Source organism: Cupressus sempervirens, chromosome 6 (genome assembly GCF_028749045.1).
Source record: "Cupressus sempervirens isolate cs-2001-9-10 chromosome 6, ASM2874904v1, whole genome shotgun sequence".
NCBI lineage: Eukaryota > Viridiplantae > Streptophyta > Pinopsida > Cupressales > Cupressaceae > Cupressus > Cupressus sempervirens.
In genome coordinates this window covers 378,266,165-378,338,253 of record NC_143123.1, presented here as the reverse complement: position 1 = coordinate 378,338,253, position 72,089 = coordinate 378,266,165, and the positions used below count along the sequence as shown (strand labels likewise).

The window sequence follows — 72,089 nt, the reverse complement described above, 5'->3', positions numbered from 1 at the left end:
GAATTAGAACTTGTGCTTCAAACTAAATGTATTAGTTTAGGTCCTCTTCAATATTTGAACTTTGTATCCTCTAACTCATTGCACAAAATTAGTTACATGGCCTGCAACAGGCACCCAAAAATCATAAAACACATCTCCAGCAACAAGGTAAAACAACTCAAACTTTAACTTAATCCATCCAATCTTTATGAAATCACAAGGAAAGGTTTTCTAATGTGTTTCCAATACATCCCTAATCATGAAAAGAATAACTCCACCAAAATCCAAGTTTGATGCTCCTGCATCAGACTCCCAAGGTAAATAGAAAAGTATGTCCTATACTTTGATGCCCAAAGAAAGATTTGCAACCAACTTCATCTTTACCAAAGGCTTCCACTTCATCAAAGTCAATAGAACAAATCTAAAAATCAACCATCTATTCTTCATCCACTAAAACATCAAAATCAAATACATATTAGCAACCCAATTGACATGCTCACACCCAAGAACAAACTGAACATAATGCTTCAACAACAAGCCCTCATCTACATCAGCAACTAGTGAATCCACACTAGCAACAAAAAACTTCACATCAATAGCAATATGTAGATCTCTATCAACAAATTCCAAACTCACAACACCAATAATCTCATTGCTCAGAACAAGGTGCTCTACAACATACAACTCATCACCAACAACAACTAGATCATCCATGACCAAGTGCTCTGCAATTTTCATATCAGACTCAGCCAAATGATCATGAAAATCAACCTTTGTCCCAACATCAATAAGGTTAGGAATATTTTTAGCAACAACCTCTAGTTGCTCTACAAGTTTTGTAATAGACTCCACAAGATGATCAACAAAACCAAAATCTTCCACCTTGACCTTGCCATGCCATATTCTCTATCAAACAAGTCTCTAACTGGCTAGACAACTCTCTTTCTGATTGGTAAACTCCAACTCCAGTAGCATACAACTTCCTTCTTCTATTTCTCAACTCTTTTAGAAAAAGCAACATCCAAAATAGCATCCACCCAAGCTATTGTCTCATTAATCCTTGTCTCCACTATATCACAAAGATTCACAATCATCCTAGGGTCCAATCCTATCAGAGCCATCTTCCAAGATCTTCCCAAACCCTCTGCAAAAATCACTAATAGATCAATCTTCCCGAACAAGATCAATCTTCCATATTTGCAACCATAGATCCATTTGCATGTCCTCCCAAGGCCCTAGTGCAAACTGCCTCAATTTCAGTGATCTATCTACACACTCAGGAACAACCTTCACTATGATAACCTTCACCCAACCAAGGTCTAGGTACAAATTGCCTCACACTTTGGTGATCTACTTGTACACTCAAGAACAACTGAGCTCTGATACCATCTGACGCATGCAAGGCAAGAGAGAGTCCCCAGAGGAGATGTCCTAGCCCCCAATAGATAACTGTACAATAGAAATAGAATAACAATGCAAGATCTGATACCAAATTACAATAATTTATTCATAAAATAACTATTACATGCAATGTGTCGGGCTGTAAGGCCTTCCCAGTTACGACCAAATACAAAGCAAGTAACAGTTCTGAAAGATCCCTCAAGATCCAATCCAAACCCTAGCTAGTCTAGATCCACACTTTGGTAGAAACCTCCAAGGAAGATCTCAACTTGTGCTCACAAGCCCACCAAGCAATCTCCTTGTTTCCCAAGTCGCAACTACTAGCTCTTCTCAAACTTTATCCAAGATCCAAGTTTAAACTGCCTCACATTTGGTGCTTTGTCCACACACTCTAGAAATCTTCTCACTTTGCTACTCCATCTTCCATTATCTTCTCCAATTTGGATGATTAATCACAATCCTACTGTAAACTACCTCACATTCGATGCTCTATCCATAGACTCAGGAAAAACTTGCTCTTCAACTACTCTCCACACTCACTCCTCCTCTAAATGAATGAATCATGACTAAAGACTTCACCACAACCCTAACTTATACCAATCTAAGACACAAGTTGGCCCAGAATACTAAAAACTAAATAAACCTAATATTAAATACTCGAAGAGCCACAAGTCAGCCTCCAACAAAAATTAAATGTCCAAAAATTGATACTTGAGAAAAATCACGATATCTCCTAGCCCTGACTAAATTAGAACTTGTGCTTCAAAGTGAAGGTAGTATTTTAGGTGCTCTTCAATCCCTAAACTTCACATCCTCTAACTCATTGCACAAAATTAGTTACATGACCTGCAACAAGCACCCAAAAACTAGAAAACATCTCTAGCAACAAGGTAAAACAACTCAAACTTCAACTCAATCCATCCAGTCTTTATGAAATCATGAGGAAAGGTTCTCCAATGTGTCTCCAACACATCCCTAACCATGAAAAGCATAACTCCACCAAAATCCAAGCTTGATGCTCCTGCATCAAAACTGTTAACAAGAACAAAGTATGGGTCCCTTCAAAATCACCTCTAGGAGCAAGGAGGGAGTAAGGTTGTTAATTTTATTGGCCTAGGGAGGAAGTGGAAAAGGTGGAGTCACAAAAGAATGCACCAGATGGAGGGGATTTGATAGAAGAACTAAATGTTCTGCTAGAAGGGTATAGAATCTTGAGAATGGATCAGAATGATGAGTTCATCTAGAAGGCCACTTTGACGGGGGAGTTCTCTATTAAATCTGCATAGAAATTAGTGTTTGATAAAACCTTGTAACCTACTTACTGGGGGAATATATGGTTCAATCATTTAATCCTAAAGATTAATATATTATGCTGGACCACCATTCATGGGAAAATACTCACTGTTGATAACCTTATGAAAAGGGGTTTTCAATTATCCAATAGATGTTATTTGTGTAAGAAAGTGGAGGAGAGTATTACCCATTTGTTCCTTCATTGTAGTTATGCTTCTAATGTTTGGGGGAGGCTATTACAAAAGTTGGAGGTGAACTGGGTGTTTAACATGGATTTGGAGCAATTTGTGGTGAGTTGGCAAGGCCTTTTTTCCCACCCCCTCCTTGTCAGCATGTGGAAGGTTATCCCCCCCATGTCTATTGGGGTATTTGGAAGGAGAGAAATAATAGGTTGTTTAGGAATAAAGAAAGAAGTGAGGAGGTTGTTGTGGACAAGACCTACAAACTTATGGTTGAGAATATGAGTTGTAGCAAGTGGAGAAAACCGATGTTCCCCCCTAGCCAGCTAGATGTTAGAGTGGCCAAGGGCTAGAATTTGGAGGGGATAATGGAGACTGATAATTCCAATCTATTGGCAAGAAAAAAGATGCGATGGATATCCTACCTATGAATTAGGTTAAGCTTAATTTTGAAGGTGCTATCAGAAAGGAGGGTTCGATGGGAGGAGCTATAGTTAGGGATAGCAAGGGTAGGATGCTATTGGCCTATTCTAGATAGTTAGGGAAGTGGAAGTGATGGCTCTTTATTGGGGTTTAAAGTTAGTGACAAGTGTGGGATGGATAAATGTGGAGATTGAAGGTGATTCAAAAACCATTATAGAAATTGTTAAAGGTAACATGAAGGATTGGCTATTAAACGTGTGATAAAAGACATCAGACACTTATTAGTTATTTTTAAAAGGTTTGATTTGAATCATATTTTTTGGGAGGGAACTAGGGTGGTAGATGGAATGGTAGTGTCAAGCCTAAATGTGAAGGGACTAAGATGTTGGAGGGAATTTAATGCCTTGCCAAATTCGGTAAGAGATTTAGTGAACCAAGAAATCAAGCATGATCAATCCTAGCTGGAGAATTATTTTAAATTTTTGTGGCACAATGCCGAGTTGGCAGATAAGATAGAGTTATGAAGGATAGATGGCAAGGAGGGATGGAAAAGGTACTTGTGATAATAAATTTGCATAGCTCAAAAAAAGAAAAAATTTTGAAGTTTGAGATGAAAGGTTTTTTAATGATATTCCTATGTGTGTTCTCGTATGCTAGGATGAGTAAAAGTTCAAATTTTAAATGTGTTAAGAGTATTTGGAATGATGGCAAAGATTGGGAGAGAAATAGAGGCGGTCGACACGTGACATTAATTTCTATAAGGGACGCTACTATTATTATTAACAATAATGGCCTTTATGTTCGCTTAAGGGCTATTATTTTTCAACCTAAGTGTGAAGTCATTCTTAGCAAGTGCTTCTGGGTTTGGAAGGAGAAAAGAGTTTTAGGGAAAATTGCAAAGATGGATGGCGACCTTATGCGAATTGAGCCTTCCATGATAGAGGAGAATGCTAGGAAGCCACTGGTGTGGTACATGTTGAAGCAAGGTGGTTTCATTCTGTTTATGGAGGCGCTAAATGGGTATGATAAAAATTGTTCCTTGCAGTTTATCAATTCCTGGGAGGATCAAAAAGTCACAATTAATGGCATATCGTTTCATATCTCTGAGAAAGTCATCTCTCTGGCGATGGGATTGGCTATGAGGGGAAGGAAATGACAAAAGGTGACAAGGGTGGTTGACAAAGCGAGTTTGTAGCACTTCTTCTTGGAGGGGGAGGAACTTATTCGACACAGAGGTGGATTTATGTGGGAGAAACTCCTTGAACCATGGAATGAGATCTGTTTGATATTGATGAAGTACCTAACTCTAGAAGGGAGGTATGGTGTCTGTTATTGCTACCACTTTCCTCTCCTAAACCATTTTCACCATTGTGACATTATTTCCATTATGTTCTTTTTGTTGCATGATTTAGCGGATATAGTTACTGATGTAAAAGGAAAAAATGATGAAGGGTGTTAACTTTACCATTTTGCATCAAGGGTTGATGTTTCGACTATATCAATTTCACCTTGCTTTGGTCCCCCCCTAGGATCATTGAGATTGATATTCCTGCCCATCCTTGTCATGCCCTTGACAGTTCTACATCTGTTACCTCGGACTCTGAGATTAGTTTAATTTACTGGATGGCTTGGTACTTGTTTTGAAACATTGAATTTGTAGAAAACTGTTTAGTTTTCGACATCATTATAATTGTTTTTAAAAAAACAAACACTATGAGAATTCAGATGTTTCTAAGATTTGATTTTCACATTAAATGTTTTAATACTTTTAGTATTGTGTTATTATCAGGATCTCATTATCTGAATCAATTCAGATTCAGGAATCCTACAGTAAGGAAATGGTTTTCAGATAAGACAATCTAGTTTTAAAAATTCAATTTGGAAAGATTTCGGTTTCATAACATTTGTCTTTTTTGTATTTTCAGATTTATGAATAAGGTGGCTTTAAAATATTAATAGTACCTAAAATCTTTTATTTGCTAGTTTTTAAGTATGTATACATATATAAATATAAGTGCATTAGTATTAAATAATTTTGTGTGTGTGTGTGTGTGTGTAATTGTTTGTATATTTGTGTGCTTGTATTTATATTAATACTAGTTATTATTATATGTATATATATTGATAAGCAGCAATCTTAATAATAATTAGGATTAATATTAATATTAACATTAATATTAATATTAACATTAATATTAATATTAATATTAACATTAATATTAATATTAATATTAACATTAATACCTAATACTAAGTTAGTACCTAACCTAACCTAATGCATGCGACTAAGACTAAACTTAAATTTAGACCTAACCTAAGCTTTACCATGCGTGACCGCTAGCCTAACTAAAACTTAGCATTGTTTTGGACTTGGCAAATGGCGGCAAGTTTATGGGAATTTAAGGCTAGCAGGTTCTTCAAATGTCGAGCTGGTACTACTGTTGCCAAGTGTCGAAGAAGGCTAAGAAAGTGGGGTTTAAGGGATAAGCTCACAGTTTGAGCATTACTTCGCATGTCTAGTCTGTCATTTTGCTAGGTGTTAGTGGTAACTTGATATCAGTCTGCCATTGATGAACTCCAGTTGGAGAAATATGAAACCTCTGTTGAACGGGTTTCTCGATGCTAATTTTAGGAAACTGTTAGCCATGAAGGAGATTTTTGACTCACTCCAGCTCTATAAATCCTCACGATTTCGTATTTCTCATTCTTCTGTCGTTCCATGGGTGTATTTCTCAGTTTTTACTATTGAGAAAGTTTCGTGGTATCTCTATAGAACGGCATAGAAAACTTGGAAGCTTGGGCTACGAGTTTGAGGTATAGGGCTCTCCGGGCAACTTTTCCTTGAGTGTCATCCCACACTTACAAAGGCAGGGGCCTTTTCTTTAACTCTATCCTATTTCTATTGTTATGTTTTATTTAGATATGGTGAATATTGAATACCAAAAGTTGCTATGTGGAATATTTGGCACCCAACTTTGTGTGTATGCAAAATTTGGCGTGTTCATCTCTAAACTCTGTATAAACCTAGAATCGGGTGTGAGAATGTGAATACTCTGTACTTTGTGTTTGTAACTGGGTTTATAATGAATATGTAGGTGATGTTAGTGAAACTAAAATGCTAAGCATGACAAATTAAGAAAGGGGTTTTTGTTTCACACAAAACGAATATGTGGGTTTCGGTCTTTCAAGATAGTTGCATCCTATGCGGTTTCGATTGCTTTATGATTGTTATTAAATAGAGCCATTAAGAATAGAAGATGGTCATTTAGTCAAATAGTTTTCGTTAAACGTGTTACATTGTTATAAACTTTGTTTTGGTATTGGAATTAGATAGCTTTTAGTAAACAAAACTGTTATTCATGATGGTTACGGCTATTTAAACCATAGCTTAGTAAGATTCATTGTGGTTGTTAACTTACATTTAGTCTTAGACATCGAATGCAAACATGAATATTTTGTAGGCTGTATCAATTTTAGGAAATCTGGGAAATTTTAGGCCTAGCTATTATATTGGTTGCAGTTATTATTTTGGATGGAAAATCTGTATTACATCGATTTTGGTACAAGAACATTTGAGTATGATAACAGTCATCATTAAATTTCTTTGACATCGACATTTTGACAAACAGTTACTATATTAAGTAGTGAAAATTTTAGTTATCCTGTAACAACAAGTTATTAGATTTATACAGTGGAAAAGATTATATATCTATTTTAATTCTCACTTTAAATTAATAAGGCTTCATATATATATATTGGTATATGTAAGAATGAGTACGTGTGTGTGTGTATATATATATATGTATCAACATATATGTATTTCCTTATGAATAGATTGTTAGAATTGATATATATATATATATATAATCATGAGGTTACTGTGGTTACTTGTTTTCTGAAATGGAAAAATCCTTTCTTTGTTAACAGTTTAAATGTTAAGATATAGTTAATGTGTTATTGAAAAGTTTGGTTACTTATGGAAAATAAAAGGGGCAAGGTTGCATTTGATATTTTGAAATATGGATTTCTTTTGGAAAATTGCAATTATGGTTTTGCTTGCTAATCTAATAAGAGATTACATTGGAAAGATTGGAAGTTTGGTTTTACATGATAATTTTCTGGTTGCTAATTCAATTGTTATATTGAAGCAAAAGAAATGGTTTATTAATTGAAATTGAATAATTAAACTTTAATTTTCTTCCAATTAGTAAAACTAGAATTATGTGTGTATTAGATTATGCAAGTGTGATCCTTTAGATTGGGTGGTTGTCATAAAGCGAGTAACTTGTGGTGATAGAATTATTTTGCTGGGTGCCCTCCGACACTAGTCTAGATCCTTATGAGAAAGTTTATGACAGTTATTTAATCAAGTGGTAATACCTAAAATTCATGGGTTGGGTTTCATATAACAAGATAAGAACATTATGGTTTCACCTGACATATAGAATCCTACGAAAGGATGAACGTAGATTCTTATGTTGACACCCATGAACTACTGGATCATTACCTTGGCATATTCTATGCGAGTTTATTTCAGCATATATGTTGTAAGAAATTATGTACTTGCTTAAATCTGAATGTGAAAAGAAAAAAAAATTGTACTTTTAGCAATCGATTATTTGGAAACATGTATGGTGTGTTGTTATTGATTTTAACATGTAGGTTTACTAGAGAACTCGTTAGTTTTTTTTAGTATGACTAAGCCCTGTTTGTTTGTTCTTCAGATGTGTTGGTTTGATTTTAGGTTGATATGAGTTTGGTTATGGACTTGGAAGAATACATTGTTGTGTATGCATTAAGGATTGATTTTAGTTCGATTCTTGGATACTGAGTAATTTTGGATCTATTTAGGATTAGTTGTCAATTTGCATGTACTTGCATATTATATTATTTTGAAATTAGAATATTTTTATATACTCAGATGTATTGATCAGAAATGTTTAATGCGATTTAGAGTACATTACAATACCTGTTTGTAAAAGTTATTATGTAATGGAAATATGTTATAAAAAAAATGGTTTGGTTTTTATACTTGTATCTATGTATGGATTTATTGTTTATTGTTTATTGTTTATTTTTTATTTTTTTGGTTTTAGTTGGGGTGTTACAATCCCAATCCCCGACCCTAACTGGTCCCCTTTAGGATCACGAGTCCTAGAACCCCTACCCTATAGTCATTGCCTAGCGGGTCCCACGTGGAGTTGAAGTCCACCTCCTTAGGGAAAAAAAAGAGACTGGATAAAGGGAAAGAGAAGGAACTAGAGGAGTTAGAGGATGAGGGGAGAGGGGGTAGGAGGAGGTTGGGGAGGATTGCAAAATCTAATGCTAAAAGGAAATTGAAAGCTGGGGCCTCACGAGAGGAGGAGTCGAATTCAAAGGACATGGGTCATCCTAAACGAAGGATGAAAGAGAAGGTGGCAAATTTTGGTGAGGGGAGACTGGAAGAGGAGGGTTCAGACTCCTCACGGTCTGGCTTAGGTGAAGGGATTAAGGAGAAGAAGGAGATGACACACGTTTCAGCCACCATAGGGTTGGGGTGTGTGGACTTAACTTAGGACTAGTTTCCTATATAATGATTTCCTCCCCTATTAGGGCTTCTTCCAAGGATAATGCTAACCCCCTAATTGTGCAGGATGTTACTATGGTGCAAGCAGATGGCTATCCTTGCGACAAGCAGGAGATCAATGTAGTGATCAAGAAGATGATTGATAATGATGTGTGGGAAAGAATTTATGCGCTGGAAGAAAGAATGCAACTTTTGACAAAGTTTACTATCAAAGTAACACATGCGACTGCTACCACGCTTCACCTGCTTAAAGATCTGGAGGGAGACCTACCAAAGGAGGACTCCAAAATGCTATTTGACTTCCTTGTAGAAGATTGGGCTAATATCCTCCTAGGGAAGAAGGAGCCTAAGAAGCCTTAAGGGCTCTCTCCTCCTAGTTTTTCATGTTGTTTTTCTGTTGGTTGTTGAACTTGGCTGGGTTTAAGGCTTTTATGCCTTTATTTTTATATTTCTATAGGTTTTTTAGTTCTAATACAGGCAATATGTATGTCATGCCTATTGATACTCTTTTAGTTAAGTTTCCAAATTATGTTTTTGTATTTTAAAGTGGTAGGGGGTAGTTTTGGTTGTTCATAATCTGTTGATAGTTCACCAGTTTGATTGTTTAAGGGCCAACCCCCTAGTTTTGACTACTTTTAATTCAAAAACATATTTGACAAATTATACACTAGAATCATATAACTTATCATAATAAATATGTTAAACATATATTAAAATATTCCAAATATACCCTTTGTCTAAATGTCTTACAAAGAATTTAGAATAACATATAAAAATACATATTTTTAAACATGAATATAATTTCAAATTTCACAATCTTTATTAAAAATCCACATCTTCAATCATCAAACCAAACATCCCATCTTTTACATTTGCATCCACATTAAACTATCATCTTTAAATCTAAATTAGAAACTAGCTTATATATATATATATATATATATAAGCTAGTAGCAGTCGCCACGAATATGGAAGATATGATAATAATTTTAATATTATATATATATTCTAATTTTTTATTTTTGATAAAATTAGTATCGATATATATATATATATATATATATATATATATATATATATATATATATATATATATATATATATATATATATATATAGATATAAAAGTATATATATCTAAGTTTAACTCGAACCCTAACTCTAACTCTAACTCTATCTCTAACTTTAATTCTCCCCCTAACCCTAACCTTAACCCTTTATAATCCTAATGCTAATTCTAACCCTAAATCTAACTCTAATTTAAATCAATATTCTAACTCTAACCCTAACTCTAACTCCAACTCTATCTCTAACCCTAACCCTACCCCTACCCCTAATTCTAACCCTAACTCTAACTCTAACTCTAACCCTCACTATAATTATAACTCTAACTCTAACTGTAACCCTAACAATAACCCTAACTCTAACCCTAACTCTAACCCTAATCTTACTCATAATCCTAATCCTAACACTATATGTAACTCTAACTCTAATCCTAACCCTAATTCTAATCTTAAACCCAATCCTAATTATAATTGTAACTCTAACTCTAAACCTAAATCTAACCCTAAAGATAACCCTAACTCTAGCCCTAACCCTAAATCTAACCCTAACCCCAACTCTATCTCCAACTTTAACTCTAGCTTGATCCCTAACTCTAACTCTAATTCTAACCCTAACCCTAACCCTAACCCTAGCCTCAATTCTAGCCCCAATTATAACCCTAACACTAACACTAAAACTAACACTAATGCTAACCCTAACCCTAATGCTAACCCTAACTCTAACCATAACCCTTATGCTAACCATAATCCTAGCCCTAATTCTAACCCTACCTCTAACTCCAACTCTTGTTCTAATTCTAATTCTATCTCTAAATCTAGCTCAAATCCTACCTCTAAATCTAACCCTAACCCTAACCCTAACTTTATTTGTAACCCTAATTCTAGCCCTAACCCTAATTATTACCCTTACCCTAACTCTAGCTCTAACTCAATCTGTAACCCTAATTATATTTGTAATCCTAATTCTAACCCTAACCCTAATTCTAACTCTAACTCTAATTGCAACTCTAATTCTACCCCTAATCTTAACCCGAACCTATATAACCCTAACTCTAACCCTAATTCTAACCCTAACCCCAATTCTAGCTCTAACCCTAACCTAATTGTAACCCTAACTATAACTTTGTTCCTAACTCTAACCCTAACTATAACTCTAACTCTAATTCTTACCCTAACCCTAACCCTAACCCTAACCCTAACCCTAATTCTAACCCTGGCTCTAACTTTAATGCTAATTCTAATCCTAACCCTGATTCTTACCCTAAATCTAACTCTAACTGTAACTCTAACCCTAACTCCAACTCTAACTTTATCCTTGATTCTAACCCTACCCTTAATTCTAACCCTAACTCTAACTTTGACTCTTTTTGTAACCCTAACCCCAATATTAACCCTCACCCTAACTTTGACTATAAACCTACCCCTAATCCTAACCCTAACACTATATATAACTCTAATTCTAACACTAATCCTAATTCTAATCCTAATCCTAGCCCTAAGTCTTACCCTAACCCTAAATCTAATAAGGTAACTTTAACCCTAACCCTAATCCAACCCTGATCACAATTCTATCTCTAACTTTAACTCTAACTCTAACTTGAACCCTAACTCTAACTCTAATTCTAACTCTAACTCTTATACTAACACTAACACTAACACTACCTCTAATTTTAACTCTTACTGTAATTGTAAACCTAATCCTAATGCTAATCCTAACCATAACCCTAACACTAACCCTAACCCTAACCCTAATGCTAACCCTAACCATAACCCTAACACTAATCATAACCCTAACTCTAACACTAATTCTAATCCTAACCTTAATTCTAACCTTAAATATACTCCAACCCTTATTCTAACTCTATCTCTAACCCTAACCCTAACTCTTATTCTAACCCTAACACTAACCCTAACTATATTTATAACTAGCTTATAACTAGCTTATATATATTTATAAATAAGCTTGTATATAACTAGCTTATAACTAGCTTATAACTAGCTTATATTCATAACTAGCTTATTTATAACTATATATACTTATATATAAGTATATATAAGCTAGAAGGATGACTCTCTCTCTCTCTCTCTTTGGGTGTGTGTATATACATATTATCACTTATAAATAAAAAATATTATTTCTAGATACTTGTACATATAGGGTTAGGCTAAGGTATATAATTTACTAAATGATTAGTACAATCATATATAGAGTAAGAGTTATAGTTAGGATCTAAGGTTTACAATTTCATTTATTTGACACTTAGTGTTATGGTTAGGGTTAATAAGTGGTTAAATGTTACACTAAAATAAGGGATAGGGTTAAGGGAAGTATGAGATTTAGGTGTAGTGTTGGAGTATTTGGAGTACAACTATGGTCAAATTTGGGATATATGTTCTACAAATGACTCAAATAGTGGAAAAATTAATTCATGAAAGGGAAGTTATAAGTCCCAACACAAAAATTCAAATGATGTTAAAAGTGTGAAAGAATATATAAAAGTCAAATTTATGAAAATTATTTCTCCATGATGATCCCTAACTCTAACCCTAACCTCAACCCCAATTCTATCTCCAACTTCAACTCTAACTCTAATTCTAACCCTAACCCTAACCCTAACCCTAGCCTCAATTCTAGCCCCAATTATAACCCTAACACTAACACTAACACTAAAACTAACACTAATTATAACCCTAACCCTAATGCTAACCCTAACTCTAACCATAACCTTTATGTTAACCATAATCCTAGCCCTAATTCTAATCCTACCTCTAACTCCAACTCTTGTTCTAATTCTAATTCTATCTCTAAATCTAGCTCAAATCCTACCTCTAAATCTAACCCTAACCCTAACCCTAACTTTATTTGTAACCCTAATTCTAGCCCTAACCCTAATTATTACCCTTACCCTAACTCTAGCTGTAACTCAATCTGTAACCCTAATTCTAACCCTAACCCTAATTCTAACTCTAACTCTAATTGTAACTCTAATTCTACCCCTCATCTTAACTCGAACCTATATAACCCTAACTCTAACCCTAATTCTAACCCTAATCCCAATTCTACCTCTAGCCCTAACCTAATTGTAACCCTAACTATAACTCTGTTCCTAACTCTAACCCTAACTATAACTCTAACTCTAATTCTTACCCTAACCCTAACCCTAACCCTAATTCTAACCCTAGCTCTAACTCTAATGCTAATTCTAATCCTAACCCTGATTCTTACCCTAAATCTAACTCTAACTGTAACTCTAACCCTAACTCCAACTCTAACTTTATCCCTGATTGTAACCCTACCCCTAATTCTAACCCTAACTCTAACTTCGACACTTTTTGTAACCCTAACCCCAATATTAACCCTCACCCTAACTTTGACTATAAACCTACCCCTAATCCTAACCCTAACACTATATATAACTCTAACTCTAACACTAACCCTAATTCTAATCCTAATCCTAGCCCTAACTCTTACCCTAACCCTAAATCTAATAAGGTAACTTTAACCCTAACCCTAATCTAACCCTGATCACAATTCTATCTCTAACTTTAACTCTAACTCTAACTTGAACCCTAACTCTAACTCTAATTCTAACTCTAACTCTTATACTAACACTAACACTAACACTACCTCTAATTTTAACTCTTACTATAATTGTAACCCTAACCTTGATGCTAATCCTAACCATAACTCTAACACTAACCCTAACCCTAACTCTAATGCTAACCCTAACCATAACCCTAACACTAACCATAATCCTAACTCTAACACTAATTCTAATCATAACTTTAATTATAACCCTAAATATAACCCTAACTCTAACTCTAATTCTAACTCCAACCCTTATTCTAACTCTAATTCTAACTCTATGTCTAACCCTAACCCTAACTCTTATTCTAACCCTAACTATATTTGTAACCCTAATTCTAACCCTCACCCTAATTCTTACCCTTACCCTAAACCTAACTCTATCTCTAATCCTAACTATATTTCTAACCCTAATTCTAACCCTAACCCTAATCCCAACTCTAACTCTAATTTTAAACCTAACCTTAACCCTAACTCTCTTTGTGCCTACTCTCTAGATATAACTCATAATCTCTTTTTTTCTCTCTCTACATAAAACATGCCTCTATAAGAAACATAATATGAGCTTCTTCTTGTCTACATATATGCTCTCTCTCTTTCTCTGGGTGTGTGTATATACATATTATCACTTATAAAAAATAAATATTATTTCTAGATACTTGTACATATAGGGTTAGGCTAAGGTATATAATTTACTAAATGATTAGTACAATCATATATAGAGTAAGAGTTATAGTTAGGATCCAAGGTTTACAATTTCATTTATATGACACTCAGTGTTATGGTTAAGGTTAATAAGTGGTTAAATGTTACACTAAAATAAGGGATAGGGTTAAGGGAAGTATGAGATTTAGGTGTAGTGTTGGAGTATTTGGAGTACAACTATGGTCAAATTTGGGATATATGTTATACAAATGACTCAAATAGTGAAAAAATTAATTCATGAAAGGGAAGTTATAAGTCCCAACACAACAATTCAGATGATGTTAAAAGTGTGAAAGAATATATAAGAGTCAATTTTATCAAAATTATTTCTCCATGATGATGTGAGAACATTATATATTGTTGAATTTTTAATAATGCTAATGCAATTTTTATTGCAATGATTAAGAATTGTAATCAATAAATCTTCCTATCATTAAGGAATCTATTTAGACTTATGATTTTCTTTCTTAATTAATATATTTAGTAGCCACATATATAATCTAATTCAATAATGACAATATAAACTTAATATATGATTTGTTTATTTTAAATTAATCATCAACTTTAATAAAATACAAATTTTATTGATAAGGTGACTTTCTTGTCCGCATCAACGATTAAATTTAATTATGAAACATTAAAAATATAAATATTTTGAAACATGCAAATATAAAACTATTATGAAACATACAAATCTAAACATGAAAACCAAAAGTATTTTGAAATATGCAAATCTAAAACTAATGTAAAACATGCAAATGTAAAACTAAATTGAAACATGCACATTAAAAATCTGCAAAAGAAATGTATTATCAAATATCTAAATCAAAATTTTTTTGAATCCTAAATCTAAATCAAACATACAAGGCTAAACTATATGAAACTTTAATTTACTCCTGTTAAAAAACTCTAATTGCTCCAATAATCTCCATCTCTTCCTCCCTGCAAACACACAAAATGAAAATGAAATGAGGAGCATTTGTTTTATAATTTATGAGAGAACCCTCATATCTCCCAATAGATGTGTTTTGACATTCTATGAATTTGTTTCAAATTCCCCCACTCCTCACAAAAAATAAGCATGAATGTGCATGCAAAAATATATTTAACAAAAAGAAAATGTTTTATATTTAAAATTTTAATTAAGTTATTTCAGCCCTATTTTCTTGCGTTCTATTTTTTTGGCCTTATTTTTTCAAGTTCTATTATTTCAGCATCCATTTGGCTTCATATTATTTCGGCTAGCTATTATTTTAAAATTTTTATTAATCTTAAAATATATACTAAATATATGATTTATCTACTATAAATAAATCATTAACTTTAATAAACTATAAATTGTATTGATACGGTGGCATTCTCATCCACATTAATGATAAAATTATGCTTTGAAACATGAAAATATAAATACTTAGAAACATGCAAATGTAAAACTATTGTGAAACATTCAAATCTAAAACATGCATACCAAAACTATTTTGAAATATGAAAATCTAAAACTAATATGAAACATGCAAATATAAAACTAATTTGACACATGCTCTTTTAAAATATGTAAATGAAAAGTATTATAAAATATATAAATCAAATAGATTTTGAATACAAATCTAAATCTAAATCAAATATGCAAGACTAAACTATTAAATGCAAGCCTAAATAGTTATGAGCAGAATTTTAAATCTAAATGAAATTAATTAAAATTGAAATCTAAATCAAAGTAGAATATTATAACTAATTTTGAATTTCAATTTACATCTACATCTAAATGTAAATGAAAATGTAAATAAAAAATAGAAATTTCACCTGCAAAAATGTTACTCCAAAACTTCAATCTACTCCTATTCAAAAACTCCAATCTAATCCTCTAATAACCTCCACCTCTTCCTTCTTGCAAAAACATAAAATGAAAATGAAATGGTGAGCCTTGGTTTTATAACTTCTGAGAGGCTCCTCATATCCCCCAACAGACGTCTCTTCACATTCCACAAATTTGTTTCAAATTCCTCCACTCCCCACAAAAAACAAGTATAAATGTGCATGCAAAATTATATTTAACCAAAAAAAAATCATATTGAAATTATTTCGCCCCTATTTTTTCAAGTCCTACTTTTTCGGGCCCTATTTTTTTGGGTCCTACTTTTTCGGGCCCCATTATTTCGGGCCTATTATTTCGTTTGTAACTCTCACCAAATCTTTTTGATTGCCAAATGACATTCCATATTTTAATTTCGTTTGTAACTCTCACCAAATCTTTTTTCCTTATACGAATTATTCTTTGAAATATTCTTTGTGCTGATAAGTGTTTCTCCCATTGTATATGCCTCTCGGCATAATAACATTAAACTCAAATTTAATGCATCCACATTAAACTATCATCTACAAATTAAAATTAGTTAATTGACATTTGTATTCTTTTGAATTAGTCTAAGGCAAAGCCTATATAGTATTTTCCCAAAATATCCTACTTGAAGTGACCTGCATGAACTGCCTAGGCATTTCCCACGATCTAGCATTCCAAATATGATAACTAACAAATATAATACTGTTTTGGATTTCAATCATTTCCAAGGAATGTTCGGTGATTTGTCCTGAAATTGGCACACGACTTTGAAAAGCTCTCCCAAAGTTATTTACGGGCGCCTCCTTTGACGAAACATATAATTAGATAAAGTAAAACACGTTCCTTTGCAAAAGCTCTTCCACCATCTATTCAAAGAGAAGACAAACAATATATTGTAACGTAAACTGCAGGCCCCGCGCTCAAACCATAGTTAATCTCCCCAATCAATGAATAAACCAACGGACGCATGAAAAAAGAAACCTTTTCAGCTGGAAGCGTTTCCTCTGCGGGGAAGTGTCCGAGAATATGATTTTATACGCCTTTCCAGCCCGTGTTTTATTTATCTTTCTGTCACTGACCTGCAACTTTGAGATCAGATACTCGTCCATTGGCTTTTACGGCGCGCAAATTGACAAACTATTGTGGCAGATACAGACCAGGTGTGTATTTCTCGACTTTTTCAGCTCATGGATGTATTTGATGGTGCTGTAATCTGTATCGGTTCTGTGTCATGAGTCTTAGAATGGAAATATTTCACATAACAAGACAGTGCCTGCTGGCCTCTTATCTTTAGATCTTTGGGGATAACATGGGGCAATCTGATGCTAAATTTGAGAGGTAAGGACAAGTTCTGCAGGGTGGAGATTTACAGGATCGATAGAAATGATCTTGGGGGACGTCATCGGGTTTTGTTTGTCAGAATTGTGAAGCATTTACACAATCTTTTCAATGTTTTGTAGGGTTTATTGTTTGGGGTACTCAAATTCGGTTTTAAATTTGTCAGAATGTGAAGTATACGAAGATTTTCAACGTATTCTAGGGTTTAGCTTCGGTGTACGTAAATGCGGTGCTCAATTTGTCGGAATTGTGAAGTATGCAAACCATTTGGGGAACCTTTTAAACATTTTTTTAGTTGATTGTGAAGTATGCAAAAATTTAAGCAAACCTTTTCAACATTGTCTTTGTTTTACCTAGTCAAACTGAGAGGAACCTAAACTTGTAAAATCAGCATATGTTGCTAAATTTGTGAGATTACAACAATCCAGACAGGTTTGTTAGAATTTGGAACATTGTTCAACATGGCATGTAAATTAATGTTCGCAGATGGAACCAGCTGACGACGAAAACAATGTATAGTGTTTTGATAAAGCTAATCGAATCAAACAGTCTGGAGAATCTTTCGTAGTTTTGGTTTAAACTGGTTAGAGATAACAATGAAATGGATTTCTTTTGGGTGGAAGTAGTTCATATTTGACAAGTTCTGTGGAAATTGATCTATTTTGAACTGCATTTATTGAAAACTGATTCAGAAATTAGGATAGAGATTTTGAAAATGCAAGTGTTTTTTTGTAATTTATTTTGGCTATCGGACTTGTTCTGTGAAGGGAGACGGAAGATCTCTGGGAACGGTTCATCTGAAGTAAATAAAAGAGCAGGACGATTTCCAAGGAAACGTGATTAAAGGATTCCGCTGTGGTGGAATATTGTACTATTATTCCTTTCTCTTATATTAGGGCATGGTAAACTCCATATCAACATTTGTTGATCTCTTTTACAAGGACTATGGCTGCAAACTTTGATGACAGTTCAATGAAGGAGTTCGTCTTGGGTGGAACAAAAAAAAATTGGGATCGTCGTGTGAAGCGGAAGGTTGAACATGCATATTATGAAGGTAAAGGAGCTTCAGATAATTCAGAGGTGGAAGTGGAGCTGTTGAGTGAGTTGAGTTCAATGAAAGAGGCACTTCAAAGGCAGCAAATAACAATTGAAGAACTAAGTAGTGAGCTGGATGAAGAGAGAAATGCTGCGGCATCTGCAACAGAGGAAGCGATGACTTTTATTTCACGTCTTCAGAAGGAAAAAGCTCAGATGCATATGGAAGCTTCACAGTTCAGACGTTATGCTGAAGGAAAATTTGCTCATGATCAACAGGAATTGGTTTCTCTTGAAACTCTGCTGTATAGAAAGGAACAGATGATTAAAGCTCTTGAACTAGAGGTTCAATCTTTCAAGCACAGAATATTGAGCATTGGTGGTTTTGAATACGAGAGTGTGAACAGGTCACCTGAGCGATCCCGCTTGGAGGAGGTAGATGATCGTTGCTATTTGACTGAATCTTCTGGCCGTGTGAATAATTTTTCAGCACAACAAGATAGGTTTGACTTTTATGATACAGAGACAAGAGATTCTACGTACTGGCAAGCTAAGGAAACAGATAGTAGAAGAATACGTCTAGGAAAGTTAAGTGATACTCAGAGTTCTTTGCAGCCACGGTTGGAGTGGGAAGATACATACTCACCAAGAATTTTGCCAGTGCAAGAGATCGGTGCTTGTTCCTCTCATCCATCACAGCGAGATGACTACAATTCTTCAATCCATCATGCTTTGAATGGTAGGCATGGTTTGCAAAAATCTGATGTTCATGATTCTAAAAATGTTGAAATATGGGAATATGTGGAGAGTTTAGAAGAGAGGCTGCAGCAGCTAGAAGGAGAGAGACACATTGAGAACCCAAATGGTGAATGGAGCAAAATAAGGAATTTGCAACCAAAACATTTGTCAGACTGTTCAGATAAACTTATTTGGAGGCCTTCTGCAGACAGTTTGAATTCATCTGATGAACTGGTTGAAGCAACTGAAGACAGTTCAAAAGGGGAAGATGGATTGTTAACTGTCAGAGCCAGTGGTTCATGTTCTGGGAAAAAGAGCATCAAGTCTCAAGTCTTGGAACATGCAGATGGAAAAATTTCTAGTTTGAGTCATATCTCAGGAAATCCTAATGAAAGTTTAAAATGTAGTGGATGCAAGCAAATGAAGGAGAATGTTGGCAACATTGGAAAATGCAATTCTTTACCCCATAAAAATGAAGCATGCACTGCAGCAAAAAAGGGGTCGAAGATTCCACGTGAAACCCGTTTGCCCATTCCTAGGGAAGGATCTAAGTCTCCTCGGGAAGGACCAAAGCCTCCTTGGACATTGTCTGGAGATGCAATCAAAGAGAGGTTTGATGGAAATGATGAATTGACATTTGTCAAGATGATTCCAGAAGGGTCAAAAACTGGAAATCCTTCTCTTTCACAAGCTGTGGATGATGTTCCCGATGTCAAAAATGATGATGGGAGATCTGGAGGATGCGAGCCTCTGAAAGGAAATCAGGATTGTTATGGACATCCAGAACTTGATTTGTTATCTCAGAGACACATTGGACAACCAGAAAGGGCAACTGACCCTGATGAGAGAAGTGAAGGAAGGAGCATGACCACATTCTCTGCGGAATTGAGAACTGAGCTTGGGCAGGGTCTTGTGCAAAGTGAAGTCAAGCAACTTATTTTCAGGATTCGGGCCCTGGAGGATGAGAGGCAGAGCATGAAACAGGCAATAACGTATTTTGAAAAAGAGAATTCATCATGTTTAGCACTGCTGAAGGAAATAGCTCGGCAACATTATGAAGTGCAAATATTAGATGAAAGCAAAAATCATTTGACAAGGCTGTACCCATCTGAGGGCCCGTCAGTCCTTTCTATCATAAAGGTAATAATTATTCTGATAATTGTCATTAGCATCATCATGCATTTCTAACAGGTCGTTTTGTTGCACAAGACAGTTTTCCTTTTACCCCTTGTAATCTCCCTAAAATCTTTATACCTTTGATATCTGAAAGCCTGCATCTAGAAGCTTATATGCATTTTTAGTACATATGACTGTTCCTTGATTGTCTTTAAACCTTTAATTAGTTCATTGTTTCTCTGTTTATCTTTATAATGAATTTATAATTTAACTCAGTGTTTCTATTTGGAAATCATAGAAAAATATTCAAATAAGTGGTATACATGAAATATATGTTTATTTATTAAATACCGTAAGTACCATAATAATTTAAGTTTCTCTTTATAGATATGGTTATGTTCATGTCAGAAAGATATGTGTGCAATAGGAGGATCTTATTTTTCTCAAGATTAAATATTGTCAAGGAATTGTTCAAGTTGCAGTTAATAAGGATTCAAATCCCATTTTATGCTTGCTCTATTGTATATTTTTCTCTTTTTGGAGTAAATGTGGAGATCATAATGTGCAAAAGTTAGACTTTGTGTCTATTAAATTCTTGCTATTTTATTTTCTATAGAGCAATGTTTTTCGAAGTTTAGAAGCATTTAATTATCAAAGGGGGTTTTCTATGACTCACACCGTGAAGCTAAAAATCCAAATTTGTTCTTATTTGACTATAGATAATAAACTTGGACTTGCAACTTGGCAATTTAAAAAATACTTAAATTCCTGAATAAACATAAATTCATGCAAAATACAATCACAGAATTGGGAAAATGTTTTCTATTAGGTTTGAATACAAAGTACAATATCGAATCATCATATGAATACAACAACTATTAGCTGACAAATATGATTTGTATCATGAATTTATGATTTTTCGTAGAAAAATAATTAACATAAACTACATATACATGCAAGTTACAACAATTTACAATTTCCTCTTCCTCATTTGGATGAAAATCTGGGCAAGGGCCTTCTGCGTTTAGATAAGTTGTGGCGCCACCCTCAAATTAATTGGCAATTACTTATCTGCCTTAAGTTTGTCATTTGCAATGATACCTTCAAATCCAATGTCTTGTTCCATATCTTGCGTCTCAAACTCAACAATCTTGTCTTTTGTAAACATGGGATGTGCTCATCTTGTGCACTTTAGTCTTTGTATTGGTCAATCATCCAAGTCTATACATTCCTCACCAATTGTGTTCTCTATATTTTTTGAGGGAGTTGAAGGTCGTATTTCATGAAATCAAAGTCATTGAGACTTTGTAGTGACAACATGTTGTGTTTCTTCATGCATCAAACAAATTTTAATTGCACTCATATCCAAAAGTGCTATAATGTTGAAATGTTACAAAAAAATAGCTTTTGAAGATTTAGGTTACTTTTGACCTCAATTTTCCCAATCATAATAACTTAATCAGACATTCTTAAAAGATTTTAAGCAATAATAGGTTGATATAGTTGATTTTTCCACTTCGAATCAGTGATGTCTCAAATGGAGTCAAAGTTCTATTTTAATCTCCTATATGGTAATTTTAGATGGCCTCACTGGTTGTTTCCCACTGATATTTTCATCCAGTCAATTTTGTTGATATTTTTGAATAGAAATTAAGGCAATGGGCAATGCAAGGGGTTGAAAAAGTGGTGTTTTATTGTCTTGAAGCATTCTCGTTGACACCATGTATGCTCTTGAATTATTAGTTACAATTTGCACAGCATTTTCAATGCCTTGTTCTAATGCAATCTCTTCTAGCTTTAGACTCATTGTTTGCTTTCTTCATCTTGTTAGAAGTGTTTATGGAACTAAAAGAACACCAGTGGAGCTACTAGAAAATTGACGAGGGTGCAGTTGTTTTCATCACACATCTAAAGTATGGTGCATTTATGCTTGTTCTATTGCTTCCTAAAGTTGTGTTTCTTCATGCATCAAACAAATTCTAATTGCACTCACATCCAAAAGTGCTATAATGTTGAAATGTTACAAAAGAATAGCTTTTGAAGATTTAGGTTACTTTTGACCTCAATCTTCCCAATCATAATAACTTAATCAGACATTCTTAAAAGATTTTAAGCAATAATAGGTTGATATAGTTGATTTTTCCACTTCGAATCAATGATCTCTCAAATGGAGTCAAAGTTCTATTTTAATCTCCTATATAGTAATTTAGATGGCCTCACTGGTTGTTTTCTACTGATATTTTTATCCAGTCAATTTTGTTGATATTTTTGAATAGAAATTAAGGCAATGGGCAATGCAAGGGGTTGAAAAAGTGGTGTTTTATTGTCTTGAAGCATTCTCGTTGACACCATGTATGCTCTTGAATTATTAGTTACAGTTTGCACAGCATTTTCAATGCCTTGTTCTAATGCAATCTCTTCTAGCTTTAGACTCATCGTTTGCTTTTTTCATCTTGTTAGAAGTGTTTATGGACCTAAAAGAACACCAGTGGAGCTACTAGAAAATTGATGAGGGTGCAGTTGTTTTCATCACGCATCTAAAGTATGGTGCATATATACTTGTTCTATTGCTTCCTTTGTTCTTCCAAAATTGATTTTTAATCTATAACAACCTTTTGGGGCAATTGCCTAGTTAAGTTATATGGAGAGAGTGCCTTGTACCCTTTCCTGCAATTGTCAATGGTAAATATTTCTCATACGAGCTCTTTAATATTTTGAAAGGAAGGTTATTGCCAAATTAGAAATTGGCACAACCTATATCTACTTTCTCTTGCATCTCCTTGTTGTACATTGTACCTTAAATGGAAGGTTGTGTTTTTGTGTATAAAAAAGCCTCTTGTTTGTGCTTTGCTCAAGTTATATGAGTTGGATTTGTCCCACACGAGTGGGCCCATCTGGAGCCACTAATTTTGTCACATTCACCTTGTTTCTTGGACCAAGTTGGGATTAATGGCCATAGCTATGGCTGCATTTCTCCTCATCCTCTCTAATTTTTATTGTTCTGTCAATACAAGGTCATCTACATCTCTTGTTCTACCTCAATCATGGCACTAGGACAAGCTTTGTGACAAGACATGCGTGCAAGGTGGTACTTACAAGACTGACACCTCCATTCATCTTCTGTCGCTAGTAGTTGCAAACAACAGTCTTGAAGTCCGTCCTTGTGCTGTTCTTCCACTTGACATCACTTCCACAACTGGGTTGGCTCCCACTTCATGATGTTGGTGCCATTGTATACTAACTTGCAAAATGCAAATTTTACATTTATTAAAAAGTTAAATTTATAATGCTGTATTTTACAGCACCAAACATAAAAGGGTTTGAAATTAAAAAGTAGCGTTTTGAACTTGAAACATAAAACCTACAGGTTATGATGGTGAAAAACAACAATTTTGCCCAAAATGTAAAAAAAAATCAACATAAAATGGTTTGCATTTGAACATTAATTAATAACATTTATAATTTAGTAAAATGGCATTTTAAACCATGTTTTGAAAGGCTCTAAACTAGAAAATAACTTAGAATTTTAATTTGTTAAACAATAACTTAAATCAGCATTAAATCTTATGAATATTGAATTTTAGTTTGTAAATAATAACTTAAAATATGTTTAAAAACCAAAATTTCAGATTTAGGAAGTAGATAAGGTTCTTGTAATGCTTGGAAAAAAAGAAGTCTTATCTGGATTCTGAAATTGCAAACGTTTTCTCCAATTGACATAGCATGGTCAAATTTGCTTTAAAAGATTAACAAAGTACATTTGAAGTTCTAATTTCCCCTCACCTTCCAATAGTCTATCTACTGTGCATGGTGAGTCCTCACAGTGGAGTTGCCAAAAGTCTACCTTACAAATCAGCAAGCTCAAGGTTCAAAAACTTGGTGCTGAAAATTAATTGTGATTTTTATTTTTCAGAACACTTTTAAATCTGACAACTCTAGATAATGAGTTTGTGCACATTTTTTGGGAGTTTTGAAATAATCTTTTTTCCAAAATGGGCATTGAATGCAAGCACCATTTAAGTTCTGTGAAACATAGTTATTCTTGTTTCTATTTTTAATAAATGTTTTTTCATGAATTTTATTTGTTATATATTCTTTTTCTGTGGTATTCGTTATTTGTTATAATTTTCTTTTCTCATTCTCGATTTGAGTCGGTATGAATTTTGAGGATTTTTTGTCATTTTTGGTATGCTTCTCTATCATGTTAGCACCTTCCCACCCCTCATAATATGTGCATCCATGCATGATGCGTCAGCCAACATTAAGTTTTATCTATATTGCAACATATAGTAGTACACACATCTAATCATTAAGATACTTCCGTCTCCAGTCTGGAAGCCAAACACACTTTACAGAGCTTAGAAAAGTAATTTTTCTAAAATTTAGTCATTTAGATCTTTGTCTTCAATTTTGAGGACAAAGCACATTTTATAGAGCTAGGAAAATTAAATTATGCTAAATCTCGTTTGTATCCCCATTTGACATGCTGAGCATCAGTTATCTTTGGTACTGGTTCATTTGCTGTATGTAGTGAAAAAGCTTACTGAGGGTTACGGTTACTTTAGCCTCAATGCTCTTATTTGTTATGCATCTTGAATGGAGTTTAGATGTTATTTTGCTAGAGTATCTGTGATTTTATTTGCTTCCCATGGCTGGTGAATAACATTTGATTGTTTTTTTTTTTTGATCGGTAAATGACCGAAGCCTAGATTAATTATTGTTATTTGTTGTAATTAATAAATTTTATGTGTTAAGCGAATTCAAACCCAAGACGTCCCACATGAGAGGCTCACAAGTTACTGTTGTGTTGTAGGCTCTTGCCTGAATAACATTTGATTCTTGAAAGATGTTTAACATCCCTTTAATAGTAGTAGACTAGTAGTTGAAGTTAACAATCTCTAACTATTTGGAAAGCTTGAACTATTTGTCTTGAATTTTGCAATGATAACAAAATTATTTTCAACAAAAACACAATTTGAAACTCAAATTGAAATCGATTAAACTCTAGTCTAAATTGATCTGTCTTGTTGAAATATGGATGCAACTGAGTAGCATAACACTAGATTCAAATGAAGATGAATTTTGACATAATATACTTGCATGAGAGTGTTTGATATGAAATGATGAAGAAATAATTGCATTCATAGATTTTCCAAGGAAAAATCAAATTGGGAGATGAGGATGAGATCAAGGACTTAAATGAAACTGCTAAATTGAAAATTGCCATTTCAAATGAATGAGAAGATGATAACAAATTATTTTAATTTATATATGGATGCTTGTGAAGGACAAGTATCTCTTTGAAGACTGATCGATGGATATATGTGGAGGACAATAATAGCTTCAAAGATTGAGTTATTAATGGATGAAGCTTCTAATTGAAGTCTGACATAATTGATCCAAGTAGTTAGTTAATGATTCAAAAATGAAATTTTAATTTAAGCAATGGAAATTGGATTTCATTTATTTAATTATCTAAATGCAAATGGATAAAATTAACAATGATAATAAGTTATTGATATGATATGTGATATTAATTAATAAATGGGTTGAATAATCAACGACAACTCATGAACAAATGACAATGATTAGGAGGAAGAATTGTAGTGTTTGCATTTGACTGCTTTGAAGCAATGAGTAAGTGAAATTATTTTAAAGAAATGAATCGCTGAGAACAAAAAATAGAGAAGGTAGAAGATGTTAATTTGCCCGAATCAGCTAAGAAATAGAAAATTTGAAATGCAAGATGGCTAGTGCCCCCTAGAGAGATTATTTGTGGATACATTGCATGGGTAATCTCTTGAAAGAAGAGATGCAAAGAAATTGTTAGATGAAGGATGGAAAATGATGGAAGAAAAAAGATTAAAAGATGGATGCACAAAGCATGACCAGGTATGAAATGATGATAATGTGTTATGTCAACTTAAAATTTCGTAACACTTATCAAATATAACAACAGATGTTATGCACTACTGTATATATTACCAAGGTGAGGATGTATCCAATGCATGAACTAAGTCTCAAGAAAGCGACAAACTATACCATTCATGAGGCATCTGACACTATTTGTGGGTTCATACTGAGACAACCATCAAATATGAGAGAAAAAATAGGTTGCCTTAGTTTATACTATTCAAAGTGCACCGTGATATGAAATAATGATGATGTTCTTGATTAGGAATAGTATGTGGAAGATTGGTGGAAGGTGTAAGAGTACGAACAGAAAGGCTATTTACTTAAGGAGTTCTCCCAAAGAGAAAGGCTATTGCAGCAGTATTAGAGGTGTAGTTGGTATTGTGGGATTCTTCTAGTAGATGTGTATACCTTAGACTGAATCTATGATGATCGACTTTGATAGTGATTGATTTGAGAGGAGCTTTATTCATGCAATCCTAATCCTTCTTTAAAGCTCATATTCTTACACAATTCAAGTCCTTTGGGATAGGTCTTGGAAAAGACATGGTGCAAATTTTTCATCTTGTATGATAAAGCAATTATGTCACCATCTATAATTTTATCCTCAAGAAAGCCATTTTGTACAAAATCTGTTATGCCACATTGGATGACTTTAGGAGCTGTCTCTATTTATTCTTTTGTGATTTGCAATAAGATTTTGGAGAAAAAGAGAGTTGGCCAACATGGAAGGCATTCTATATCTCACACTCCCCATATGCTTTGTGCACAATCTTGAACTTGACTTTACAGTTGGGTATGGTGGATGATGCTAATGCCAAAGTAGAACAATCAATATATGTGATAGAGGACAATGATGGTGGAGGGATGACAATATCCACACTAGGACAATGGTGTGACTTGGTGTAAGAACTCTCTGGTAATCTACAATATTGGTAGGGACTAGGATTAGTTGGAACTATGACTTCACCATTGTGCAAAAATTTGATATAGTATTGGTAGGTGGATTAAATTGCTTGCATGACATGAATCCATCAACAACCAAGGAGGATGTTATATGGAAGTTCAAGGTCAAGATCATGCAACATGTTGTTCTATAAGATTAGATGTGTAACTAGATGACTCCTTTAGATTCTCTTTCTTCTTTATCGTATGCTTTGATTGTTATGTTTTTACGGGTTTCTATTTTATCGTTTGAATTTCCCAATTGTTTAATGAGGTTGTATGTACATAGCTTAAAAAGAGAGCCACTATGTATAAGGATTCGTTTGACTTCATGTTTGTTGATAATTGTCTCTATATTGATTGCTATGCTATGAGATGGTTCTATGGACAACATGTTTTGAAGAAGACAAATGTCCTGTAAGGACTTCAAACTGATCAAGATTTACATCACTAGCGACTCTTGACACTCTCAAAGCATGGTTGAATATGTCCCTAAAAATAGGTGATCTAACAAGCTCCAATATATAAAAATGTGTTGAATTCTTTCCAAGATGCCTAATGAAGTCATATTGGGTGGCTTGTTGAGAGGATGAGGACATTCCGTAGATGATAACTTGATCATGCCTAGTAGTGTCATTGCCATTGAGACCTTTAGTGGTCACCATGTTGACTTGTTGATTAACTTTTTTGAGATGACCAAGTCACAAGAGGAGGGTATGGCATGGACATTGTTTGTTTGATTCTTTTGGTCCAAACTTTTATTATGTCTCGAGGGCTGATTTTTAGGTCATAGTTGTTGAATGGATCTTAATAGATACTTAGTTGCTTATTAGGTGAAGAGGATGAAGGACCTTCCACTAGAGTTTGTAAAATCAATAATATACTTGACATAATGTTTTAGTTGCATACATTTTAAAAGGGTATAATCTTCAATTTGATGACATTTATATTATTCATTTTTACTAGACCTTGTAAGTTTTTGTTTTTGTTTTAATGAGATTTTTCAAATCTATTTTTTAGATATTTCCGAAAAAAGCATATTTATGTCTTCAAGTTGCAGGGGTTTTTGATGACCCTTGTGGTATGGAAATAGGAGTTTATGTAGGACATTTTGGACAACTTTGGTACCGGTGATCCTATTACGTACAATAGTTTTATTTTTAGGCCAAATTTTAATGCCTTTAGTTTGATTTGTTATGTCTTTGTCCAATAATAAATCTTGATTAGTCTCTTCGCAATAAGTGCTTTCTCTATGGTGACTCAATAATTTCATTAAAAGTGGTAACACAATGGACTTGTAAATGAAAAGTCATTTTTCAGGATAAGGTTTGCGATCAAAATATTGATGAGTTATTTACTAGTATAGTCCATGGGAAGTAACTAACAAGACTTATCCAATGTTTGAGGAAGGAGACAAAGCTCTCTCCATTTGTTGCTCGGTATTGTGGAGGTCAAGCATTGAAAGTTTGTGCTCTATGTTGTAGGACAAATGGTTTACAATTTTAAAAACTTTTTGTGGAAAAGTTGTAATGGAACCATGCCGTAGGTGCATAAACTTCTCAAGGGCTTGCCCTCCTAAACGTTCTAGGATGAATTTCATAAGATGTGCATTATTGTAAGTCACTTCATGGCATGCCATGAAATATTTTTCACAGGATTACATGTCTCCTTTCCCTTTATATTTGTTTAGTTTTGGAACTTTGAAATTATGAGAGAAAGAGATTGATGTTATCAATATTGTTGCCCCACTTTTCATTCTCTAACCAATTTGCAAAGTAGAAACTTTGTGTCTAGTAAAGTCCTAGGTGTGTCCGAGTCTAAGTCCAAGCCCCCTTAGGTAGAAGGAGTCTTCATCGGATTTTTCATCTTCCCCTTCCCCACATTTCATAGCCGGGTGGTTTTCCTTTTGTTTTGTGAGTTTTTGGAGGTAATTTAGTACCTAATCCAATGGAGATTCTCTTAACATGCAAAGAGCACTTATAAGAGCTATATCTGCTTGAGATTCATTGTTTTCTTCATGAGAACAAAAGTTTGTGGAAATCCGGACTTTGCCTTCTCCTTGGTAGGTTTTCAACCCATGATGGCGATTTTTCGCGAAAAGCAGCAAATGATACATACGTGCCGAAGTAAGAAGGTATAGAAGGTAGAAAGGTACCCTATGACAAATTGAGGTTCCTCTTACAATTATCTACTTCAGGAAGCATTTAGAATCCGTCACAACTCTCAGAATCACTCCGGGCGGAAAACTAGAAACTGACTTCTCTTCGGCAGGTTTTCAATCCATGAAGTCAGTTTCCCGAAGAAGCCAATTATGAAGGAAAAGAGGAAAAGGTGGGTCCTAATGACTTCTCACACTACTTATTGGACATCTTCGAACCCAAAGGTAACTATAATCAAAAAGTAAAGTTGAAAGGCAAGCTTGGGCGGAGAAATGAAAATTGTCTTCTCCTCGGCGGGTTTTCAACCCATGAGGACAATTTTTTGGATTTTAAAGAAAATCAAGTTGGTGAGTGAATGAAACCCATTGTTCATGTGGTAAACCTCTCAAGATGATAATGGAAAATACCTGACCATGGTAGGAAAGATCTACTAAGTAGAATTCGCTTCAGCGGATATTTTGTTACAAAGTACTCTGTTTATAACTTTCCGAAACTTAGTGTAAAACGGGAAAGCAAATGTGAAGGATAAAAAATTACCGTTGGCCCAACAAAAAAGTGAAAGGACATCAAGTTATCCGTTGAATTACGCATTTAGTGTTACAATGGACCTCTCCTTGAATTCATTTGCGTGGCGTGAACCCTAAAGATTAACGTATGGATTGAAACTTCTATATAGAGATATATGAACAGTTGCAAAAATTACCGCTCTTACTCAAATTGTTATTTTGTTAATTTACACAACCTCTGTTTGAAAAGCTAGCATCTGTGCATTTACCATTCTTTGCTTTTCTAGATTTTGAAATTCACCCACGAACGAAATGGAAACTAGATTCGCGGGTTTTGATGGATTAAATGGAATCAAGTCTTCTTTGCAGAATTTCTCGGATACCTCTCTCCGTTTCTTTGACATGCAAGACTTTCAGAAAAGGGTGAAATTGGTGCCAATCCATCCCATTATTGAGAAGCTCCGAGGATGCAGGCTAGTTGAAGTAGCCAGTTTCCCAGTTGCAATCCAAGTTCCTCAATTGATTTACGAATGCATAAATCATTATAATCCAGACACTAGGCAAATTGTATTGCCAGCTAACACAGTATTGATCTCTATTGATAGGCAAATTGTGGTAAATTGTCTTTGAGTCTCGGAGCGAGAAGAGTTTTTAGATATCACAATTGGTGGAGACATTTTTGAGTTTTCCGTGAAGAAAATGGTCTAGAGGAAAGAAATTATGCAATCATGGTTCCAAAAATCACGAGGTGCCAAGAGTAAGGTCCCTAAGACTGTTTGGTACTAATCTCAAACCTGAGATTGTCGACATCATGGTACTCTTGCACAGAACTAAGGGTGAGGTAGAAGCTTTGAATTTTGTTGAACAATACTTCTTCTTGGTGCAAGTTATTTGTTCTGATACCCAATACATTGATTGGGCCTTCAAGGTAAGCGAGAATCTGTCCAATGCTCTTAGTGCTACAAAGTTCTACAACACATTCTATGTGTCCTCTTTCCTCATTTATATGTTAGCTTCTTTGCAATTATGGCCAGGCCTCCCAAGGGTGGAGAATTTTTCTGATGATGTGAAGTCTTATGAGTTCTACCCTTGTTTACAATTGGAGAATAGTTATACAGAATATATAAGAGTTAATGACACATTTACTATGAGAATTTGCAGGGAACTCCAAGGGTGTCTAGAAAGGACATTTAGTTGAGAAGCTATGGCGGCTATCAGTCAATTTGGGAGCTTTTTCATTCAGTTCTCATCCTTTTCGTATTTGCGTCTTGCAGCTTTTGATGGGTTCCCTTTGAAGCTACCAAGGTACCTGAGTGACATGATTGTGCTGATCGAGATTGTGAGGTAGGCGATTCAGGTGAACGTGCTGAGCGGGAGCTTAAAGAAGTAAGGCTACGAGTTCCCTATGAAGGTGGGAACTTTCAGTTGCGAATCCCGTTTTGATGCGACGAACATGTTGAAGGTGTTCGAGATGAAGTACAAGTTGGAAATGTATGAGGTCCTGAGACCTATGTTTGACCCAAATGGATATACAAAAGATGTTCTTCAGATTGGAAGTGTGATTAAGCATATCACCACTGTAGAAGATTACTGGGCCGATTGCAAAGATGAATTCGAGAGCCGTGATCGTGCTTTTGCCAGGCTCACAATAGATCAAGTAAAATTGTATGGAGTCAATCTTGATGTTGAGGGAGTTGAGGATGATGGACAAAACACGTACAGTAATACCTATCTCTTGTTAGTTTTGAACCTTATGAAGATGCTTGCGAAGATCTAGAGGTGATGATGGCCCAACTTATCAAGAGAACAAGGAAGTGGGTCTAGTGGACCACAGCAAGGAAGAGCCGAAGCAAAAGTGCGATAGCTCAAGCCTCCCCAGCAGCTGCAGCGGCTCCCTCCTCTCAAGGTGGTACCTCAGGTGTGACGCTGGCTATCACCCAAGGACTAACCCAACCATTCGGCGGAGGTGATCAACCTCCTGATAAAAATATCCCTATTTCGCAAACTTGCCATGATGGCTCCCTCCTAGTGATCGGATCCTCGTCGGATGCTGAGAAGAAGGCGGAAGAAGCCAAAGATACGACGGTCACTCCCCCTTCGTCTCATAGCAGTCCAGTTTCGTCAATAAGCCCTGCACTCCTACCAAGTAGCTCTCAGGTACAAGTGGTAGATTTGGGAGATGGTGGAAGCAGTGACAGTGAATCCACTGAATTTGATGAGGCGGCAAAGAAATCCAAGGAAATGGAGAAAGCTCAAGACGCGTTGCAGTTGGTTTCACATACTTCGGAGAATCCTTTTTCTTCGACTACCAAAGTCGCCACTCTAGCCAAAAGGAAGATGTTCAGCATAGACTCTCTGGGAACGACCTCTAAAGAATAAGTACAGATTAGAGGAAGGATAGAGGCATCCCCAACAAGGATACTCTGTCCCTTGCCATCCGCTCTGGATCAACTTTGAGCAAAGTCAAGAAGCAAAAGACTTTGTCCATCCTTGGGCAAGATCCTGAAACAGGGCATCTAATCATGGAAGTTGTCGAGCCCATCAAGGAAGGAAGATTGGAGGACATGTCTCCTGATGATTTTGCCTTACACTTCGTGGATCTTGGAGAAGCCAGACATGACACCAAGGTTGGCTTATGGAAGTCAACAAATGAAGTAATTGAAGGGCAATTAGAAAGCCTCAAGTTGTTAAAGGTTAGAATGAAGGCCAAAATACAAGAATTAAACAGTTTCATCAGGCAATTGGTCACCCCATTGGCGAGCATTTTCGGGATGCTTATGACTAGTGATCCCACTACTGTAGATGTTCAAGCTCTCATCTCCTAGCTCCAGGAAGATAAGCATTTCGGGCAAATTGGTAGAGAGTGGAGCGGAAAAGTCAAGATTGAAGGACTCTCCATCATAGAGCAGAGCGACAATGCTATATTAAGATTGGAAACAGAGAAGGACAACATATCATCAAACAGAGCCACCTTGGTCGCGGAGAAAATCAAGAGTGATGATTGTGTTTCCTTATTGAAAATGATCATTCACATGAAGACAAAGGAGGCTGTAGAAGCAAAAATCTTGCCTAAAGGGGATGAGCCTATAGTTGAATGGTTTCAGAGCATGCAGTTCAAGTCTGAAATGATCATAGCAGCAGAAGAGGGACTGAAGGAAACTGAAGCTAGAGTAAAGGAGTAGGACAAAGACTATGAATTACTAAGAGCCTTGCACACAGACTCACAGTCTAGTGGGCAAGGAAAAGCAATCATTGGAATACCTGTTATGCGGACAAACTTTTCTAAATTTATAGATGGTCTGATGGAAATAGCTTCTAATCCTCAAAACAGGATATCTAAATTACAGAAGCTTGGTGGAGGTGTGCACGTGGCCATGGAAGAACTACAAGATTGTTTGGGCGCCATCAAAGACCTGGCCCAAGAGCACTCTAAATGGCTCTTGAGATACACCAATGTGCATGTCCATAGGCATGAGGAATTAATTCCAATCATTGTAGCCGCTAAGGCCTATAGGGCAAAAGCAGAAAAGGGAAAGAAGGCAAAGTGATTCATATTCCGCCCTTTCCATTTTTGTTATGTGATCATTGTAATAGACGAATTGGCTGCTTGTCATTTGTCATTTTCAAGGAGATGAACCGATTGATTTTCCTTTGTAACAGTCATCTCAGAATCCTATATGTATGCTAATGAAAGATTAATAAAGGGTCGGCAAAATTTTTGGTGTGAAATACTTAATGTTGCAGAGTCAATTGAATGGTATTTCTGTATCAATTATTTTCTGTTCCAATTTGTTAGATGTTAATAGTTTTATCTTCTCTTTGTCTGAATTGAGAAGGAAAGAACAGAGCTTCGTTCCCCTGTTTTCAGGCAGCAAACTGATTGTGATAAGTATTGTCATATTGAGTTTAAAAGGGATCTCTTAGGCGTTCATTCTGTGATTTACTTTTCTTTTCTCTGCAATTAGTTTATGATAAATTTAGCTTAGTAGCAGCTAGCATGCAATTTTAAAATCATTCAGTCATATGAGTTCATAGGATGTGTGAAACTCATAAACTTAGTTAATTTTATCTAAATCATTCCTTGCCTGGGTTAAAATCTCATATAGTTTTAACTCGGTTAACCTTTCCTGTTCTTGGGTTAAGAACATACCCCGTTAAACTTAGGATAAACAAAATTCATTGCAAATCTGCAATAGGGACCTGTACCTAACAATTCAGAGGGAAGTTGGCCTTACTAGAAGCAACTTTCCAAACTGTTGTAATCAGAGTTTGTTCACAAATTAGGGCACTTGTGAGTCAGAACTGGAAAGAACAAATCTATTTACCAACAAATATGTCAAAGGGGTAAGGGCATAATTCTTTGAATTTGTATGTTTTCTTCTCTTGTAAGGTCCTTGATTGCATTCCCCTATGAGTGTCCATCACTTGCCGCTCTTGGGCAGGGGAACTTACAAGGTTGGATTTGGAAGAGATGTGGTGGTGGTTGTTTATTGGCAATTGTGGGTTATAAGGTGACTGTGAGAGGTTAGCTTGATATGTTTGGGGTTGTATATACTGTTGTTGGGATGATTGCAAGTAGTTAGTTTGGTATGTTGGGGGACAGACTATAATGTGTTTGGGAGTTGTATATGTTGTTGAAATGAGGTTTGTCGTATCACCATTATCCTTAATCTTGGCACTTTAATCTCACTTCCAATGATTGAACATCCTTATGCATTTGTTTGCCATGGTAGAGGTCATCAGGAATATTCACAACAGGTTGCCTAGAAAGGCTGTGCTTGCTTAAGGCCAAAGGTAGGCCCCTATGTCCCCCCTTTGGACGCATGGGACTCCTGGCTCATATACCATGAGGTTGCGTGCTTAGAAGGTGACAACATCAATGTTCTCCTGCCTGTAATCCCTGATATCCCCTACTGTGATTGATTACAGAAGTCAGAGAGTATAAACATACATAGCATTACGTACATATCTCTTATATTAGAACATTCCTGAATCAGCAATACATATCTGTGATACTATGACAGATAATCATGAAATGAATATTACATCATAGGTATGCAAATATACACAGAATTATCTATGTATGGAAATTCTTACCACAGTCAGTAAAAAAATATAAAAACAAATGCTGCAAACTGGAAAACAACAGTAACATTAGATGCTTTGCTAAGTTCTAATAAATTAAGAAAAATGCAAAAATTGTCATTTGTGCAAGTAATGCCGTGACTAGGGCAAAGGGGCTAGGCTTAAGTCCCCTGCAATTATGTGTGTAGAATGGGCGTGACTGTGGGTTGGAGCAAAGCTCTTGTTAGTAATACAACTCAGGGCTAAGATCAAATGAAACAAACCAAAAAAATCAAAAGGTCAAACTTTTCTGTGAGATGTTTGAGTATGTATATAGAATACTTGCATTTTATGCTTTATGATTGATTGTGGATGTTTGTGAGAGTTTATTGATTATGGTTGGACTTTTATGTGTACATCATGTGGTTGTGGGATGTTTGTGTATATGTTGTAGAATTTAATGAATATATCTAGAGTTTTATGAACATACAACTATTGGTTTTGTGAGTATATACAATCATGGGGGAGAATGTGGGAATGCGTATATATAGAGGAAAATGGAGATCTGTATGTGACATAATGCTTATATATTTGTGGGGCTTGGCTAATATACATTTGTTTGTTGTGTAAAATGGATATATATATATATATGGAAAATCGCAAATATGGAAAATCAAACAAAGTTGAAAACACAAATTGCTATCAACTTAAACTCTTATCTAACCACTTCATTGCAAATCTTAAAATATAACTTGATTTGCGTTATTGAAATGTGGATGCAACTCTACAACATTAAACTAGATTCAAACGGGGATGATTTGACACAATAGACTATATGAGTATTGATATGAAATGATGAAGTAATGTTTCTATTTATAGATTTTCCGAGTAAAGATCAATTGAGAGACAAGAAGATCAAGGATTTGAGTTAATTGAGCTGTTACATGGAAAATTGGGTTTTTAAATTGATGAGAAGATATTAACAAATTATTTAAATTGATTGATGGATAATTGTGAAGAAGCTTCCCTTTGAAGACTGGGTTGATTTATGGATGAAGAGGTTCCTAAATGAAAACTAAATGATCAGAGGAGGTGACTGTAAGAATTTGCCTAACGCAATAATTCAACGCCAAGATCAAGAAGCTCAGAAGATAGCACAAGAGAGACAAGTAGTGATCAAATGAGAATCTCAATAATGATCAAGATGATAATGGATATTTGATGATTTGATATCAGATAATTGGATATGAGATGAATACACACTATAAGTGCCTATATATAAAGGCAACTAGAATGACTAGGAGTCAACAAAGAGATAAATATCACAACTAAGCACATGTCCACCAAGAGTGGATTATCCTCCATTGAGTATAGGAGTTTGTGCGATGACGAGAGGATAAGTTTACATAGGTGTATCTCATAGAGAGATGTTGTAGATACCATTTGCTCAAATAAGTCGCTAACTCCTGTGTTGTCAACAAGACAACTCATATGTCTATGCATATTCGTAAGTGTCTATATGACAACTAATATAAAAATGCATTATCCTAAGTAAACTTAAGTAAAGTGTAATAATAATTAATTATTTACACTAACACCCCCCCTTAAGTGCAACTTAGGGGAATGACTTAAGCTCACAAAGCTAAATGCAAGATGCAATGTGGGTCTCGGCCACTAAGCCATGCTAGGTACCCATGTATAAATGCAATGCTCTACATACAATACTATGCAATGCAATCTCTTTGAAAACGGAGAAAGAGGGAAAACCTCATGGGAAAAACCTCCTCCAAAAAGAGAGATGAAGTAGTACAAGATGCATGCAAGGATGGAGTAATCAAGACCCCCCTAGTATGACATACATCATGCATGTACAAGCATATATCCCCCATAAGAAAAAATACATGGTGGTATCCCCCCATATTGAATAATCTCCTGCAAGGATGTCATGAAGACAAAATAGTATCTAATGCCTACAAACGACATTGTTCCCTTTAGGAAGAAAGATACACCAAGTATAGGTGCAATTATACTTCCCATTATGGATAGGAAGATGGATGAGGAATCCATATGTAGTATGCTATGGATGCTGCCTTTGAAGTCTGCTCGTATGTTGACAAGTCCTTGATGAATGTAGATGCCACAAGCCAATTTGATGGATTCCCAAAAGAAGGTGGCAAACAAGGTAACATGTCCATGTATGAAAGTGAATCAAATTCCAAAGACAAGGAATCATCCTTATAGGAAGATATGGGAAGAGAAGCAATGTAGCCTCCCCTCAATGATGAATGCACACCCATGAAAGAAGCTCCTTGATGACTGAAGAAGTTGCACCATGAAAACTAAATGATGTTCCTCCTTGTAGGAAGAAGTGGTGCCATAGGTGTAGTAGAGAATGCTCCCCAACTAGTAGGAAGAATCCTCAAAAGATATGATGTCTGAGGAAACTGGAATACTATCTCCAAAGACTGATTGTAAAAAAGTCCTCCTCCAACTGCTGAAAAAAAGTGTCCACAATCATGTCAGTCTCAAAAGAAAGATCAAATGGTTGAGGGTCAAAATGTTCCCTCGCAACAGGTGAAGAAGAATTCTCCTCAACAAAGAGAAGATGGATGTCATCAATAATGCCTCCCACATCTTCAATATAAGACTCCACAAACAACACTGCAATGTCTGGAAGGAAGTCATCCCATGAAGCTGAAATAGGAAGACATGGTGTTTCCTGCTGCACTGAATCAGGAGCATCTGTGGCTGGAATTGGATCAGTAGAAGCAATAGGAGCATTAGGAGGTATGATCTCAACTGGAGTTGTAGGTACCACCACTGGAGTGACTGGAGGTAGAATGTCCTCTGGTAATTGAGGGACTCGTGGATCTCCATATGCTTCCCAAAGACACATCTAAACGTCATGATTACTACTTGCCTTACTAAGAGGAGCAAAAGATTCCTTACTCATACTGTTATACATAAAGCGAAGAAGAAGAGAAAGATGTCCCCAATTAGTATTAGGTGGAAATATCTTCGAATATAGATAAGGAAACCTTTTTTTATGTTCTCTTAGATGATCAATCATCAAAGCACTCCATTTTTAATAGTTCCTTTTTGTCAATTTGAATCTTAAACCAAAGTGACAGTTTTGACATGAGTCCATGAGATCAAATAATGTGTGCAGACCCAAAATGCAAAAAAAAACAAAGAAACCCCCCTAATGCATGATTTGGCACTTTATATTTAGTGCAATTACAATAGCCACTTGCCAATTTAGGGCCTAAGTGGACTTCTGATTTTGTTGTTAACAACAACAAATATGAAGCTATATCGGACTCAACAAGATAAGACACAAGACCTCTCAAGGATCTAATTAATTACAAGTGCCAATAGGCCAAAATGTGACTAAAATTTGAAAGTACTATGTCTCCTCAGAATTATTCCAAACTGATACCAGATCTAGAAAGTAGGCAAAAAATCATGCACTCTCAAAAAAAGAGAGCACCTGAATATGTGTCCAGATGAGCCTGAACTAAGCCTTTGAAGTTGCAAAAATCGGGATTTGCAATTTGCAGAAAAGTTCAAGAACAAAGATCTCAAACATCCTGCACCAATGTGTAGATCATGAAATTCTACCCCAAAAAAAAAAATTGCTCGAAAAAAGGAGTCCGTATGAGGGAGATATCGCTGTTTCAAAATCACCTCTGTAATTATTTTTCCTGAATCGCCGTTGTCGCACCTCCAAAAATCAAATGACTCTTGATTTCACCTCAGATGTCCGATTTTGATGAAACAAAAGTCGATTTGGGGGTTTTTTGACCTTCTGAATGTGATACCAATATTTGATTTGCACTAGCAAGCTCCAATTTTGACTTGAAAAAAAAAATCTCTCCAATGGCTATGCAATGAATCTCCTATGGCTCTGGTACCCGTGAGAATTTGGTATAGCTCTTATGCCATGTAAGAATTTGCCTAAGGCAATAATTCAATGCCAAGATCAAGAAGCTTAGAAGATACCACAAGAGAGACAGATAGTGATCAAATGGGAATCTCAATAATGATCAAGATGATAATAGAATATGATGATTTGATATTAGATAATTGGATATGAGATGAATACACACTAGAAGTGCCTATATATAAAGACAACTAGAATGACTAGGAGACGGCAAAGAGATAAACATTACAACTAACCATATGTCCATCAAGAGTGGATTATCCTTCATTGAGCACATGAGTTTGTGTGATGATGAGAGGATAAGTTTACATAGGTGTATCTCATAAAGAGATGTTGTAGACACTATATGCTCAAATAAGTTGCTAACTCCTGTGTTGTCAACAAGACAACTCATATGTCGATGCATATATCTAAGTGTCTACATGACAACTAATATAAAAATGCATTATCCTAAGGAAACTTAAGTGTAATAATAATTAATTATTTACACTAATAGTGATTGATGATTTGAATGGAAATTAGTTCTCATTTATTTAAATAAGAAAATATTATTTGTTTAAACTTCAAATGGATAAACAAAAATTATTAGAAATTAATATAGTCAATAATGATAATAAATTAATTTATTATTATTTGTTTAAACTTCAAATGGATAAACAAAAATTATTAGAAATTAATATAGTCAATAATGATAATAAATTAATTATTGATTAAAAAATGGGATCCATAATTAATGACATTTAATGATTGAAATGATAATGATAAAGGTCGATGATTAGGTGGAATATTTATAGTGTCTACTTGTGTTTATAGACAGGAGAGACCCAAACACCTTGTGTTAAGATAGTGTGATCAGATTTGTATTGATAAATACAACCTCTGTTTATTTAAATTTGCAGATAAGAATGTCTGAAATCATATTTCAGAATCTGTCAATGGTTTTAGAATATTTTTATCATTCTTCAATTTGTAGGCAAATTGTATTGATTGCTGATTTTGAATACAGACGGAAGACAAACCACTTTGAAGGTTGATGATTTATGTGTTCATTGGTGGTTATGTCTTTGCTGTCAACTGCATATAAGTAGGGAGTAAGATATTATTTTTGGAGGCACAACCATGAATGAACGTGTCTCCCACATGGGAGATACGTTCATTCATGGACATGCCTCCACATTTAATTTATGAAATTCCCAATCACAAACAAGACCTCGCATACTGTCAATTGATTAAAACAGTATTAAAACATATTTGCAAACAGTTGATTAAATCAGTATTAACAATAATATTTTATACACAATTTCCAGAATGATTATTAATATTATCTTCTTCAATGATATATATAATATAATAAAGAAATATTCTTTATTATATCTTATACACATTTACATATTATATTTATTCAACTGAAGCTACAAATCACCAACACTCCCTCTTAGCTAGGGAGGATAATCAACATGACAATAATTATAATGGCATGTCTATGAATATCTATGATTAGGAGAGAGTAACCATAATGATATCATCTTATGATATTAGGAGTAATGGCCTTAAACTATCAATTCGCATGATAGTTACCAATTACTCTGAGTAACGGCCTCTGAATATCAAGCCACATGATATTCACCAAGTCATAGGGTATATGCACACGTATCACTCTATGATACTTACCATAGGAACATTATAATCATTGTTTGTTTAAGGAATCCACCTTGACATATCTATACAATACAACTCATAGATCTTCATATGGCAATATCTATCTCTTAGTTGATTGATTGACAAGATATAATCTATCATGATCTTCTTAGACATCAAAGATATGATATCCATCACGATAGAAGGCTAGACTATTGTAAGATTGTCACCTTACTATATTAACCATAAACAAACATCAATGAAAGATCATCACCTTGTACGATGTTTCCACAAAGTCATGTAGTCACTCACATGACATCCACCATGAACATTTTCAGAGGGTGGAACAAAGGCTTTCACCTCAAATTTCTCCTCATAGAGAATGATGTATTAAAGTACATCTTAGGTAATCACTGATGTTGAGGCTCCCTACTAGTAAAGGCTCCAATCCATTAATTCTTGTCTTCAATAATGTACAAACTTCACAATGGTAGAAGGCTTGGAGAAAAAAAATATTGGTTGTCAGATCTTCGGTGATAATGTACTTTGAATTCCAAATATCCATCTACGGCTGAGGCATTCGCATAAAGACCTTTTAGTCTGCACATATGGAACTTCATCTCATGAATCATAGTCCTCTAATTGCTATAGTTTCTTGATCATTGGAGAATCTATCTCGACATGGTCTACTCCCTCTGAATAGTTATGATCAAAATCCTCAAAAGTCAAATCAAATATATCCTCTATTTGCTCCCTCTCTTTGTCCAAGGTTGCCTCTAATGAAATGTCAGGCTCCCTCTTGATATAGAAGGATACTCATAATCATCAATCATCAAAATGATTAATGGATCCTAGATCAAAACTTCATTGGAGCTACTATCATAAGATTGAGTCCAGATCAAAACTTCATTGGAGCTACTGTCATAAGATTGAGTCCCGCACAATACTTGGCAGCATGTCTTATGCACCTGTCTTCTTTAACTGGAAGAACATCCTTGCACATCCTTGTTTGTTTTACTTTTCTGACATCTCCCCTCTAAGGATAGTTCAAATGGGAATGGAATTTTGTTTATTATTCCCCCCCACAATTTTGCATTACATCAAATATGGTAAACTTCTTTCTATTCTTCTTTTTCTTTCTTTGCAAAGAATCATCTTTGGGTATCAAGGAAAAGAACAAGGGCATAATAAAGCAAATAGCTCTTATATTACATGCATGGATATAGTTAAGGGATTGACTACGATATACAAATAAAATTAGTATTCGACAGATAATAACCAACAATACTTATTTCAAGATGCTAACTAACATCATTCCTAATGGATCACTAGTTAGAATGTGAGTTTTTGCACTTTAACCAATTCTGGGTCGAATGCATTCCTAGCGAGCTCTTTGTCCAAGCGAGCCAAGTACTCCTTGCTTGAAGTATTACTTGGATTTTCTACCCTTTGTAGAATGTGTGGCCTTGCTTCAAAAGACTCTCATCATACGCACATAATCAAATCGTAGTCCAGTCCCTTTTGCTGGGAGATCCTTCTTGTCTCAACTTTTTCCTTCTACTCCTTGATGCTAACCATCCCATGTAAAGATTTCACTTGAACTCAACTTGTATCATCTGTAGTATCCCCCACTCTTGTAATTCAGTGTCCACTTAATTTGTACCACAAATTTCAAATCAGTCACAGTAAACATGCACAGTGACAATATCAATAATCTCCCAATACTATAGGGTAGTCTTTAGCTGTGCTGCTTCTAGTCTTCTCAGAAATAAGCCAGCAAAAGAAATATATTCATTGCACCAATTAGATAATTCTAGAAGTCACCGAAGGTGGAGAAGATCCACTGTAAAATTGCGCTAGATGCATAGATCTGTTCTGTCCCTCTTTTCATTTGGTTTTCCATCAGAATGCTTTGTTTGGTATCACCTATAATAAGGGCAAGGCTGCACTTGATGTTGATATTTTAAAATTTTGTTTCAAGACATCTGTTATGTGCTCTGGCTATTTCTTTTGTTTCAAGAAATAAGCCAGCAAAAGAAATATATTCAGTGCACCAATAGATAACTCTAGAAGCCACCGAAGGTGGAGAAGACCCACTGTAAAATCATGCTAGATACATAGATCTGTTCCGCCCCTCTTTTCATTTGGTTTTCCATCAGAATGTTTTGTTTGGTATCACCTATAATAGGGGCAGCCTGCACTTGATGTTGATGTTTTAAAATTATGTTTCAAGACATCTGTTATGTGCTCTGGCTAATTCTCTTGTTCCGCACATTGAAATGAGAAGAATCGATCCACATTAGTGTGAAATCTTATGCACATGGACTGTATGCAGAAAATTAAAATGGTTGCAACAAGCTTTGATGCATTCATAGTGTCACTGCGAAGATGATTCTGAGAGAGTCAGTGCATAGAAGATCAGGTGTCTTTATGTCTGTCCAAAACAGCGGATGCTGGTGTGCAATATGAGTCTATGCTCAACATCAAAATGATCACAGGAGAACAAAACAAAAAACATTGCTACTTGTTCTGGGTGTTCCCATTTAGGAACGAGCTTGGATAACGTTTGCAAGGAGCTTTGAATTCCACAAGACCACATTTCACTGCTTCATCTAGCAACTGTGATTTGATGAGTGATTTGTCTTCTATCAAGCAGTCAAATTAAGATTCAAATAGAATTTTCTGCTACTTCCTTCAGTAATATGAACACAGCTAGGGATTACCACTGGTTTCAAAAGTTCAAAGTGAGTGAATGATGGCTGGCACTGGTTTTCTATTTGTAAAATTCTTAGGCTTCAAATATCATTTTAACAACGAACTTCTTTAACCTGGCCTGACAAACACAGGGCTGCTTATGGATAGTCACATTATTTGAGTAAAGTTGCACGCTTCATTAATGGACAAGTTGGTTGATTTGAGAGCATAGGTGTTGCTATTTGTTCCATCCTTTGTGGATGTTGGGTGCATGGTCTCGTTCAAAACCCAAAATGATTACTAATATTTAAATATTCTTCCTTTTCACCGCCTCTTCTGCTAATGTATGAGTTTAATGCAGCGCTTTTTTCAATATGAAGGGGAGTAAATGGTGTGCTTCAGGAAAGGTTGGTCTAACAAGAACACTGGGGAAGTAATTAATTTTTTCAAGAGTAACACTCCAGCAATCAAAACTGGTGTAATCAAGCTAGTCAACAGGTGGAGATGAAAATGTTCTGTTGCTCTCAGCAGATACTCTTGGGTCAAACACGACAGGAGCTGAAAATACTTCCAGCCAAAACTCCCGACGTACTGCGGGTATATGCTCTTCTGATAATTTTTCAATACATTGCATGTGTTTAAAAAATCCTTCCATAATTAATCCTGCTGTATTCATTCAGTTTCAGAGACGCATTGATGATGTGTATATTATTATAGAAAATTGTCAGTGCCACCATCCACCTCTTTTCCGAACTTGATTCGACATCTATTTCATCATCGTGACTTGATAATAGAGCCCCACATTGTATTCAATTTGACTGGTGTTTGTCATGATCAAAATTCAAGGGTCCAGCATATTACTGATCCGACTTCCTTGTCTATCAAACTTTATCAGCTTGCTGCAACTTTCAGATAGGCATGGGTTGCCAATCCCAGAGACATTCGTTACTGCTCTGTACCATGTTAAGATAGTGTGATCAGATCTGTATTGATAAATACAACCTCTGTTTGTTTAAATTTGCTGATAAGAATATCCGTAATTATATTTCAGAGTCTTTCAATGCTTTCAGAATACTTTTATTGTTCTTCAGGTTGTAGGCAAATTGTATTGATCACTGAACTTGAATGCAGATGGAAGACAAACCACTTTGAAGACTGATGACTTATGTGTTCATTGGTGGTTATGTCTTTGCCGTCAATTGCATATCAGTAGGGGACTAGGATATTATTTATGGAAGCACGTCCATGAATGAACGTGTCTTCACTGGTGGTTATGTCTTTGCTGTCAATTGCATATCTGTAGGGAGCAGGATATTATTTATGGAGGCATGCCCATGCATGAATGTGTCTCCCATGTGGGAGACACGTTCATTCATGGACGTGCTTCCACATTTAACTTATGACTTTTCCAATCACAAACAAGACCTCTCATACCGTCGATCGGTTAAAAACTTAAAACAGTATTAAGACATATTTGCAAACAGTGAATTAAATCAGTTTTACTTTTAACTATATATATATAAAATAAAGAAATATTCTTCATTATATCTATCCGACTGAAGCTACAAATCACCAACACCTTGGTTAATATGTTTTGTACCCTATCATTTGGATGCACAGCCTTATAGCATTAAGCTGTGGGGTGTATCAATCTGAATATTTTTTTGGGTAATCTGCCATTATATTCCTAAGAGAATATCCATGGGTTTAGAATTATTTCATTGTTAAATCATTTTCAATTGAAGCATTCATTGCTTCAGTTGGTTTTATTTGATAATATGTGTTGAGAATTGTCAAGGTCCAAATGCTTTTTCACCTTTACTGCCCAAGCTATGATGAATATTTTGTCTGTTTAAATCTAGGTATGCCTCATTTTTATTTACTAGTGTAAGATTTGCTTATTGATCAAATGCAACATTGATTTATTTCATCTAGGATACAATTTTGAGATTCTTCTATTTGAAGCCAGGCAATTGAACATGAGACAAAAGAAATGTTAATCATAGTCAGAGGGATCTGGTACAAATGCTTGGCCATATTTTACGAAATATGACTCTGACCAATGATGTTGTTTAGTGGGCTAAAAAATATTTATAGGAAAAATAATTTCTAGTCTTTTTTTTGGCATTTACAGTCATTTCTTGTTGTGGGTTATTCAGATCTGCAAAAATTAGGTTTAAGTTTTCTAAACATTGAACTTAAGTGAAGAAGGGTAAGATCCTTTTGTCTAATATCTAATTCATTTTTTATAGATTTTTTCACATTTAACATCAGAGATCTTGCACACCGTGCACATTGCAGTCATTACTGGACATGTCTTTACATACAACCATTATGATATCTAATTACTAATAGATGATATAAATTGTCAGTGCTTGTTTCTTCTAATGTTTTCTAATTTCTAGAAATAGAAGTGCACATTGCAGTCATTAGTGGACATTTCTTTACATACAACCATTATGATATCTAATTACTAATAGATCATATAAATTGTCAGTGGTTGTTTCTTCTAATGTTTTTTAACTTCTAGAAATAGAACTTTTAAAGTTTTTCCAGTGTTCATCTTTTGGTTACTGTCTTTAGATGTACAACAATTCATGGTTTTGGGAAATTGTGATAGTATTATCTAATGTTTAGAGTTTTGTGATGGATTGTTGAAATCTTTCAGAGGGTTGCAATTGTCATTTGTGCACATAAATATTTTCTGACTCAGGTTGATAGATACACACATATATACACACACACAGACACATTTTAGCTCTGCTAAAACTTCTTTAACCCATTTTCTGTCATGTTTCCTGTTTTTAAGTTCTTGGAAGTCTCTTAAACCTTGTGGCCAATGGCCCAATGGATATGAAAGAAAAAATATCACTCATGAATGTGTAATAAAAATGATCAATTATATGAACTTTATAAGGAATTACAGTAATGATAGCTAACATCAATGCGTCACCAGGTTTACCTGGAGAATCTCTATGAAAGTAAGAGAGGCTAGTATCTGAACCCTTATTTCGAAAGGGCCAAGAAATTGTCTTTTCAGAAATTATTGTGTTATGGCACTAGCCATCCTTATGCCATTATGTATAATCAGGTTGTGGATTGGCTAACAAGTATGTGCTTAACGTTTGAGTCATTGTATTAGTTACTATTTTTCAATTTCTGCTTCTATTTATTAATTTCTGTTTTGTTGACTAATTGTATCTTTCCCAAATAATCAAACTGTGGAATATTTTTTTCTGCTTATTGTATGTGTTCGGCTGCTCCCTTGAGGTTGCCCCATCTTCTTGTTTCAGTTATTTATTATTTTGAACTTTTCCATCACCTATTATTTGGATAAACCACGTTGTGTCATTTGCATGAATTATAATTTCATTGTCCCATTTTGGTTGTGCAATATAGAGATTTGATGTTGTATCAGAGTGACAATTTGTGTAAGGATTGTGAATGCAGAGGTAAAGTCCACTGCAGAGTATCCTTTTTAAAGCTAAATTTAATGTTTATCATAGGAGAATGGATGCAGATAACTTTTTATAGCTGCCTTTGATAATTTGGGTGTCCTCTGAAATAGGACTTTGCCAGGAAAGGGGGTAAATTAAATAAATAACATTGTTTTTCCTGTACTGCTCAAAAGCTCTCGTACATTTTGAGAAGAAATTCCTTTGTTTATTGTGTTTAAAAACCACACAAAGAGAGAGAACGGCTAGCTTTACAGAACTTTGATTTAATTGGTAATCATTAAAGTGTGGGTGACCCCAAAATCTTTTGATTTAAGGAATCCTTGGATTAACAATGGCCTGAAACATCAAACATGGTGCACAGGACAGATGTCTTCTCTATCACATGATTGCCTCATGCATAAATAATTGCATAGTGACTTTTATGGACATATATTATTTACAATAACTATTATATAAGATTATGTCAGTCACTGAAAGTTCGCATGATATCTTCAAGAACAGCAAGTGACAACAGCTTTATGTATAATTTATGTAAGAGCCTTGGCAAATGCGGAGTTCCAGTTATATATATCTGTGAGAGTACCTTCACAAATATAATTGACAATGTAATATTAGTTCTGGGTTCTATTATTAGTTATTTTACCACTTTTACATTTGGTATCTTATATTTTGTCTTAGCTCATTAGTTAAATTGTTTGGTACTAAATGCCCTCTCTTGCTCTGGAATTTCAGTGGATTTTGTCATACATTTTCAGGAGAGCTGTACGGAGATGCCAAACCAAGTATGTATTAGTTTCAAGGATCGTTTTATTTGTACTCTTTTTCTCTTGTATAATGTATCAAAATTTTTGATGAGTGATGCATTGCTTTATCAATGTGTTTTTTTCTTAATTTCATGACATAGGTACATGCGTGGTGTGTCATCAAATGCTGTGGGTCTTCTATTTCTTCTAGATAACCCATCTTATGAGAGACTTGGACCACTTGTTACACGAATTGGATTCTATAGGATTTCTCACTAACGCATACAGAAATTCCCGGTGGGCTGCAATATTAATATGGTTAACTGAAGCCGGAGGAAGCTTGTTTCAATTGAGTAATGAATGTAGTGGTTTATTTGGCCTGTATATTCATGTTGAGTTGATTATTGTGATGAAAATTCATTGAGGAGCATTGGTTGGAACTCCTTTGTATAGATTATAATGAGCTGCTGCGCATTTAGTCCAAATGGACCTTCAATTTGTGTAAGTAATACGGAGCTTTGTACAAAATTCATGCCTTCATATTGGCCCCTCCACAAGACATCCAGTTATCTTGAATATGGATGTCAATTTTGTCTATTGAATGAAATTCAGCTGTATTAAGTTTCTGCAAGAATAATTAGAAAATGCTTTTATTGTACATAGCATCCCTGAAGCTGTTAGTTGCATCCAATGTTGTGAGCAATTGTGTTCTTCTGGAGTAATGGGAAATCTTGGATCAAACATTTGCCAATAATATTTTGGTAGCCGAGTGAGCTGGGGATTTTTGTATGTTGCTAATGCTGACTTTAGTAATAATAAAATAATTAAATAACAAGCTACCCTGTAGCTGTGGGTGTGTTATGTATTTGTAACTCATTATAAACTGGTGCTTCATGGTAATCCAGCTGTGATCTGAGTGATGTCTTGGATGTCCTGGTAATTTTGGGACGAAGGGTTCAGTCCTTTTCCATCCCTTATTTTTAATCTTGGGGATATCCTGAGATGCCTCTAAAAGGAGGGATGTTCCTTCAGTTTTAAAACTTTGCGATGTACCTTAGCTATCCCTAGATTTTAGGGCGCCGCTCAAATCAGATGCATACAAAACAGCCAATTTTTTAAAAAACAAATGAAATCTTTAAGTGGATGGGCTCTGCTGCTGAAAAATCTCAAAAAGCATGATACCTATTGCTGTTTTACATTCACCGAAGGAGGAGGAAAAGAGGTAAATGGAAGAAGAGGAAAATGAGAAGACTGGACAAGGTGCAGTTAGCACAGTGTGATTTTTGATCGCACTGTTCAACATACTGATCTATGCATGACACAGCATTCATCTTTTTGGCCGCTTTCAATATAAATCATGTTCTATATTATGATTAGCAGTCTATTAGATGGATTATGCAAACAGTGAATTGGTATTGTACCTTTTGGATTTCAACATCTTTTTGTTTGCTTATGTTTTGTCAAGTTATTTTTGGTCTATTATATACTTATAAGTGTACACTCGAATTGTGTCACACTCTAAACCCTTCTATCCAAACGATTCATGAGTTCGGAATGTTCGAATACCGGCTTAGAGCTCCCTATCCACGGAGTGCAAGAAGGTATGTTTCAAGTTTGAAGGCTCTTAGCCGAGCTTTAGAGATACGCTTCTTGTTAGTAAACCATGCAACGGGAGGTTCTTTGAGACGAGCAAGAATGCAAGTGTCTACAATGAATCTCTCAAGGATACAAATGCAAATATGAAGACTACATTAGAATGAATATGCAAAGTGCAACTACTCTAAGCATGAATGAGAGTGTTACAAAACCAACTGTTAAGCTATGTGAGATTATTGCAAAAATAAAAGCTAAACTAACATGCAACTATGCTAAGAATGCCATATGATCTTATGCTAGTATGATGGAATGAGAGAATGTAGACAAGAAGTGAGAAGTTCTTCACAAAGTTCTGTCGGAAAACCTGCAGCATAACAATATTCGAATGAGGATCGATCTTTTGAGGGGGAAAGCTCTCTCCCTTTTAAAGTCATATGGACGGTAGAGATCAAGATGAAGATGGTGGATGATCAACGGTGGAATTTGAAAAGAGGAGTGATCCATGTGCACACACAAGTCAACCAATAGAATATAAGTTGATTTGTCATCTAAGACAAAAGTCACAAAGCTTTTTTTTTTAATTGCAAAATAGAAAAATGACTTTATATGTGCACTTTAAGTGGGTTAGAAGAATGAGGTCTGTTATTTAATTAAAAGGGGACATGTTCTTTTAATCAAATAATGAACTTAGGATAGCATAATCAAACTATAGGTTATAATCAAATAAATTGATTATTAGCAATTTGGTCTAGGTAAATGATTAAATTAATTTAGCCAAAATGTTGAGAAAGGGGCTAATAGTCTAGATGACCATTTTTAGGTGATTACATTTGCTCCTCTTTGACTAATGTGTGATCGATTTGGGAACACATTACGTCAAAGAAAACAAAAGCCAAGTAGGCAATAATAGAAATAGATATTTGATTCGGAAAAACGAAATGCAGAAAGAGATAGCAAATCTTGAATGTATAGTCTGATAGTGGTAGTACTAAACACTAGGATAGAGATGATGTCAGAATTCAAGAAGAATAGTAAGATCTAGCAAAGCAGATAGATCAAGAGCAAGTGAAAAGATCAAACAAGTGCTCTTAAGAAGTAGATAGTTGTAGCAAGTATTGATAGACTATTTTTGCCCCTTCGGGATCGAAATCGAAATGAAGTAAGGGGAATGTAGAAATGAGCTAGATATGAATAAATCAAGATATAGCAATGTCCGGGATGATGGATGAATGATTAGAATCAAAGAGTGATTATAAGAAAATGATAGAATGCCCTAGTTTGACCAAAGTTGACCGTGAAGGATAAATCATGAAAATTAGGTCAAATCGAGTAGAAAGATGATTTAGATGTGAAAAGGTGAATAGAAGTAGATATGAAGCATACAAATGATGAAGACATGAAGAAATGAAGATGCCCCAACGATGATTCGAAGAGTAGACCTCAAAGGGTCAGCTAATTGCTTAGAAGAACGGGGAATTTTAAAATGCAATTTTGACCATCAAGATGAACTCAGATTTCGATTTCAATCTCGAAAATGGATCTGGGATATAGAAATTAGCCAGGGGTGCAATTTTTGTGCAATTTCGAGATGTTTGAAAATTAGGTCAAAATGAGGTCGGAAGCTATAAAAGGGGCCCAAGTGTCATTTTCAAAAATCATTTGTCTTTTGTGCCTTGTGGAGAGCTTTTGAGTGGTTGAGAGGCGACAATGGCTTTGGTGAACACTCTGCCTCACTGACACCATTTTGAGCGTAGTCAGTTGCACAACCGGCTAGAGTAGTATGGGGCGCCTGTAAGTAACCACTTTTTTGTCATGTTTTTGAGCTTTTTTTGGTGTTTTTTTGCATGTAAGAAGGGTTTTTCACAAAATATCGTGTGATACTTAAAAAGTATCGCACGACTACTTTGTAAAATGTTGCGCGACAGAAGTTTGCAAATAAAGTGTCGCACGACTGTTTTAGGTTATATCGTATGGGACATACCCATATGTCGCATGAGCTGGTGCGAAATGTCGCGCGACAGAAATGTGTCGCATTACTTTAATATAAGTATCGTACGATACTGTTTCAGCAAATTGTATCGCCCTCAGTGGAAAAAAAGATCGCACAGATGCATTTTGGCATGTTTTTATGAGTTTTGTGCATTATGATTATGTTTTCGATATGTTACTGATGTTTGCATGTTTTGTGTTGACAGGAGGTATTTTCGGCATTACATATCAAAGCCCCCATGGTGGTGGGGCTGCATGTTATAGACCTTTTGAGTGATGCTGAGCAGGTCGCTATATCTGCTATGGGTTTGCGATGGGTCATACAGATGCCTCATATACGGGCAAACCATGGATTGCTGACTGCGCTGGCCGAGTGGTGGCACAGTGAGCATAACACCTTTCATTATCGATTGGAGAGGCGTCTATTACACTGGAGGATGTGTATCGCATCTTGCGAGTGCCATGCCATGGCGAGCCGGTAAGTTTGTCTAATTGATCGATCATGTTTTAGCAAGTTGATGTTGATGCTAGCGATACTGATGTCAAGTTTGGTGATGTCACAAGTGTACTATGATCAGACCCCGACAGAGGGGTGAGCATCTGTGCAGAAAATGTTCCAGGACGTGACCATCTTAGACCGTCATCTGAGTTGGGAGCGACTGATTGATGATTATGGTGCTGGCTACCCTCTACTGAGTTTGTTATGTTCATTGGTTGCTCAGGCCTTGGTGACCGACAGGAGCCAGAAGGACTTCCCACTAGGATGGGGCAAATTGGTGGCAGATTTGATTGCTCGACCGTGCAGGATGGCATGTGGGCTAGTGATCCTAGCTGATATATATCATGAGCTCCATGAGATAGTATACCATTGTGGTGGTTCCTGGGCATATGGAGCAATGCTGGCACAAATTTGGGCTTGGGAGCACGTTGTGGTGATCCGACCATGGGTGCAGCCACGAGAGCGGAGCCAGCCTTACATTTTTTGTTATAGAGGTTTTATCCCACAGAGACATAGTGGGGATGTGACCTATTATCGGCGCGTATTTGATGAGTTGAGAATGTTCACGTGGCGGCCGTACCGGGCGTGCCAGCGGTGGTCAAATTCATGGGAGCTAAACTATATGCAATATAGTAGGCCATTGGTGGGTTTGAGCACAGATATAGTAGAGCGATTTGTGATCAATCGAGTATGGCGACAGTTTGCAGTGCGATAGGGGATATCGATGGAGACAACCACCTACGCTCGGATGCCTGCTGATGAGGCCCTAGGATGGTTACCGATCTGGACTATCAGACGACGGTATGGGATACAACAACTCTAGTGGTGACTCCCTAGGATTACCACCCAGATGTGGCAGATGCGGGGGCAGATCCAGTATACCTTTATGAGAGGCAGAGGCACCCATTCCCACGGTTTACAGAGCCTAATGCACTACCTACGGGAGGTGGACACGGAGGGGGCAGAGGCGGGAGATGGACGGAGGTTGGAGAGGGAGCCCGAGCAGGGATGAGGAGGACGCAGGCATAGGCCGCGAGGGAGATGGAGGAGGAGGAGGAGGAGGAGGAGGAGGTGCCACTAAGGCGACAACAGGCAGCACAGGGGGAGGATGTGTAGGCAGAGCAGCCAGCGGGGGTGGAGCAGGTGCAGGTAGAGCAGCTAGCACGGGGAGGTGATGACCAGGATGTGAGGATCCGTGCTTTGGAGGCAGAGCTGCAGACAGCTCAGGTAGCCATCACAGTGCGAGACCAGTAGTTGATAGATGAGCGAGCATGGGTGGATGAGCTCTGGGGGGAGCGAGACACTGCCAGGAGAGAGGCAACACATCATGGTGCACGCGCCGCTTATTATTATGCCGCCTATAGGGGTGTGGTGCCACTAGGGCAGGGACTTCCCGATTACTCAAAGCGAGCGGGTAGATCAGAGGGTGCGATACAACTACCAGATAGGAGACAGGTTCCACCACCAGGGCCACCACCTCCTACTGCAGAGGGTGCTAGTTAGTCATAGGTTGATAGTTTTGACATTTTGAGTGTATAGCATGTATTTTAGAGACGAATATCCAGATTTTGGATCTCATTTTGTATATGTACTGTGACACATTGAGATATATATATGAGATATTGGATTTTGATTTGGCAGTTTTGTGTACTTATCTCAAATGGATGTTTTAGCATTTTGGTTTTCATGCGATGTTTCAGTTTCAATTTCTTGCCCATGTATGTGTTGGCTTGGATAGTTATGCTCATGTATCTCTCTTATGTGCGATGTTTTTAGCTCTTACGTGTATGATGTAGACTTTATGTTTTTGAAAACATGTGACACTTGGATAAATTGAATGTGATGTTTAGATTAACCCCTTATGATGACAGGATAGCAAGATAGAGATGAAATGAAAGCTCAAGAAGATGAAAGATAAAGAAAGCAAAGAAGAAAGTGAAAATAGTTAGCCGAAATGTCCGCAAAAGGATGAAGAGAGAGCTCTCCTCACATGCAGGAATGCAAGAAGACTAAACAAAATGGACCTAAAATTCAATCTAATATGCAAAGTGGTTTACCAGCAAGAAGCGCATAACATTTAGACTTTTAATTTCATCATTGAGCGTTTATTAGGGACATCATGAGATCATACAACCATCACTAGTATAACTATGAGGATATGGATATGATCAATATTAGATAGGTATGTGGAAATCCAATCTAAGCATTAGAGACATGTAAGTCAAGATAACTATGCGATTAGATTCCCTAAGTTTAATTTAGCAAGATTACACCTGTATAAAGGCATAAGCGCCAAGATAACCCCTGAGTGTGGTCTTGCGAAAACAGTCAAGGATGATATGTTTATAAGTCAAAGTGTCAAATAGGACAAGCATGAATGCTTAAAGCACTATAGACAAATAAAGTATACCCACAAGCATAAATCAAGAAAACATGCCCCATGCCCCCAGTCTTCTAGTAAATGACATCCTTAAAAGACTATTAGGGATGGAACATATAGTAAAGAGATCATCATAGACAACACACAAAGTAGATAAAGATTAGCATAGCTCAATCGTTTAAGTGTTTAAGTGCGTGTGTGTAAGTCACTTGGCCATTTCTTCAAGACTTGATCCTGATAGTGAGAAATATCGCGACATCGAAGACCGTAGGTAAACTATCTGAGAAGTGTTGAGAAGCACTTGATGTCAAGTTGGGGGGTAGTGTTGAGAAACAGTATTTTGTAAATTGCCAAAGAAACCCTAATGCACAAGGATACCTCAAAATAGGCTAAGCAGCTGTGCCCCCAAGATGAGGACAAGAAAACAATCCCAAGCGAGGAAATGTGTAGCGAAATGGGTGATTGAGACTGATAGACATAGGTGCAAGGGTCTCAAGTAGCGCCCGTTTCCAGGTTTTCACCACTTGGTAGAGTTTTTTTTTTTTTTTTTTTTTCACATTTTAAATTTTTTTTTTGGTGATACATCAAAGCACCTATTGTTAGGTTTGCACTAGGATGATCATTTTTTCAAGACATTTTCTGATTTTTAGTATTTTTTCAGGATCATAGATATATACAAGATAGCTGAGCAACAAGCCTCTAAGCATAAAACTTCTTCAAGTGTAGAATGTTGATAGGTTCTGCAAGCTCTTCCCCTTCAGGAGTAGACAATTGATAAGCACCAGACCCAAATATTGCTGTGATAATATAAGGACCCAACCAGTTAGGTTCAAATTTTTCTTTCTGCTCTCGATGTTGCTGATTTTTTGGATTCTCTCTAAGCACGAGTTCACCTACTTGAAACTCACGAGGGTGAACTTTCTTGTTATACTGAGTAGACATGTGCTTCTGATAAGCTCTCATGTGATAAAAAACAGCCTTACGATGTTCATCAAGAGTCTCTAATTCCTGTACTCGCATAGCTCTATGGTCCTCATCAGTTATCAACCCATGTAAGGAGACTTGCAAGGAAGGGATCTCGACTTCTAATGGGAGGACAACCTCAGAGCCATAGATTAGAGAAAAGGGCGTGGCCCCTGTAGGAGTACAAATGGTAGTTTTGTAGGCCCAAAGTGCTGGATTTATCTGTAGGTGCCAATCTCTCCCAAACTTATGAACTGTGTGATGTAAGATTTTCAACAATGTTTTATTGGAAGCCTCTGCTTGACCATTCCCTTGAGGGTAATAAATAGAAGACCAATATTGTTTGATGCGGAATTTCTTGCATAACTATTTGAGGTCCTTATTTTTAAACTGTCCTCCATTATCAGTAACAATGGAAGAAGGAATACCATAATGGAAAATGATGTGGCTCAATATGAACAGGGCAACATGTTTGTCTATAGCAGCAGATAGTGGCATACCTCGACGCATTTGGTGAAATACTCAATGGCTGTAATGATGAACTTGTGACCACTAGATGAATTGGGGTGAATCTTGCCTACCAAGTTGAAGGCCCATTGTTGGAATGGCTAGTATGTCACAGAGGGAATTAGTGCATGTCCAGGAGCATGAATTAGGTTGCCATGAAGTTGACATTTTTGACAAGACCTAGCATAATGAACAACATCAGCTTGCATAGTAGGCCAGTAATATCCTTCCCTAAGCAGTTTTCGAGCAAGTGCAAGGCTATTTGAATGTGCCCCACAAATGCCATCGTAGACTTCGGAAAGCGCCTTTTCAAACTCTTCTAGCTCTAAACACCTAAGCAATGTTCCGTCTAGACCCCTCCTATACAAGTCACCAGAGACCAAGGTGTAATGTGAAGCATTGCGAAGGAGTTGGCGTTTTTGGTTGCACGTGAGGGTTTCAGGAATAACTTGATCATGCACGTAAGAGAAGACAGCTGTGTAGCGGGAGGAATTGTGACCTACAACAGTGTAGATCACTTGGTTGTCTGAAGAATCATAGGTTGGATGACGTAGTTTTTCCACCAGGAACTCAAATCGTGATTCATGTTCTTGTAGTTGAAGGATAGATGCTAGAGTAGCCATACCATTGGTAGCCTTGTTTTCTGCTCTAGGAATTTGCTGGAACGTCACAAAAGTGAAATAGTTTCTTAGAGCATCTATCAACTTCTTATAAGGGATCAACTTGTCATCTTTTGTTTGATAGTTATTGTTCACTTGGTTTATAACAAGTTGAGAGTCTCCATAGATGTGTAGTTCAATTATCCGCCATTCAAGAGCCATTTTGATCCCATTTGTTAATGCTTCATATTCTGCAATGTTGTTTGTACATGGGAACATGAATTTGTAGGACTTTGGGATCGTATAACCATGAGGGGAAACAAACAAAACACCTACTCCAATTCCATTCTGAGTATGAGGCCCATCAAAAAACATCTTCCATGTCCTCTCAGTAATATACATGATTGAGGCATCTGGAAACTCAATTTGCATAGGTGTTGTATCTTTGAGTGGAAAGTCAGCCAACTGGTCAGCTATGGCCTGTCCTTTGATTGCCTTACGTTCAACATACTGAATGTTAAATTTAAAAAGAATCATCATCCATTTAGCAAGATGACCAGTAAGTGTGACTTTACTTAACAAATATTTCAAAGGATCTATCTTAGCAATCAAGTGAACTGTATGCGCCAACATATAATGTCAGAGCTTTTGAGAGGCAAATACTACAAGGAGGCATGCCTTCTCTATACTTGTATAGTTTATTTCATAAGCTACCAAAGGTCGACTAATATAGTATATGGCTCTTTCTTTAGCCATCTCATCACTTTGGGCTAAGAGTGCTCCTAGAGAAGAATTCGTAGCTGAAATATACAGAATCAAAGGTTTTCCCATAATGGGTGGCATCAAAACTGGAGGGTTTTGCCAAGTAGCCCTTGATTTGATCTAAACTCTGTTGACAGTCACTGTTCCAAATATGGGTAGATCCTTTATGCAGATTTTTATTGAAAGCTTGAGCCTTATCAACCAATTGAGAGATAAATCTTCTTATGGCTTGTAGACGTCCGTGCAAACTTCTAAGCTGATTGATATTCTTTGGTGGAGGCATATTAATGATAGCTTGGACTTTTTAAGGATCAACCTCAATGCCTTTTTTTGAAATGATATACGCTAGTAATTTCCCAGAAGTGACACCAAAGACACATTTTTTTGGATTTAGCCTAAGTTGAAATTGTTCCATAATGGTCCAATATCAGACTAAGGTCTCCGAGATGTGTGTCTCATTTTTTAGATTTAGCCAGTGTGTCATCGACATAGTCTTCCATATTTTTATGCATCATATCATGAAAGATGGTTGTCATTGCTCTTTGATATGTAGCGCCAGCATTTTTAAGCCCACAAGGCATGACATTCCAACAAAAGGTACCCCATGCACATGTAAAAGTTGTTATTTCTTGGTCTGCTGGAGCTATCTTGATTTGGTTATACCCAAAAAATCCATCCATGAGCAAGTACATCTCATAACCTGCAGTCATGTCCACTATCATATCGATGTTTGGTAGTGGAAAGTCATCCTTGGGGCATGCTTTGTTGAGATCTTTGAAATCAGTACAAATTCGTATGGATTTGTCATGCTTAGAGACAGGTACAATGTTGAAAATCCACTCCGCATAATCAATGGCCCTAATGAAGTTTGCACTTAAGAGTTTTTCCAACTCTGCCTTGACCAGTAGGGCCACATGTGGATGCATTTTTCTCAACTTCTGTTTGATAGGCTTGACATCTGGTGAGATTGATAAGTGATGCATGATGAGATCTATATCAAGCCCTGACATATCAGAATATGTCCATGCGAAGTTGACCTTCTTGTCTTGAAAGAATTGAGCAAATTGTGTCTTTTCTTTGTTTGACAAGGACTGAGCTACATGAATAATCTTAGGACAATCTTCTGTACCCAAGTTGATAGGCTGCGTAGGTTTAATGAGAACTAAAGATCTATCCTGGAAATAGCTTGGAAGACTACCAAGTACCTCATCTGCAGGTGCCTTAGGGAGGTTTTCACCATTAGATACGCCTTTATTTTTACTTTTTTGAGGATCAAACACTGCCACAATGTGGTTTTCCCCATCTGATCGCTTATTTTTTCTTTTAATTTTTTGACTGAGGTACTTGATATCTGATTCTGTCATGTTAACTATGGGTTCACTGGTGGAAGAAGTGACGGGTTCAATGGCATTCAGGTAACAAGCGATCTCATAGTCGTTTTGGAAAGATCGTATTTCAGGTCTTTGATTTTGGAGAGACCAATCTATGAGATCCGGGTGAATTAGCAAGAGTGAGGCGGAAGTTTCAATGTGATTGATATGGAAGGAGTCATCTCTGGTGACTTGTGAAGTCGAGCCTATAGAAAATGTCGCAAAGGAGTCCAGCTCAGGAATAGACCTAGAGGGACTAGCGTGATCCATTGAGACATGTTGTGAGTCAAACTCATCCGACCCTATACTAGATCGTTCGACTACATTTGGTTGGGATGTATAGGCATGAATTACATCCACCCCTAGCTCGCAAGATGCGTCCGAGAGACTTTCCCACTTATACTCATGAGAATCTGTACTCTGATCCCTAGCTTTGAGACGAGCAATATTCTGTCTAATTCATCCTCTATTCGTGTCCTTAGGAGTAGATTCTTCTTGTTCCTGTTGTTGGGAGGTAGAAGCTTCCTCACTATTATTAGTAGTCAATATTTCTTCTCCCCAAAGGAGGGAAGTGAGAGGGACAAAGTCTTCGTCTTGTGAAGTGGTAGCAATTATGGGAGGGTCATCACCCTCCGATTTGCTAGACGTGAGCAATCTTCGATCACATCATGTTATATCATTGTCTAGCCCAAAGCCCAGACCAGTAGTGTCTCGAGTATCACGACCTTGAGCGTAACTTAAAGAGCATTTTTTATGACTAGTTAAGGACCCATGGCCCTGATAGCCCATTTTGTTAGAAATTTATAGCATTTTCCGTATCTTTTAGGAGAAATAGGAGTAGTCACTGTAACTTCCTTGTCTTCCTCTTCTCTGTAGATTCAGTCCTTAATGGCTTGTTCTTCCTTTTCCACTTCTAGAGGTATTGATGATTGCAAAAAAGTGCCAAAAAGTGTCATAGCGGAAGCGAAAGGCTTCTTTGTGGTAGTTGGTTTCCATAGGACTGAGGGGAAACTAGTAAGGTAGCAATAGAGTCCAAAGTGTACTCGCCCATACCAAGGCTCATCATTTTTAGTTTTTGTTCACTCTGTGAAAGATGGTGCTGGCTCATGAGAAGAGCGGTTGTGTGGGACCAGTGTTTCAGCAGCGGACAATGTGTTGATGGACATCGAGTTGTCACCGAGGACAACTATCTGAGTACCATTGAATGGGAACTTGATGCACTGATGGTATGTACTTGCATGTCGTGAATCCACGGTCGTCCCAACAAGAAGTTATATGCGAGAGGTATATCTAGGACTTGGAAGACATCTTTTTCCACTGGACCAACTTGAATTGGTAGCACAATTAAACCCTTAGAAGGGCGTTCAACCTCATCATAGGCTTTTATGGTGATCTCTCGCCTAGGGTCAATGGAAAATTCTGACATGCCCAACTGTTGTATCACATTGAATGAGATAATATTTAAGCCTGCACCATTGTCTATCAAGACTCGGCGGACGCGGGTATGAAAGATTTGAACTTTGATGTGGAGAGCAAGGTTATGGGGATGACTGAGAGCTCGGTTATCTTCTTCAGAAAAGGTGAGATAGTGAGGCAAGGAGATGTGGTTCACCATAGCTTGGAATCGTTCCGCATCAATATCTATGGGAACGTTGGTAGAACGTAAAGCTTTCTCAAGGATATCCTTGTGCAAAGGAGATAACTCTAGTAATTCAAAAATGGAGATTTGTGCTTGTGTGCATTGTAGTTGGCTAACAAGATCATAGTTGGAGATCTTGGAAGTAATTGGTTTCTTAGACGATGAAGCATTTTTAGGGTCATGAGCAACTTTTAGGACAACCTTAGATTGCCCCCTAGTAACAGTGTTAAGTGGTTCACTCTGAGAAGATGAAGACTTAGCCACTCAGAGTACCACCTTGGGTCTAGTATCAGTATGGTCTTGAGGAGTGGATCGTGTCCTTAAGATCACGTTTGGTCGTTCATCTTCAACATCATAATTTGGCCAGTTGTCATTGTTGGAGCTTGCCATACATATGTATTCAACGGGGTCAAGCATGCATATAACATTATCAGTGTTAGCGTAAGCATAACTGATTTTGGCATCATGATTCTTTTTGACAGCTTTTGAGGTTTCACCCTTCTCGTATTCAGGAAAGGGTTGTTTAAAAGCTTTGTGGTCAACATTTTAATGAGGCCATTTGTGACAACTTTTCCTTCCTCAATGAGATCTTGAATTATGTCTTTGAGCTTAAAACAATTTTCAATGTTATGACCCTTGCTTTGGTGATAACTGCAAGTGTGGTCTTCTCTCCACCATGGAGGTCTGACAGGTGGATCATAAGGATGAGAGTTGTCCAGTAAAGTAACCTGTTTGTTTGCAATCAAAGTTTTTAGAACCACCTCATAAGGCTCAACCATAGGCGTGTAAACATGTCGTTTCTTGGTAAACTTCGAGCTCTTGTCAAATTTTTGTGGTTTCGAACTTTCTTGTTGTTTCGCAGCATAGATGGCACTAGAAAGGTTAAACGTAGGTTCTTTGGTCTTAGGATTGTCCACTACTCCATCGTTGACAACATACTTGTTCTTATTCCAAGGTTTTCCTTTGTCTTTACCATTCCCATTATTACTTTTGTCTTTGTTTATAACAATATCATCCTTTCTGATAGCAACATCCTCAATGCGATATGCACTCTCAACCATGGCATTGAAGGATGTGAATAATTGTTTTCTTAGATCAAAGTATAGCTCAGGTATAAGCGTATTGACAAAAATGTCAATTTTTTCAGCCTCAGGCACTTGTTGAGGATACCGAGAGTACAAAGATCTCCATCGTTGAAGGTACATTGCAAAAGGTTCTCCCGATTTTTGTTTGATGTTGCATAAGTCTAGCACAGTCACAAGATGTTGAATGTTGTATGAATATTGCTGGATAAAGCGTTGTGCAAGTTCGTCAAATGTTTTAAGAGGAGGACTCAATTTTGTAAACCATTCTATAGCTTGTCCTCTTAGACTCCTAGGAAATAACCTCATAAGAAAGGTGTCTTCATGCATAAAATCCATGCTACGAGCATAGAAATGTCTCACATGATCGTGAGGATCACCATTTCCATCGTATTTGTCATATTTAGGAACCTCTATATCTTAAAGAAATGGTAGCATGTAAAGACTCCTATCAAATGGAAGAGCGCAAATTGATTCAACAAATGATGTCTTAGGTGGCTCTTTTGAAGTTTGTAGTTGTGCAAATTGTTTCCTTAGTTCCTGTATTTCTTCCCTTAAGATTTCAGCCTCAGTGGGCTCTCGTTTTGGAATTATATGCTCAACATCAAAACCTTGAGGGAGTTTCCATCCCCTAGATGCCATGTATCGGAAGTATTGGTCTCCATTTTCCTCTAAAGCTCTAAGCATTAGTTTTTGGGCGAAGCCATCTTGTTGAAATTTGATCACATCTTCGCTAGTTACTTCTTCATCACTATCATGATGGGATGGTTTAGGTGGTGAAGGACATGCGCTAGTGGCAACTCTAGGAGCCCTTGGTGGCATTTGATTTCCATCATTGTTCTCAAAAGGATTTCGAGGACAAGTTCCTTTATGTCCTTCATAGCGTGCCTGATTGTCAGTGCTGACTTGTTGGTTTTCTCTTTCCATAGCGCATATAGCCTCCAAAGTCTTTTTGGTTTCACGTGCTTGTTCTTCTAAGCGACGTTTAATTTCATCAGGGTGCACCATAGTGACTATACCACTTGTATCCTTGGGTGTCTCAAAGGGTGTACCAAATGGATTTTCAAAACTATAAAGTAGATTATACCTAATTTTAGCTGTTTGTGTTTGGGTAGACTTGGGATCTTCCACACAAAGTTGTTTGCGAGGACGCTTAGGTGGTTTTTCCAATTGCCTGAAAATGAAAGGGGTATGATTACCGTCACCACCTTGATGTCTGGTTGTGATCGACATGTAAGGATTTGTCTTTTCTTAATAGGATAAGAGAAGTATGTCAGATTTGAAGCTATCACAACCAAGATTAGTCACTTGTCAAAGTATATCAGATGGCTTGTCAAACAACGCTCAAGAATTTACAGCACTGGTGACTCGAGTCGAGCAGGCGAGCAAGAAGCTCAATAGTGAATAGCTAGAAGAGAGGTAATTGGCTTTGAAAAGTGATTCATCAGGGATGTTTTAAGACTTACATTCGATGGACTAAACTCATCTTTTAGACTTAGGATAGCTTCCTACCATACAGATGTATGACCAGGACTTAGGAGATGGAAGTGACAAGACCCTAGATCAGAAAATCAAAACACAGACCCTGTTTTGGCATGAAATAGTTCCAGGCGACACTTTCTCAAAGACCAGGTGATAGTAGGACAACATAAAATGTTGTATGATACAGTTTGAAACATTAGGGCGAAACTTTTCTTGAAGGTGACAGTTCGCACAAGTTGTTTCGATAGAACGCAGTATACAAAGGCGATATAACTCACAACATCAGGGCGATACAATTTTGGAAAAATTCTATTGTGCGATATTTCTTCAGAGACCAGACGATAAAGTGCCAGTTTGTGTGTACAAAAGACCAATTTTGACTCCAAATTTTGTGTTTTAATCTCAAAAGCCAGCTGGTTTTTCAAATCAGATAGTGTACATTTAAGTTCATGTCAGTTATTAGCAAGGTTTGCAAACAATAAGTGTTTTGACATGTCTTCAAACAGTTGATCAAGGGTAACAACAACCTTGTCAACACGCACTTGTGATATCAGAACAACCTTTCTACCAATATTATCGAAATGTTTATGTTGCGAGAACATTAACACAAGTCAACACATCCGAAAATAGTAGTGAAGCAATCTACCTTAAGGTCATGGTTCATTACTCAATAACTTGGCCCACGCTTGATGCTCCTTTGCCTCACACCAAGTGGTTACCCACAAGAGATATTGGCTTTGTCATAGAAGTGCCATTAACACAACTAAGGGAACACATATGGTGAGTATAAAATCTTGGGGTGATCCGGGTAGTCCACTAGGATCGATCCTTGCACCAAGAGGTTGAGCGGCTAAAAAGGGTAGTTATTAACTTAGGGTGTTTAGATAGGGCTTCCGTTCATAGTGTTTCTCTTGCTCTCAATTATGGGATACCCCACCTCGTGGTGGGTAACAAGCCTCACGGCCACAAGAGCACCTTAAGCGTTCTTGCCTAGTGATCTTCCTATGGTCGAAATCCCATAAGCAATCACACTAGGCGAAGACAAACACTACATCTACCAAAGTTTTGTGTCCTTGGTAGCGTTGAATTTATAGTGGGTTGGAAGAGTCAGGTAATTTTCTTGTCCCCACTTGGGTCGTTCCTCTCAGGTTGTTCGAGAGCAGGCCCGCTAAAGGATCCTAACTATCACAAAATGGATCTGCTCTCAAGAGTCCAAATTTCTGATTCACCACAAGGGTGAAGAGGATACTCTCCTATCTCGATTGTTTCCCCCAAACACGCCAAAAAGTCTCAATTACCCCTTGTTTTCAAAAATCCAAAGACAAGTCCAAATTTTTGATTCACCACAAGGGTGAAGAGTATACTCTCCTATTGCCAAAGGACCCCAATTGCAAGTTTTAATGTACCTATGAAAGATAAACAACTAGTATAAGCCACACATTGAATAAAAGTAAACAAACAATTTGGGTTTTTTATGCATTGGGCAGCCTTGCAAACAATACTTAGTAGCCCTTGTGCATTTGAAGCTTTGACATGCGGTCTTTTAGGCAATGTTTCAAGTTTTCAACATGACACCCTGCAACCACAACCGTTAGCACCACAGGTTAGCTTTAAAAAAAAGGGGAATCTACAAGTAGACCTCTGTAAAATAGTTTAAGAGCCTGTAAAAATCAGAAACCAACCAAGAACCCTTAAAAACTGATCCGAACACCTCAAACAACAAGCAACTCTCTGTTAGGCGATGGTTTTTTTGTTGGAAAACTATTGTACGACACTTCTCAGCTTACTGAGTGACATAATTTCTCTATGCGATATATTACCTTCAGCCAGGCGATAGAGTTTACTATAACAAGGCGACAGTTTTCAGTATACTAGTGTGACACTATTTCCACAAAAAGTATCGCACCACAGTACTGTGAATTATCGTACGAAACTGGAAAATGTCGCCCAAATTGTGACTGTAAAAAAAAAGATAGTATAGACAACGAGCAACAAAAATGCAATAAAAACAAGAATGCAAAGGACAAAACTTGATGTTCTGCCCCACGGTGGGTGCCAAAAATGTACACTCGAATTGTGTCACACTCTAAACTCTTCTATCCAAACAATTCCATGAGTTCGGAATGTTCGAATGCCGGCTTAGAGCTCCCTATCCACGGAGTGCAAGAATGTATGTGTCAAGTTTGAAGGCTCTCAGTTGAGCCTTAGAGATACACTTCTTGCTAATAAACCATGCAACATGAGGTTCTTTGAGACAAGAGCAAGAATGCAAGTGTCTACAATGAATCTCTCAAGGATACAAATGCAAATATGAAGACTACACTAGAATGAATATGCAAAGTGCAATTATTCTAAGCATGAATGAGAGTGTTACAAAACCAACTATTAATCTATGTGAGATTATTGCAAAAATAAAACCTAAACTAACATGCAACTATGCTAAGAATGCCATATGATCTTATGCTAGTATGATGGTATGAAAGAATGTAGACAAGAAGTGGGAAGTTCTTCACAAAGTTTTGTTGGGAAACCTGCAACATAACAATATTCGAATGAGGATCGATCCTTTGAGGGGGAAAGCTCTCTCCCTTTTAAAGTCGTACGGATGGTAGAGATCAAGATGAAGATGGTGGATGATCAACAATGAAATTTGAAAAGAGGAGTGATCCATGTGCACACACAAGTCAACCAATAGAATATAAGTTGACTTGTCATATAAGACAAAAGTCACAAAGCTTTTTCTTTTAATTGCAAAATAGAAAAGGATTTTATGTGTGCACTTTAAGTGGGTTAGAAGAATGGGGTCTTTTATTTAATTAAAAGGGGACATGTTCTTTTAATCAAATAATGAACTTAGGATAACATAGTCAAACTATAGGTTATAATCAAATAAATTGATTATTAGCAATTTGGTTTAGGTAAATGATTAAATTAATTTAGCCAAAATGTTGAGAAGGGGGCTAATAGTCCAGATGACCATTTTTAGGTGATTACAATTAGTGCAGCTTGAAGAAGTTTATCTTGCTAAAATGTTGGTGAGGTTTTGGACTGTTGCATGTTTGAATCTGAGAAAGTTGCCTGTCTGTCTGTTTGTGTCAAAGACCTTGGTCCTGGATGAAGAATTCAACACACTTGTTAAGCGTAATACCTAGTAATCATTATAAACACAGATGAGTTTCAAGGTGGAATTATTTGTACCATTTTCACTTCTTCCCTTAGTTGCTGAATTATGGAACTTTTTGGGCAATTTTGGGTATGAAACGTACTAGAATTGGCTTCAGAAACAAATCTCCTGTGGTTACATATTTGGGATTTGTGTTTCTAAATGTCAAAATGTTTAGTGATATTCTAGTTTGATCTTTTTATTATTTTTAAGATCTACACTGCTGATTAGCAAACTCTTATCTATCATGAGATTCTAGTTTGATCTTTTCAATACTGAAAACAAAAATGTTAATTAGAATGTCATGTTTCAAACTTTGAATTTGTAATGGTTTTGTTTTGCATATGTATTGGTATATGCGTAGTTGTCAGTTGCCAATTTGGGATTTGAATCCGTGTCGTATCGGATCCGTGGATTTGTGAATTTTTTTTCCAATTACGATTCGTAAGGATTTGTGTGTGTATATATCATAGATTAAAAATTCTGTTTCGAAAAAATCTCAGCTGGCCCAAACATTGTGAAAATCTCAAAATCGGTAAAAACTCAGTGAAAAATTTGGCGCTTCTATCAAACATTTAAAAAAATACAATTTCTTACAATATTCTTAAAAAAGCATACATATACACCAAATTTGTAGAACATGTAGTGATTTGAGATATCTAGATTCCACCATATATCAATCAAAATTTTTAAGTAAACAATAATTACTAAAACTTTGAAGATTCACATAGTGATAGAATCATATAACAAAAAAAAAAAACATCTAAACATAAATAAGTTATATACATATAAAAGTCAAACAAATTCTGAATCTATTAAAAATTGAAATACTAAATTACTAAATAGTAAAATATTAAATAGTAAATACATTTACATATTGAAATTTATAAAATAATAAGATCTATCATAAATAATTGAAACAAATTTAATATTTTTATAAATCAGTTAAATAATTAAAATATAGTAAAATAATAAATGCTAAACAGTAAACAATAATATTGTTATATATTAATAAATATACTATTGATAATGGGCTCAGTAATATAAAATTTACATAGTCTTGTTTGTTGTCAACCTCAAACGTCTGTTGTTGATCTCCACCCTATCTGTTTTGATCAAAATGATTTCAAAGTTCAAATATCTGTTGGAAGATGTGTCATCTGCTATTTGGGAGTTGGAAGTTGTAAAACAAATAACGCTCATGTTGCTTGCCTTTGAAAGTAAAAGTTGTAAAACAAATAACGCATCAAGCCAAAAACCTAAAATGACACGGGCATAGAAGTCATAAACCTAAAACGAGTTTGATTCTTTTGATGTATATTATAAAATGGTCAACAAAATGAGTGTTTTCATCTTTGTTTACACGTGCGATTTGGCGATTTCTTATTGAAATGCACTGCCGATATTGGGAGCATTAATAATGTTTGCGAAATATCGTGGTATTGATGATAATACACAGTTCTTTTAAAACTATGGTATATATTATATATTAAAAAAAAAAGAGAAGAGCAAAATGAGAGCGAAACTGAGAGCAAACTTGAGGTGAAATGTATTTGGATGTTGAATAGAAGGGTCATTTTAGGGTTAGAAGGAAAAAACCATATTGAAAGAGTCATATTAAATAAGCTGGACCCACTTAAAAGTTAAAACCTTGGCTTGCTTGTCGATTCTCGAGGATTCACCCAAGATTTGTGCTAATTCGAGTAGGATCCTTGATTTACACAGTGGATTCATCAAAATTTGTGGGCCTGCAAATCCGAATGAAGCCACTGTGTAAAACAAGGATCTTGCTTGGATCGACGCGAAATCCAATTCGAGATTGGACTCAAACCCGAATCCAACCTCCTGGGCGTGAATCTAGTAACTAGGGGTATATGGCATTTTAAACTTAATTCTATTTTTTAGCTGCATACATGTGCACGTGTGTTTGTGCACACGCACAAATGTATGTATATATATGGACGTTCCAAAAATGTACACAACACATCAAAAGAAATCTACTGCACTAGTGTTTCATACTTGTTCTCATTCCTGATTTGGTAACTTAACAATTCTTCCTTGTTAGTTAGTACATGATTATTGATTTGTTGAGAGTGAAAATGGCCATTTGTATCTAGTTTATGGTCAATTTTTTAAATAAATCTCTATGGTAAAAATCAATGTAACAAGAATAGAAATTGGATTGGAATCGACAAAGGCCGAATCAAATTGTGAATCGACCATGAATCGGAAATTTTAAAAAACTCTTGAAATTTAGAGATTTTAGCAATTTAAAACTTATTTCATGCATACTTTATTGAATATAACTTAAACACACTATAACATCGTAAAATAGAAGCTAACATACATAAACAAGGAACATAAATGATATATCCATCACATACATTTTATGTAAAATGTAAATTGTAGCTGAAGTAAATAGAAATCATAGGATCATAATGAGTCAAATCATAGAATGTATGCAAGACGAAGATCCACAAGACATCAAATCATAAATTTATGTAAGATGAAGATTCATGAAACATGTCTATCAGTATCTATAAACAAAATGAAAAAACAAGGCTCTAGCTCAAGCTTCATCATCATCCTCAACTTCGACCGTGTCTCGACCTCTAAGTATCTTGTCTGCCTTCTACAAAGGTGTCCAAGGTAGGTCCTAGAGGACTGTTGAGCCATATCTCCCGCATGCAAGATGGGCTCACAGACATCACTAGGGCCTGTGTCTGTGCGTGTGTGTATGTGTCTGTTAGTCCCTGAACGTGCTCTAGCCGTCTTTTTCGCCATGGTCACAACCTCAACCTCTCTATCTACTTAGTTGACCCACTCATGGTTTGCCTCAATAAAAATGAGATCTACAACCTTAGTGAAAACGAGATCCACATCATCTAGAAGCGTTGCTTGGTTGACTCAAAATACAAATGACAATTTTATGAAGTTGTGGGGTTGTGGGCCCAAACGTTTGCCACCGTCTATCTAAAAAAACAAAAACCAAAAAAATTAGTCTCATTTACAACTTTAAAATTACAAAATAAAAAATTAAAATGCACAATTTATAAGCCATAAACTTAAGAATATATTATTTTTTACTTGGATATATTGTTGTCCGAGCATCTATGACCATCTTGCTAGAGAAAATTGACCCTTCTTTATTACTGAATTTGTCTAGTTCTACTCAACATTTGTATCACTGTATATAGACTGGTGAGAACCTCCTCGTCGGCCTTAAAGTCAAGACCAAAATGAAATGTTGGATTCAGATAATAAGCTGGTACATGGATGGGTCGATGGAGCTGATTCTGCCATCTCTTATCAATGATCTCTCAAATAGGGGCATACTTCTCCTGCACTCGTACATACTAAGTTCTAATGGCCTCCTTGGCTCTATCCAGACCCTTATATATATAGCCCATAGAAGGCTTCTCCTCATCAACAATTTGTAGGAGAGATACGAGAGGCTCAATGACATGCATAAAATGTAAAAAAACATTTGACTCTAAACTTAAATATAAAACTAAAAGTAATACTAAATGTCAAATTATAAAAAATTTAAAATTTGACTTATTCTTTGGCCCATTTTTTGAGATTCACGACATTAAGCTTGAATCAAATCTCCAAACCGACACTATTTCTGGGCGAATGTCACCATGATATGTCAAATAAAAATTCATAAATATATCCTAATAATCCAAGTTACTAGCCTTGTTGTTGGTTCAGGGATTTGGTTCATGGATTCAGCTGAATTGCTTTTGGAAATTTGGTTCCTTTAATCACCTTTTTTTTCTGTCCCTACCCACCACAAAACCGTTTCTCTTATTCATGGCCCTATCCATGGCCCATCGTCTTCTCTTGCTTCTTTCCTTACCCAACCCCCGACTCTCAATCAATTAACTTTATCTTCTGACTTCTGCTATCCTTTAAATATAGCATCTTTCTTGGGATTACATATCCCAATTCACTTGCTTGAAATGAATACATATCCTGCAGTCACTCTTTCAGTCAACCACATCGCATTTATTTGCTTTCCATTATGCCCATGTGGCACTTGCAACTAAAACTCCTGTATCATGTCTGTTAACGAATTTCTGCAAATCATTCAATATTCATCTGGGATTGCTTCCAGAACTTTCATTGCCAAGACTCAAATTTGTTTTAGACTTACCCTTATAGAGCAGCAGGCTGTCATGACCATCAATATTATTTGCAAAATATTATTTGCAAAGCAAATATGTGTTGAATGCGTTGAAAGTAGTCATTATTAAATCAAGGTTACCGAGAGGCTGGGAGACTTAAGGAGGTATTCCGCACCGCTACCATTACTAGTACAATTATTTTTCAATGAGTCTAATACTAAATACCTAATAGTAAAAGTGTAAAACTAGAAAACTAACTGGTAGTATAAATAGTTCAAAACTCACATTATATGTCTCATATCTGATTTCTGAGTATCCTATATGATTATCATCATATTAGATTAATAATTGTTAAGATTATCATTACATATTCCAATTTAAAATTTAAAATTATATAGTTTGATGTTAAATCGCTGATATACAAACAAAAAACTTAGAACAAATGTCTGTCGTGGCTGGTAGGGTTGGGAATAAAAATTAAAATAAAGAATGATGTTTATAAAATAAAATATTTCTTATGCTCTTAAGTTATTAAAATAAAATATTTTTAATGATCGTTGGTTGGGTTGGATTTTGGAATTATGGAATAGAAATGAAAACTATGTGTAATGTTTATGAAGTTATTAAAGAAAATATTAAAATGATTAATTTTAATTGTCATTAGTTTTGCATTAAAAAACATTACAAGGAGAGCCAAAATATATAAAATAATTTATTATTATATTCTAAATTTATTTTTAGATTGGGAGAAGAGTTCACTTTTTAGATTCAGAGACTCAAAAGTTTTTAAGAGACTTCGTCATGAAGTTTGGAATTTTATTTAAGGTCTGTGAGATGCTAAAAATTCTTTGAAATGCATCTCTGAGGGGGAGGTCTCCCATAAAACTGCATATTACTAATTGTGTTGTTATCACATTAAATTGTTATTATTAGTTCTTTCTATGTGCATAATAAAAGATTTGAAAATAAATTTTGGTTTTAACATTCACTTTTCAAGTGGCATTTGGAATCACATTATCCAGCTCTTATCACCAAATTCTTCCGTATAATTTATTTCACATGGTTCTCTTTCACAACTTCTCATTATTCAAATCTCTCTCTATTTTTATGCAACTCATAGTAAGATTCCTCTAACACACCATGTGACTGAAGATTGAGATTCTGCAGATATGATGGAGAGATGCTAAAACTAGAACCAACTAGATCAACAGAAATCAAACTATTTATAAATTGTTGAATACTTTTCATTTATCATTATCTTTCAAACTTTATTATTTGATGAACTAGTCTATGTTTAGCAATTAAGTAATTCAATGTACGTTTTTCTTTACAATCATGAAGATAGAATAATGAGAGTATTTCATGTTTATCATTGACATTTGACATCGATTAATGATCAAACAACATGTATTCATACTTTGCAAATATGCTTTTGTTGTTGTTGTTGTTGTTGTACACACACACACACACACACAAAAACCCACCTACGAACCCAAATGAGATTTCTCCCAAACCCATGAACTCAAACTCAACCTAAATTGGTCTCCAAACCCGAATTGACAACTTAGTATTTTATTGATCAAAATTTTGAGTAGCAAACATTTAGCCAGATAAAACTATAGCCCCTTACATTGTAGCAAGCTAGAAGCCTACCTATTACAAAAACCAACCTACGACATGACTGAGTTCACTAATTTACTAGTCCTCTTGCAGAAAATGGGTACATGAGCCAGCATGCAACACCAAATTGGACTTAAACACCTTGTGGCCATCGTTGCATCATTTCCTCCTTTGTTTCATTCAACATGACTCTACCCATTGTCTCCACCTTTCCTTCCTTCCTTCCCAACACTGGCTCCTTTCGCACCATGGAAGTCCCCCCCTTTAGCTACCTTCGTTGTCTTAATCACTGTGTGCTATTTCTTCTTCTATCTTTCTTCTACCATCCTCCTTTTGTCCACTTTCCACTACTCAAAAAAATGTAGAAGTTGAACCCATACACCCTGTGCTTCCCCACTTGTTGAATCACTGGTAATGAAGATCCAAATACTATGATTGACTGGAGACCATCCCTCGCACCTTCAATCCACCTCCACACTCTAGCATTCGTTCGAATCCCAACTCTAGTTTCTGCCATTTCCAACCAATACTCCATCCCAACATGCCAATCCGACTCAACACATATATTAATCATCCTTCTTGCTTCTTCATTCCACCTCAATCCTTGCATCACATGCCATGACTGTAAAGAATTCAACTTCACAGCATGAATTTTTTCTCAGCACAAGAAGGTGGCAAGTGACAGTTTTCTCAGCACATAGTGGATGCCGAGTGATAGTTAGATGGTGCAAAGTGACTCGACACACGAAGAAGCTGAGTAAGCTCGAGACTAAGGACAACTCGACACAAGAGGATGCTGAGTGAGCTCGATCATCGAAAGAAGGTGGAGCTCGACACAGTGGCCACCGAGTGAACTCAGTCTCCAAAAGAAGGTGGAGCTCAACAAGCTCAACACCTAACCAACACTTAGACCAAGAGATCTCGGTCAACAAAGATACCAAGTAAACTCAGTAGGAACAACAAAAGAGAGAGAGCTCAGTTAA

The 72,089-nt window shown here is 36.1% G+C and overlaps 1 protein-coding gene across 5 annotated transcripts; it reads left to right on the top strand.

Annotated features, from left to right (window-relative positions):
* The first annotated feature begins 16,930 nt into the window (after positions 1-16,930).
* LOC149552639 (myosin-binding protein 7-like) lies at positions 16,931-47,983 on the top strand. Of its 5 annotated transcripts, XR_016352963.1 has the most exons (5): positions 16,963-17,195; positions 18,141-20,286; positions 22,726-22,804; positions 47,315-47,364; positions 47,487-47,983. XR_016352963.1 is itself a non-coding variant. In XM_089788213.1 (4 exons), exons 2-4 carry the CDS (start codon positions 18,319-18,321, stop codon positions 47,602-47,604), a joined length of 2,136 nt encoding a protein of 711 aa, XP_089644339.1. In that variant the 5' UTR covers positions 16,931-17,195; positions 18,141-18,318; the 3' UTR covers positions 47,605-47,983. The 5 variants fall into 5 exon arrangements, 1 of the variants encoding a protein (XP_089644339.1); XM_089788213.1 differs by lacking the exon at positions 22,726-22,804 and having other exon boundaries at positions 16,931-17,195; XR_016352960.1 differs by lacking the exons at positions 16,963-17,195; positions 22,726-22,804 and adding an exon at positions 43,505-43,721 and having other exon boundaries at positions 18,179-20,286.
* Positions 47,984-72,089: the final 24,106 nt, after the last annotated feature.

What these genes read in the sequence shown, in the direction of transcription:
- LOC149552639 (XM_089788213.1), top strand. Translation starts at nt 18,319, where the DNA reads ATGGCTGCAAACTTTGATGACAGTTCAATGAAGGAGTTCGTCTTGGGT. An exon ending in CAGTCCTTTCTATCATAAAG is followed by an intron (nt 20,287 to 47,314) that starts GTAATAATTATT and finishes CTGGAATTTCAG; the next exon opens with TGGATTTTGTCATACATTTT. An exon ending in GTACGGAGATGCCAAACCAA is followed by an intron (nt 47,365 to 47,486) that starts GTATGTATTAGT and finishes TTCATGACATAG; the next exon opens with GTACATGCGTGGTGTGTCAT.